Raw genomic sequence first — 58,813 nt, 5'->3', positions numbered from 1 at the left:
GCCAGCTAAAGTTCAGTTACCTTTCACAGCCAGGAAACAGAGACAAAGAAATTCCCAGGCTTAGGTCTTAAGGTGGTGTTCACAGGTTGATCTCACTTTTCAGTGGTTAAAACTGCTGTCAATTCTTAGAAATGGCCAGTTGTTGGCTAGGAGACAAACTCCCATCAGCCTCCAGCAATTTTAACTTCTTTAGTGTTTCTCTTTGTTTTCTTTGCCAATCTATCATAACCTCATACAAAGGAAGACAGAACCTGAATTTCAAGGAATACAAGACTGGAGAAAGCTGCAGAAACTATGCATAGATGATGGCACAATTGTGCCTTCTGACTCTGAAATGCATTATTCCTCCTCCCCATCCTTGAGTTCATTTGTTTATTCTTCATGATGAAAGGAGCACAACTATGGTCAGAAGAACCATAGAGGATAACTGCTGGAGTCTAATGGACGAAATTATATATTCATGAAGCGCAAAATGAGAAATTATTTAGAAAAGAATATTATTTAGAAAAGAATGTGCTTGGCAGCTACATTCCAGAACACAGGCAGGTACAATCAAGAAGAGATGAAAGTCATCTATGACAGCAGATAGGGACATCCTGGGGATGAAGCATATTTCTCTAGGACCTCCTCTGGGCAGCTGGGTTGTTTAGCCTCTCAGAGGAACTTTTTGACCTCTCTAGCAATAATTACAAGCTTTGCTCGAAACTTTGCAGATGAGAACTCTATTTTCTCACTTTTCAGTCAACAAATCCCTCTTTTGCACCATATCTAAACTGTTCAGAAATGACTGAAAAATAAAACATATGTGGAAAGTGATATGGAAATCATCCAAGGAGCAAGGCACAGCCACAAATCAACAGAAATCAGAATCCAGTTAGGCATGTTTGCTGCTTTCTTGCACAAGCAGGACAATCTTCTCACTGCTGCTCTGGCAGAAGGGAACCTTGTAGATTGTCCACCAGCAATCTTACACAGACTTTGCTGTTCAGACAATTCTTTACACTCTAGAAACACACAGAAAGATTGTGGTTGCAATACTCCCTGGATGTCTGTGTTTACTGTGGGGCCTAGAGCTACCACTGTCTCCAGCTGAGTAGCTCTTGCCTGCGGAGCTGAGATTTATGCAGAGCAGGCTCAGCATGGTGAAATTTCAATACTACAGGGCTGTCTGTAGTATTTGCTTTAGGAAAATAGATATTTAGCTTTGAAAGATTACATGACAGGTACAGACAGGTATTACTTGCATGGTCATGAATATTTCCAAGTACTCTTCGGAAAACAAAACCAAACTCTGCAGAACTGATTGCAGAGCCAGCAACTATATTTTAGCATAAAGGCATCATTATAGTGAGGTAGAATGGGACAAGACAGCAGAGCAGAGATGTACAGCAGCTTGCTGGGACATGTCACTTGTAGCCCCAGGAGTTCACAACCACATAACACATCATATAAACCCATCTGCAACTTTTTTCAGTGTCATGGGCTGACTGACACCATGTAGGTAGAGTCCAAGTACCTCTCCAGCAGAGCAGAAATGACTTAAACAAGGTTTACAAGTTCATCTGCATTTACTCATTTTAATTTCTCTTTCTCTTTGAGCAGTAGTTCAAAGCTGAGTAATTCAGCTTTTAAAATAAAAGAATCACATCATAATAGAGAAAAATATGCCATTGTATAATATATTAAGGAAGTTTTTCAGAATTCAATTCTCACCAAAGCTGGCATCAAGCTATTTTCAGCAAGTAGCCAATTTTTAAAGTAAAAAAAAATAAACTCTAAAATAAGACATGGAGCAAAAGAGGGGCGTAATCAAGATAAAAATATATAAAGAAAATAGGCACGACTGCATGCAAAAAAATTGTTTTAAAAGTGATGTTGCAATTTCAAAACTAACAACATGAGAAGGAAAGAGAGTTAAAATATTTCTTAAATCTCAAACACTAAATAATGGTGCAAACAAATGAAACCAGATGTCAGCATTTCCTCAGTCCTGCCTTTTGACATACAGTTTGAAAATCTCACTCTTGCAACTTGTATGAAGAGTAAGACCCCAAATGGCTACAGGATCTTCAGCACTACACATTTGCTGTGTGACACCTTGGTCAAGGATCATGAAGTTGCCAACAGAATTTCTTTTTTTTTTTTTTTTTTTAACCTGAAACTTGTCATTAGGTACTTGATTTCTGAATACAAAAATCAGTGCTATCTCTAAATTGGGCAATGTAAATGTGTGTAAAGAGGTGCTTACACAACTTTGAAGCAACCTCGAGATGAAAGTGGGGGACACCCTCAGTTTATATTCTACCCTTTCCTATCTGATTCCTGCCTTGTGGCACTAAAACATCCCATGGAAATCATTAATGGGTTTGTACAAACTCTTTTCTTCCCTTAGCCCTCAGACAATATTGCTTCCAAGCACACTGTTAGATACAGAAAAATCACATCTAGGGATGACTTAGATTTTTCAAAATAAATTTTTAAATCAAGGCAAATAATTGCCAAACAATGGTTTTCCACACTCAATCAGATCAAGAGCTCAGTCTGTCACCTTTCACGGCATCATAGAATAGTTTCAGTTGGAAAATACCTTCAAGATCTTTGAGTCCAGCTGTTCCCAAGGTAACTGCCACTATGTGATATTCAGACACCAAAAGCAGAAAAAAAAAATTCTAGTCATGCCCCATGTCTCCATGTCCTTCAGCACAGGCCAAGTCACAACACCTGGTCAAAATCACAGAACAGGAAACAACAGATCCAGCTTTCAAGTATAAATAGACCCTTAAAAATCTAGGGCATCTCAACATGCAGAAGTACATATCCCAAAGCTATCTATGAAGTTGGTTTGACTTTCCTATTACTTTACTTTGAAACAGCTGGGTTTCAGTTTTACTATTTCTTCCTGTCTTGACAATGCCACGTTACCCTGTGTGTTGGTTTTCCATGGCTGTTTTCTTGGTAGTGTGAGGGCCACAGAAGTTAATAGAAGCTTCCACCATGTCTGGTAGAGCCAATCTCTGGCAGCTCCAAACGTGGACATGCCTCTGGCCAAGACTGGGCCAATTAGAGATGGTAGCAATGCCTCTGTGATAACAGATTTAAGAAGAAAGAAAAACTAAGTTTGTGGATCATTTGTAATTTTCCAGTCAGAGTGCAGTGAGAGTATGTGAGAGGAGAACAACATGGAGACACCAAGGTCAGTGGAGAGGGAGGGGGAGGAGGCAACTTAGGAACCGGAGCCAAGATTCCTCTGAAGGCCATGGTGAAGACCATGGTGAAGCAGCTGTGCCCCTGCAACCCAGGCAGATCCACAGGGAATGCAGAGATCCATCCATAGCCCGTGAAGGAGGTGCCCATGGTGGAGCAGGAGGATGCCTGAGGGGAGACTGTGATCCAGTGGGAGACTCATGAAGAGAGGGCCCCTGCTCCCATGTTGGAGCAGCCTGTCCTTGGAGGACTGCACCCTGTGGAAGAGTGACCCACACCACAGCAATTTTGGGAGGGTTGTTACCCAGGGGAGAGACTCAAGTCTCAGCAAGTCAAAGGGAACTGTTGCACATGAGATGGAGCCACATCAGAGTAGTCCAGAGGCAACTGTCTCTCATGGGAAGGACCTCACAGTGCAGCAAGGGGAACAACTCCCATCCCTGAGCAATGGGAAAAGCTGTGGGTGATGGACTGACCATAACCCCCATTCCCTGCCTCTTCCTACTGCTGGGTTAGGAGGTACAGCTGGAAAAGAAAGAGGGATGGGGGAAGGTGGTTTTAGGGGATTGTTTTGCTTCTCATTACCCTTCTCTGATTTTGTTAGCAATCAATTTACTTTATATCTCTAAATTGAGATTTTTTTTGCCCTTGATGGTATTTAGTGAACAATCACTCCCAGTCCTTATCTCAACTCATGAACCCTTAGTTTTATTTTCTCCTCTCTGTCCAGCTGCAGAGGGGGGTGAGCAAGTGGCTTTTGTGGGTGCCTGACATCCAGCCAGAGTCAAACCACAACACCCTGTTAGCTCAATAATGACAAGGCTGATGCTAGAGGCATACAGGAGGCCCGAGGGACATGGCACACACCTTGGCTCAAGGAATTCAGCATTTAGCTGGCTGGGAGCCATCACTGTTTCCTCAAAAATGAACTACCAACACAGACTCCTCTGCCAAGTCAAACAACACGTTGTCTGGGGCACCACAGCATCAGCTGGCCTCTGTGTGTGTGGCACTGCCCAGAGGCTGCAGGACCCAGGGGCACATGTGAGGTGGGGGGCTCCTGTCCACAGCTCCCTGTCAGGATGGAGATGTCAGAATCACCTACCAGGGGTACCGAGCAGTTGGGAGCAGTAATTATGAAGTTGTCTTTAAGTGGGTCATACTGCAAATTTGTTCTCATGCCTCATGTGGGAGGCAGTCATCAGAGGAAATGTATTTCTGTAAAAGATGTGACATTTGAAAAAAATCAAATTCTACCCAAAATAAAGCAGCAAGGCAAAATGCTACCAGAGGAAGCTACTACACAGGAATGCTCTCAGAAAATAGCAGCCTGGGAAGCTTTACAAGCTAAATATCAGTACTGTGGTACAGAGTTAAAGAACTAATGGGCTGTGTATCTCATTCACAGAAAAAATATTTTCATTAAAGATGCATGTATACATCTGCCATAAATGTTTAACTCCCTAGCAGTTTGAATTAAACAGGCTGAATAGAGCAATCATTTTGAATCAGCCTGTTTCCAGACGCAGGTAACACTACCCTCTGCTGTCGGAAACCACAAAGTGCCACTGCAGCTAGCACAGCCAGCACAGCGCAGCTACAGGGAAGCCTCTGTCCATCCCACGCCCAGCTGCAAGTCACTGCTTTCCCTGGAGAGCCACCCTTAGCCAATCCCTTCTGCTGTCCTGAGGGTGCTGCGAGGGCAGCAGGGAGTTGCAGAGTCCCCATGGTTCCAGCACCTCAATGCAAAGTGCACTAACTTGCATTGCTTAAAGTGTGTCTGTACTAAATTACATTCAGGCCTTTGCTCTTGTTTCTATGAACTTGTAATTTATGCTAGGTACGAATGTCTTTTATTACCTTTTCCTCATGCCTCATTCTGTTCCCTGTTCAGGTTGTAAAGTGATCTGAACCAAATATTTACTCCCTAGAATGCTGAATAAGAAATATAGTTGCTCTGTTGCAATCAACAGCCTGAAATCCAAGTCTAAGCTCAGCCTGTGCCCTACAGAGCAAAAGCCAGAGCTGCAGAAGCATAGCCTCTTCCAGGGTACCTCAGTTTGTGCTGAAGGGTCTGTCTTAACCCCTCAGGCAGCCTCTTCCTTCCACCAGGATGGATTGCAGGATGCAGACAGCAGGCAGCACTGTCTTCTGCCTTCTGAACATCTAGGAATTCCCAACTCTCAGGCTTAGGACATGCAAGAGGAACTACCTGCAGCAGTGTATTTATGTGCTCATGGGGTAAGCAAGGAGAAATTAAAATGAAAAGGGCAGTCATATTCCCAGTACCTGGAGTTTCTCTGCTAGGAAATACGTTATCTAACAGTCTGTTTCTCTGGCACCTCTTGCACTTGAAGGCATGTGAAACCACACACATTTACACGGGTCACAGCAAAAGGACATGGCACCAAATCTTTCTGAGAGTGAAGGAGATAGAGGAAACACATCCAGCCTACCAGTCCTTTCACAAAAATCACACTTGCTCATCTACTGATCCTCTGAAACCCTCTCAAAACAGAAGTATCCATCACTGCTCTTCTTTCAAACTGCTACAAAAGCCTGCAACAACTGTTTTACATACAGATCAGTCCAACTACCATCCAAGAGTGGCATGTCCCTTTCCCCAGATTCTAACTATGCTGAAAATGTGTTATTCAGGTTTGCTGCTACTGTTGATACAGCTCAGCATGTAACAGTGAGATAGCACAAGTCACAGTAGCAGACAAAAGGAGTAAGGTGGAAGAGGACATGGTCTTGGAGCAATGCCTCCCTTGTGCTTCTGACTATAAACTGAGCAGAGTACAGGGCAGAAATTCTCTACAGCCAGTCGACTGATCACCTCTCCCTTGCTAGGCAAAGGCACTTACCTCCTTGTGCCTGTCTAATAAAGCAAGGATAAACAACAATATTGTGTAATACTTCTAAATCCACAGTTCTAAGTCTACTTTGTGTTGTTTGTTTGGTTTTATAGGTTTTGTGGATTGGAGGTTTTTGTGGTGATGGTTAGATTTTTTCTTTTTAACATTGAGGCCTTCTCTACCTGGAATAACATTATTAAGAACTGATTACACACCAGATCCAGACTGAGAAAGCACATATGCACTTACTCTCTGACTGAAAAACATGCTCCTTTTCTCTGAACGCTGTGTACCCACAGACAGCTGGATGCAGAAAACAGCTAAGAATCCTCTCTAGCTTCAGTTTCAAGACACAGTAGTTAGAGAATTCTCAGTAACTTTGAAGAGGAATAACAGCAATTATGCTTTACTGCAGGTATGACATATCTAGGGGAGGCTCATCACAGAACAGCTCTCTTCCACTCAGGGAGTCATCAGAACTTCACAGCCACCACGCTGTGAAGTTGGAAGCTAAACAAACCATTCAAAATTAATGGTAAAGTATCTGTGTAAAAATGTTTTGAGGACACTCTCAACTCTCATGAAATTGGTGAGTTAACAGCAAATTCAGCAAACAGTTTGTTAATGTAGCTACTTTAAAGGAAGCAGCCAGTCTTATAGTTTGCCTGTGCTTGATGTAGGCATGCCAATATTTAGCACCTTGTGCTCCTGACTCACATAATTTTCAATATGTGACTGTTCCTTTCACAGTATTGTCACAGTACAGCTGGCCTGGACGAAGTAAATCTGACCATAACACAAATTCAATTCAGCTAGCCTGGTTCATGTCTGAACACCAGTGGGTTTGAAGCAGTTCACAGTGGGACTAAAGGTGCTTGTCTTTCTGGGCTGGTGGTAAGGTGAAGAAGACCTTGGTTCCCTCTGTGGAGATCCTGTGCCTCCCTCTGCTGCGTAGCTGCTTGTGGCTGTGAATCCCTTGGTTGTAGCTGTGGTGAAGCTGGGGTCCAGCGGCAGGATGCTGCTCTCTCCTTCCAGCATACCTCCATGAATGGATCCGGCACTCCACATGGGTCCTACTGAAGGAGATTCATCAATTATCTTTTAACAGCATGAACATTCTGAGCTTGTCAACTTGAAATCGTTTACCAGAAGAAAGTTTAGAAGAACAGCTGAAACTGAAAAAGCTAATTATGAGACACCTAAAGCAGAGAGGGAGGGGCAAATATCCTACCCTTCTTTACAATTTTTTCCTAATGATTCTACTGGATTAACTCGTCTAAGTTCCTTTAGACTCCCAATAATAAAGTTTCACTCTCTCAAAGAAAAACCAAAAACAAAAACAAAAAAACAAACCCTGTTCTCTGAAGCTCTGTGGTAGGAGTTACCCAGGAATAGGCTTGGCTTTTTGGCTAGAGGAACATACTAGACACTAATGTACCTGTGGCATGCTGGATGTTCTTATCTATAAGGCTCTGAATGTACAGTCAGAATTTTAGCACCTGTTGCATCCAAATTCCCTGAAAAGAGTGGCAATAAAGCATTCCCACACAGCTGGTAATGGCTCAGGTTATTAGGAATCAATACCACAGGTCATCAATACAGTTCAATTCCTTAAATCTTACCCAAAAGATCTGTCAGATTTCTAAACTAGAAGAGTTGTACAAAGGGAGTAGGCCCATGGTTTAAGTAATCCACCAGAATGTGTCATAAAGGGGCCCTAGAGTATAAGAAAGCTCAGTCCTAGTATTGTGGCTTCCTGGTTTCCAGCAATTAATTTTCAAAAGGACAGTGCTCTTTCATACCTTACCATTTATGGTTACAAAAGACTTTGTAACAGGGGAGCTAAGTTAGGAGTTCAGCCACAGCAAAGCAAATCCAGAGAAGTACAGGAAAGAAAGAAAAAAAAAATCACTTTCAGCTCTGGGCTCCACTACTATTCTAAGTCTGTCATGTAACAGATTTTTTTCATTAGAGAAAGCAGCTTTTCATCAAAAACTGTGAGTATATTTCTAAACAACTGTTTTTCCTTGAGAACATGTGATAGCTTTGTGGTTTTCAAAGTACAGTGTTTTGGGAAGCAAAAGGCTTTCTATATCTGCAGCACTATGAAGGACAGTACAGATAACTTTTCTGCATGCAGACTGAGTTCTCTCTTTTGTAACTGGGTGCAATCTGATCATTCTTCACAACTGTAAGCAAAGGTAGCAATAATATTTTCAGAAATTAAGAGCCTGTAGCTCATACAAGACCATAGTTCTTATTCATTTTAATGGTAAATGCATCTTTAGTCTTAGAATTTTCATGGCTTTGGGTGTTCAGCATTACTCAAGAGGTTGTACTTACCTATCCCTAAGTTAGAGAGGAACCCGGAACATGAACTCTTGAAGGCTTCCCAAAAATCTGCTTTTGAACTGTTTCCTTCTGTGCAGCTGTCTACAGCAGAGAATCAAAGGAAAAAGTACTCCAGAAAGATTCCAGAACAGCTGAACTAAGCAAGTAACTTGTCTTTTTTTCCCCCCATTTTTAGTTTTTTAAAGAACCATCATGTTTAAAAGCTAACAGAATTAGTCTTGAACAACTGCATATTTTTTAGACAATTAAAAAAGCTAACTAATTCACTCTAGTGGCACATCCGGTAAACAGTTCAGTAATAAAGCAAAATGATACAGCATATTTCATAAAATAAACAGTTGTATCATGTCACACAGTCAAAATATTGCTGGTTCGGGTTTCCAAGACAACCACATAAGAAATTTTTCTGTGCACTTTTCCATCTAGGCTCTGCATCACCTCAGTCTGTAACATACAGTATTTGTGGTCCCAGACACACAGAAAGCTTATTAAGTAATGAAAAAAATGTGTTCCCTGGCTACAGCACACCCCCAGTACCAGCCAGAAAAGCCTGTAATGGCTAGAGGATGAAACAGAGGGTGGGGAAAGGGAAAGAAAGTGCTAACACAAATGCAATTTTGACTACAGCCTGTTGCAAGTTGTGGGGTAGCAGGTGAGAAGATTATGAGCATAGGATTGAAACAGAAAGGAAGAATCTAAGCAGTGTTGAAGTGCCCACAGAAACACAAATAAGTAGGTGTGAATGATCCAACTAACTCTACCTGGAGACAGTCCTAAGTATGTAAATATGAGCTCTGTTCCAGTAACGTAAGTAGTACAGAGCTCATATTTATAAAGCTAAAACTTTTACCTACTGGTTCTCACAAAAAGCATTTGGCCAACAGACTGTCATTTATTTATAATTTATAATTTATGTTTATAATTTATGTCAATTATTGTGCTCCTCTCACAAATCTCGCAAAACTGGCAATTTTTATTTTGTCTATATAAGGTGTTTTGAGAATAAAACAAGGTGGCTTAAGTTGGCATTTGACAGGAGAAAACAAATGGCTTTTTTGCATGTACAAAGCAGTAGAGGCCAAAGGGTACAGGCCTGTTTAAAAAGTCCTCAGCACTTCAGAGATGTGGATTACTTGTATCACTCTTCTTGGTATGATGCTGTATTAGAATATAATGTTCATCTGAAAGCAATACGTAAGTTTTCACTGGAGATTCATCCTATAGTGTGGGATCAATCAGCTGAAAGAAAAACCAAACCAAAAAAACACAAGACTACGTCACTGTTAATATTTATTCCCAACTTAAATATAAGAGACAGATTTAGCAGCCCTTCTTCTGCAAGCAAGATAAATTCATCAGTGCTATTCATACCATACCCAAATTAAGAGCAATCTGGAATAGCTTGAGAGAGAGGTCCCATCCAAACTCACAAAAGTCACACCAGTGGAAACTCCTCAAAAGATAGGAGAGAAGGAGGAGGTAGAGACTTCCCAGCAAGCATCAAATATCTCTCTATAATTAAAACAGGGGACTATTCCAAACCTGAGTGGATGGCATCCCTAAGATTATCACTAGCAGCTATGAATGCAATCATTATACATTGAAATTGCACAGCTAATGTACTGTATAGTTTAACTGGATTGAAGAAATTAGGCAGAGAGAACATTATCAAAACATTTGCAGTTTATACATTCCTAGTAAATATGGAACCATGGCATAAAATTTTCAGCACAAAAATACATTTACATTTTCTCTTGAAGGCTGGACTAAGCCTTGCTTTATACACTTCAACATCTTCCAATTCAATTTTACTCAGACTTCCTGGGCCAATCAAATCCTCTGCAGTGCTTAATTTTAAAAGATTTAACAGTTTGTCAGATGAAACACTAAATCAGCTATTTCTACACTCCTTCTAATGTACATAGAGTAAGGAGACAGAAGATTCTTTTAATGTGAAAAAAATAAATTTTAAAACAATGATGAAATTCCAGGTAAATATGGTTTTATATATTTATGCAACTTTGCTTTGTATTGAGAGCCAGAAAATTAAGGATTTTCAGCAGCAGTAGTACATAGGAATGTTTATGTAAGAAAGAAAAAAATAAAAGCACATAGGTTTCCTTTGCAGTCTTGTGTTTCCTCTTAAATTCTTCTGCACATTCATGAATTAGTGTTACAGATTTGTCTTCTACATTTGAAAGAGAAAAAAATGCACCAGAAAATATGTATTTCAGTTTTAGGGACCACATTTACGGTTACTTTGCTACAGCAATGCACAATGATATAAGCACCCCTGTTTTGCATTGCCTGAAGACCTAGCTGATTATTTTTTATGTCTATAGAAGCACTTAGGGTGGTATTTTTAGATTAACTCTTCTTGTTAACATTCTCTGCATAATTTACATGTACTTATTCTCTTTGGGGTAGAGCAGTTATCTGAACTGGGCGAGCAAAGGCAAACAGCATCATTTAGCAGCTCTTGCAGAGAGCCAGGGTCACACAGTCTTTTTGGTGTCTGGATGGGGAAGAACACTGAACTTAACCTCTGAGCCACTGGTCAAGAGTTTCCAGTTTACACATACAATTTCCTTTTGTGTCTTAAAGTGATGGTCTGCTGGTTTTAGATTATTTGGAAGATGAGTTTAGTGGTACATCCACTACATGTGTGGCTGGCATTCAAGCAGACATTTGGGGCAATTAGATTTCTTAGTAATTCTTCGATTAACAGTCCCACAGTTCTTGTTTTCCATGTAACAAGTGGGTTGATTAACCCACTCTTTCTCAATACAAGTGGGACAGCTCTGTAAATGTTATGGTTCATCAAAATTCAATATGTTAACAGCTCTAGGACACTTGAAGTTTTCCACAAGTCACAGTTGGCAGTACCAGTCTTTCATTTTTTCAATTTCTCACAGAAAAGTAAAGATTAATCATTGTTACTATATGTAAGAATTTCTTGTTAATAATACAGGTTTTCATTCATCTATCATTATCTAACCATCATATAAGGACCTGCTGCTCCAGTACCATTTGGTCTCAGGGCCTGTGCTCCAGGGCTGATAATGTTCCTTTATTCCACTTTCCCCTCTGACCAAGCTGCACAATAAGTAAAGGAGAGCCAGCTTAATAATAATTGGTACTAAGGAACTGTGTTGCACCGTGTTCCAATATTCTAAGTAGTTTGGAATTCTTTAGGGTTTTTTAAGTGTTATTTCCCATTTTCCAAACAAAAAGAAATGATGGAAGGTTCCAGGGCACAGTCACTGATACTGTGCAAATTTCCTTGGTGCACACACCTCTTCACGTAGTTAGGTGTGAGTATGCAGGCACAGCATGAGTATGCTGGGAGCATTTGATACTGCATTTTCTACCTATAGCCCCACTGACTAAGCAAAACATAGTACAGCCTCACTTAAGGGCATTAGCTCACATTCTGTATTAAACTCAAATGGCAGTAAACAGGGAAAGTTCATCTATGGCAATTTTCAAATTGAGATGCTTCTTATAATATCAGTGAATTCTACGTGATCATTAGAAAAACAATTCCACTCAAAATGCTATATACAAAATTCACAGTGGATGTATATGTTTTATTCAAAGTAAACATATATGGAAGTGGACAAAATACAGTATTTTAAAAGTAACCTGTTTAGTTTCTAGGGACACATAAAAACAGCCTTCCACTTTGAAGGCTTCAAAATATATACTTAAAATCTGCAACTAACCAGAAGTTCTGCTAAATGACCAAAGCTGTTTTACTGTCCACAGACATCTGTATTTTTACTGCTAATAGAACTAACATTCAGGTGTGATAGTAGTCTAAAAACAGCAGGATGTTAATTTTCAAATACCTTTTCCCTTTGGTCATTAAACAGTTAAAGTGAAGCACTTTTACCAGTGAAAACCATAAGTAGCAGAAAAGTAAAGAACATTCAGAATATATTTCCACTCATTCCTTTAAGAGCTGATGATCTTTGAGGGCTATCTCATCCTTCACCAAATTCAGTATGGTACCCTACTTGCAGTCACATCAGAGCTCTGCCAGCCTGTTGCAGCTGGAGACCATCTGCTCACAGATAACCTGAAGAGCCTATTTGCCAGCTTTGGCTTGCACTTGTCTTACACTGTATATAAATTTAAGTCTGAGCACAGATTTAGATAGGAACCATGCCATTCTGAAGGCCAGCCAGTAAGGATAAACACTAAAAAGTTGCACACACCTGAAACTAAAATCCTGAAAATGCACTGCGTAAAGCTGTGCATCACTGCCTTGTGCAGAACAGAAAGAAAAACTGATTTGGCATGAGGGTAATATTTTCTTTTTCTTCTTCTGCTTTGTTCTCCTCTCTTATCCCCAAAAAGCCCACACAAATCTTGACAGTCTTGTCATTTCCATTAAGACAGGAGAAAATTTTGCCAAATTTTCATGAAAACACAAAAACCCACAAATCTGCAATCACACCTGTCAGATACTGCAGTATCTGCAGCAGATACTGGTGATGGGTTGAATTTGCAGTGAAAGTTCTGGACTATTTCTATAGAAGCCTATACGTCACTCATAATGACTTAATGGCATATGGACTCATGGCAAAAATTTTCAGATTCTCTTCAACAAAACATTATGGATCATTTAAGGTGGATAATTTAAAATGCTGCTTGTCAAGGGTGGAGGGGCTAATGCCAGTCAGTTCTGAGCTCAGGTTCAGATAGCTCTGCCCAAGAGTTAGTTCCCCAGAGCTACACCAATACATCTCAGACAGCAGGTTTGGAGCACCTTTCAATGGACAAGGCCAAGCAAACATGCAGAAGTCAGAAATCTGAAATGCTAAATTTTTATCTATTTCAATTCTTCTGAAATAAGACAACCCCATCTCAAACTGCTCCAGAATAAAAGGCATAATGTATAAAGGTTTCTACTCTGGGAAGGTTTTCCCTTCACGCAGTCTTTACCAATATGCAGCAAAACAACTCTAACATTGCTAAAGAGAAGCAGCAACATAAAAAAGACTGAATTAAGGCTGAGGACAATTGGACTGTTAACAGAGTTCTCCCCCAGAAGTTATAAGGTTTTCCTACTTAACCTCCTGGCTTACTCAAACACATGTGCACTTCTTAAGGTACTACACAATAAATTTAAAAAGTAAAAGAGTCTAACAATAACAAAAAGCACAGCAAATTTGGTTTGGTTTTTTTCAGTTCTAGTTTTGGCAAAAAACAGGGCTGTTCCTCCATCAATTACATTATATTTCAGAAACTAGTTACAGAACTACAATAACTGTCATGTTTTCCTTTTCTTTTCTGTATTTTATTTTATGCCAAAAAGAGGTTGTTCACGTTTCACAACTCTAAGTCATGCTGGGAAAGAAGTTGGTGACCGCACAAAAGCGAGGGGAGACAAGAGCCCTCTGCCTGGGACTGGGAATGGTTGCATGTTCCATGATGATGTACTTTTTTATTGGAATCACCATTGTGCCATTTTACACTAAGAGGTAATAAGAGACATTTATTTATGAAACAAAGCCATGCTTTTTCCTGTTAGCATCTTATACGATAATTAAAACAGTGATAAAAATATATGTAAGTATATTGTACAATAAACAAAGTGCTCTCAAAAAGCTTGCAAGGATTTAAGACAGAAGAGAAAAATTGTGCCAAGAATTCATCAGGCACAACTGAGCACAAAAAAGAGGAAATTATTTTCTGCAGAGCTAAACAAAATAGTATGAATTGAAATATTTACTGCAGAATCAAAAAGCCAGCCATGCTATCAAAGCTTGATAATGAAAAGCCAAGCTTCCCATAAATAAAAACAGTTCAAAAAAGCTCTTTCATGGGCAGGAGAGTGTCGTGTTTAATAAAAGTTAAGCAACAGAAGTCATGGTAAAATTGTTCACGCAAGAATCTGTATCTTACTGCCAAATTAACCACCATAAGAAATTAGCACCTTGCAACAACCCAGTGTGCCACATCAAATATTACAGGACATAATGAATGCTGAAGGACTTACTAATGCCCACCCTTTTATTTAATTTTGCAAGTTCTGCCTACAGACACAAAACCAATTTGTAAAATACTTAAGTAACAAGTTAATATATTGAGATTATGACAGAGAAAGCAAGGACATCCACGTCATTCTTCTTGCTAGAGCACATTTAATCTCAAAACTATTTCTTTAAAAAGAGAAAACCATTCTCTTTAAAACTGAGTAATTCACATATTTACTTTCCTTCCTCCAGGTTACATTACAAAAGACTCATACATTATCCAGAGTAGTTTCATAAGAACTGGAGTAAGACTGTTTCTTGACTTTCTTTGTCACCAAAGTGTACTACTGTCAGCAAAATTTAATGTGTTATCAATAATCAAAAAGAAGCTCTTGAGAAAAACAGATAAGCAACAGCCAAAATTAACTTTTTCCAGATAAAATCCTGGTACTTATTTATACAAGATGCCCATGCAATAAAGAAAAGGAGAAGTGGCAAAAAACATGGGTACTCATCTGAGTTCTGAGGCTTACTGAATGAAATCAAAGTATTTCTGAGACATGAAGTGTACTGCATTCCAGGTATTTACTACCAAACTTTAAAATCCATAGCAATTTTTCTTTCTTGAATAACATGAAACCAGCTACACATGGGAAGGTCAGAATCTATCTGGAAAACCACAGAATGCATAAAAAACAACAGCATAAAGCAGCAAAAACAACAAACATACTTTCCCAAACTTACTCACTACAGCAGCCCTTCTCCAGATGCAGCCCCAGATTCAGGGTGGGCACAGTTCATCACACCAGGATGAAGAAGCCATGAACTCCAGCCAAGCCACCACACACAGATGTATTTGCACATGCAACTCGCAACAGATGTTTCTGATGAGCTTCAAAGTAATACCTTTTGTTTTGTTTTTGTAGTGTTTGGACAACAGAAACTGTGTGCAAGGTACTCAAAGCCAACATCAAGGACAAAGTTTTCTGCCCAAACAGCGAAGGCTCAGAGGATGAGGAAATCTTTCCTTATCCCTGTCTACAGGTGTGGGTTAATCTGACAGCCTCAGGACAGGAGGTTATGCTCTACCAGACTGAAGATACACTGGAAAGAAATCCTGAGGTACTCACAATACAAACTGCATACTCCCTATCTTTCTAACACCTTTGAGGAGAAGGGCTGATAGTTTTTAAATGGAGCAGCACAGTAACAGCAGGAGTTACTCATCTTTTGTATGTTAACCTCTGGGCTTAGGCAAAGGCAATATCAAAACATTCCAGAAATTATAGAGTTTTGGATTTTATTTTAAGCATTACATTAAATATTAAGTTAATACATTTTAAGGAATTACACCAACACAAATATACAACACTTATGAACATTTTAAAATATGCAAGTTTCCCAGTTGAAGACCCATTGTAACAAATGGTTTATAAGCTGTGGTTTGCTTAGTTCCTTGTTGAATTAGTACAAGAAACATCAAGTTTAAAACCATCCAAAATAAGAGAACAAATCCCAATTTTACTTGTTTTTAGGTGTATATTATGAAGCAGAAAATAAAGAAAGAGAAAATGGCAACATGATGCATATTTTAGACGGAAAGAAGTAACAAATCTGAAAATTCAGATCTTGGATGCCCAAGACTGCAGCACTTTCAGAATCCAGAACAAACATGCTCAGATTACAAGTGCAAAGCATTTATATAGATTAGAGCTTCCCACAGTGCAAACCTAGTAGCATAGATCTCTTCAGCTGAAGAGAATTTTTCTAGCCAATGCCTATCTTTAAAATGTCTCAGGGGAAGCTACACATAATGAAGGAGCAAATAGAAATCACCAACTATAGATTGAAACAAGAGTCTTGTTCACTGAAAGGGGAGGCAACTTCTTGATGTCCTACCTACTTGCATTAATGCAAGTAAAATTTTCAGGTCAGGACCCATCCCCACTTTTGCCCTGGCCAGGTTCCAGTTTAGTACATTCAAGCATTATTATATACACAAAATAATACTGCAGGGAAAAAAAAAGTTTATGAACAACAACAACAAAATTACTGCTTCAAAGTCTATTTCCACTGAAAACTAAATAATTCTGCATTATTACTACAGGTCCAAATAGCTCTGATTTACAAGGACAAGTAGGAAGCCTCCAACAGCCATGCTTGTTGTATTTTTCTACTATTTACAACCAGAAGTGTGCAGCGAAACAACTTCATTCTTGTGCATGCTGACAAGCCAGTGTGAATTTCTGCACAACACTTTCCTGCTGTGGCAGTGCCCAGAAGCTCTGTTAGGAATTGGAGCTTGGCACTGTAATTATGAAGTGACAGTGTCAAAGACAGCAGGGTTTTTTTTGAGCATGTATGTTATTGGTTTCCAGCAACATAACTCCAATCCGTAAATATGTGGATTGGGGGCATAGACATACTGATGGAAAGAGGGAAGCATGGCATAGCAAATGAACATAATGAAACCAAGACAATCTCCAGGGATGCCAAACCACAGAAGATTTTGTCAGCACTAGCATGATTTTTTTCACCCAATCTGACTTAACAAAAAACTTTGTATTAGAGTATTTGTTATAATGAATCACCTTGATCTCTTATTTCAGTGCTCATACGTCCCAGACAAGTTGGAGAACTCTAAAGACGTTAAGGCACGAATAGAAACAATTGCAAGCAATTTCAAAAAATACCAGACTTTCCCATGTTACTATGACCCAGGAGGAGCACAGACCAACGTCATTTTAAGCAGACTTTATCCCTCCAAAGGCCTTCTCTTTGCTTTCCTCTGGCCTACGCTCATGTTTACTGGCGGATGTCTGATTATTGTTCTGGTAAAAATTAGTCAGTATGTTTCTGTTCTTTCTGCTTGGCAGTAAAAAATACATACCTAGTAAAGATTGTTGCAATTGTAGGAAGATACTAACGTGCATTTGTTCTGCCTTACTGGCATTTTGTGACTCTTAATATACCAGGTGTCGATTCAAGGGCAGGCATTCCAAAAAATTGAATAGCAACCACCACAGATGGCAACCCATTATGCAAGGACAAAATATAAAACTGATTCCCAGGAATACCTGAAAATACATCATAAACACACAGACTTAGTTATTCTATTGTTTCCTTGAGCTTTAGGAGGTGCGGCTGCTTTACAAAGCTACTATTCGTGTTTACTACTAAACTCTTTCACATTTTAGATGGAGTGCTAGTTTTCTGTCTGGTTGAGATCAGTTAGTGCCACATCCATATACATCGTCACTGGCAGACACACCCTTTATACCCTTATACACTAATAGAGTATGTACTCATGGCATACTTGTCTGTTGAAAAGCAGCTTTGTTATGGTGCAAAAAAGGTATATTTTTTATCATGGATCTTGGGAAAGGGAAGAGAGAAAGCCCCTCAAAACAAAAATACACATACAGACTTTACAAAACTTGCACTTGAATCATCTGACGCCAATTGTATATAAAGCAATATATGCATAAAATACAAGGTATGGTATAGAAGCCTATACTAAAAGTACGTTTTTCTATTGAACTCAAATCTTAGCCTTGCCTTATTTGAGACAAGTGTGACACTCAAGGAAGGTTACCTGGCTGCCACTTGTATAGATTATAAAACTGATACAAAAAAAGAAGTTATAAGGAATGTAGTGTCCTGGTTCTGGCCAAGACAGTGTTAATTCTGCAGTAGCCCAGAGGGCCTGCATGACCAGGACCCAGAGGTTATTCTGTAGCACCTCACCTCCTTTTCTGGGAAAGGGCTGCCTGCCAGCTGGGGTAGCAAAGCAGAGGGAATGGTCAGTTATTGTCAGGAGTGAGAACTCAGGTAGTAATCGTTTCCTGTACACTCTTTTACTAGTATTGTTGCTGTTACTGTTCATTGTCTTTTCATTGATGTTTCCAGTAAATTGTTCTTATCGCAACCCATGATGTTTGCATTTTGTGCCTCCAGTACTCCTCTCCAGATCATCTAAGTGGGGAAGAGGAGAGGGGAAGAGCAAGCAGCTCGTGGTTTGGCATGTTTCTGTAGGAACACTTAATTGAGGAATACCATTCTTAAACCACAAGTGAAATACATCTCTGATGTCTTAATAAATTAGCACCAAGATATTTCACAAAAGAGATATGTTTGTTTCCAGAGCCAAGACAACTAGGAATGTTCTGGTGAATGTAGAGAGACTTTCTCTGTTCTCTAAAAATAACTGTTTCTCTCAGCCAAATTTCAAATTGTCATTGGACACAGGTGAACATGAGATACTTCCTGCATACAATATTTGACTGTCATCTGGGGCAAAACTGGTACAAGCTTTCTCACCACACACGTGATAGGAAAAGACTTAAGGAAATAGCAGTCAACAAATCTGACTGGAAAAAAATATTAGCCAGTTCAAACTAAACTTAGAAAAGTCCTAATGCATTGAATTAATGGAAGAAAGAATAGCTTTCATTTTTATAACTTTCAACCACATCTTAGTACTTTAACAAGACCTATCTCACTTCAATTCACTTTTGGATATAGCACTAGCAAGTCACCAGTGAAACCCTCCACTAAAAGCCTACTTTTAGGAAGGGGACTTGGCCATGTACATCAGAAACATGCCATGCAGTCTCCTGCCACATGACTAGCATTATTTCACCTTGGAACTTTCAGCCCTTCCTTTGCTCTCCTTCAAAAGAGCAAAACAGCAACTACAGTACCTGTTCCATGTATGATGAGGCTGATCAACCAATAAAAATGCACTTTTCACTGAAGCAAAGCTTGATGACTGTCATTAATCATAATTTCTATTTCCACATTATATTACTATGTTCTACTTCCGTTTATAATGGGTTTTTTTGCATTACTACAGTGTCATTTGTAACAAGATATTTCTGCATTTCTATTTTAGTGTAATACATCCTCTTATAGGCATTTATAGAAAAAAAATATTGAAACAAAGAAAATACTATGCAATACCATAAAGTAATGGCAAAGAGCCAATATGCAACATAAAAAACCCTACACTCCAACTTTACTTTTCTAAGCAAACACTTGATACAAATTATGTCTGGGAAGAAAAGTTACAATAAACCTCATCATCCAACATACAAGCCACAATTTTCTATTTTTATGTCCTGTAAAACTCTCAAATATACTGCATCCTACAGTCCTCTGTTTGAGAAAGCAGAACTACTCTGAACAAGCTACTACATTAACATTCTGTAACTTGTATTTCTTAAACTCTGTCAGGCAACTATTGCACTATCATACAGTGCTCTTGAGAATCAAAAGATCCTGGCCTCAGAGGCAGCTACCAAATCCTGAGAGAGCAGTCAATAAGGACTTGACTCTTTCAGAGCTATACCATTGCAAATAATTAAGTTTCTAATAAATTTCTAGCAGCAACATGCAGTTATATGCTTGCACAGATATTAGTTTAGAGGCAGAGGTTTATAATTTTAAAAGGGAGACTAGAGCATTATCACTTACTCTCAGTTTTTAAAATTCATCTTGCTCTTGATGACAGAAGTGCAGTGCATGTACATATATTCAGATTCCTTTAGTACAGCCTTCGCAGAAGAGATAGTTTTATTTGCAGTTCATTTTTCATCGGCATGCAAACATGTAATACGCCAAACAGAGGTGTACTTTGCTTAGTGGCTCAAAGCCTGATCATTATGAAGAACATGTAATTAAATAAGCTGGCTTTTTTAACGAGCAAAACAAAAATCACAGTCACAGCACGCAAAAGTCCCTATCATGCAATGAAACTGAAGAGTTCCACTGGGTAAAGTTAGGATCAGGTACTGAATGGTGAAGCTTCTGTAGTTCCAGGATCTTCTCTAAGTCAAAAGCTATTCTGCCCCTCAGACCAACAGCCCCCTACTAACAGCATTGTATGTACAGAAACTATCACCTTTCAGTGCCATTTGGTAAACACTTCCAAGCTCTAACTCCACTCTATAAAAGTGGAGTTATTACCCATTATTATGGGTAACCCTAACCACTTTCCTTATCGAAGAACATTTAAAACACTCAGAAGAGTGTACTAAAGAGAGAACTGGTGCATCAGTCCCTTCTGAATTAGATCTTCCCTCAACTTGAAGGCAGTAGCCCTAATTGAAGGAGTGAAGAGGGGCTATGCTGCCACAGGAGGATCAGAATACTTTTTCATATGTCACACAGGTGCAGGAACCCTGGCATGACCTGAACAATTCTAATGAACCTCCCTGAGTCTTTCAGGCATCTTGCAACATTTACCCTACCATTGCATTTTCACAGGCTAGAGTCACGAGGACAAACTTAACACAGTGCTAGTATGCACCAAAGGCACAAGATTAACTTCTCCTAGAAGAGACAGAGGAGACAGAGCCTGAGTATGACTAAGAGGAACCATGTGCTTTCCTTACTGTCTCACATAACATCTTGGAAGACTATCTGTGTTTTAAATTCACAAAGCATCAAAACAGACCACACAGCTGTAAAACACTCAGAATACTTTCTTTCATGCTGGGAGAGGCTGGGGGGAGAGCAAGATGTTTGAAGACTTTATCACTGCGGTGGAACAGATAATTAAGCGGTTAAAACTATGAAAAGTAGACAAATTACCAGTTCCAGATGAATTGCACTGTGGAACAAAATTGGGAGAAGCAAAAAGTCAGAAATGAGTGCCTTTGGCAAGCATCTTAAGAGCACAACTAAAAGAGTGGAGATTCTAGAACAAAGGTGAAAGGGTAGTTAATTTGCAGAAATTTATCTGGTTTTGCAAAGGAATATTTTAAAGGAGTTGGTTCCTAAAATAATCTTGCTTTTCTTGTGTTAATAATTAGAACACATTAATAGAAATCAAGAGGTCTCATTCCAGCTTCACTTTTGGTAACTCAACAAGGCCCTCCCCTCCTAGGTTTTTAATGGTATTAGCAATATCTTCACACACACAGGCTTCTTGTTTAATCATTCTGGTCAACAGGAAACCCTCTACAAACTCATTCTTGAGTTCCTACTTGCTTCCAGGCCATGGAAGCATGTAGGAGAATGTATCACCATTTCACATGCCAGAGTAATGTGTAAGAACACTATAACTTCCCACAAAATCTTCACAAAGGCAATTTCGATGAAGGTGCTCTGCTCACCCACTGTCCATCACATGTGCTAGCATTGCCAAAAGCCTCTTCTACAACTTCTCTGGAGGTACTGAATACCCATCCCAGACAAGGAGAATAAGGGAGTTATCCTGCTCACACCAGCAGAAACAGGGCATGCTTCTCCAGGCATGCCTTCTTCAACATATACATCTGACTATAAAAGCAACAGCTCTTGGTGGAGGAGGCCTTCTCTTGCACAGACACAAAAACCTCTGCTCTGCTACTAAAACTTTCCAAATAAGAACATACTAAGAAGGAAGCTAGCAAAATTTGCTAGACCAGCTTGCAGAAGTACCAGCTCTTGGCTTACAGTCTCATAGACTTGCTGCAGACATAAATCAGGACATACCAACCAGGCTGCACAGTGGTACAGATGTGCCTCTTCCCTTACTGCCCACTGCAGGGAGAGGCAGCAGTCTCCTCACACCTTGCTGAAAAAGTAAGGATTTCATAGCTGCAATCAATTTCATTTTACTATTGTAAATAACCATTGCTATTATTAAAACCAGCAGAAGCCATAGAGGGCAACTAAGGATTACATGCCAATTGAACTGGAGAGTATCTCCAGCTGCAATAACCCTGCAGAATGGCTTAAGCATAAGAGAGAAACTTGTGTCTAGTAAAGAATTTTTCTTGTTAAAGTAAAATCTCACATTAAACTTTATGAAAGAAATGAGGAAGAAGTAGGATGAAAAACACAGGTGATAATACTTGAATATGAAAAAGCATGTATATGGTGTAAGCTTAAAAAACCAATAATAGTGATATACAACAGTTTCTATTTCTTGGCTTTTCATGCCTAAGTTTTTCTAAAAGAAATACTAAACGATAAGCTCTGGGATGAACATACAAGCAAACATCAACACTTATTTTAAAAAATTCAACAATCCTGAGCAATATTTTTTCTAATCACTTTCTTTCTAGTTATGATTTTCATCACCTACAATATGGTAACATTAATTCTAATTCTAGCAGGTCTTTGATGTCTGTGCAATGAATGTGGTTTATTCCTTCCTGAATCATTTTCTCTCAGTTCAAAACACAAGCTGAATGGGAAAAAAAAGGAAGTTTATCAGAGTTTTAAATTCTTTGAAGCCTTGGAAGACACTCTTATCTCATCCAAACAGCTTGAAGAGAGACACTGGCATGGAAAAGAGATGGGTAAAAGTGTACAACACCATTGCATTGGCTGCAATGACTACGATAATGCAATGCTGGCACATTTCAGAAGGCAACAGGGGAAACAGGTCTTGGACATTTTATACTTTGATTTCTAGCTCTTCTTAGAAATCAAAGTAGTCAGACTCAAATTTTCATCTATCCCATTGCCAAAGCAAAGGAAACTGTGGCAGTCTCATTTTATTATTGTATTTATTATGTCAAGAAACACAAGGGCAGCTTGAAAGCACCTCATTAGATGAACTGCTCTAGATGTACGTGTGGAGAAACATGACCAGAACACACGTTTCCTCTTGCCTTTAATGGAGCTCAAACAGATGGCACAAAACTTACCATCGATCACTTGTGACTATAATAGTATATACCCAGCATACCATTATGAAAAAAAGCACAAATAAGGTACACAAAATTCACCATACTGACATGCCGTAGAAAACAAGATCTTGCAGACATCACCACTACCTTTTCTTCTGAGCATGACAAGTAATTTGTTCTTCTCACTTGTTTTCAATAGTAAAAGAGGCATCTTTGGTTGTAATCATGAATTACAACCAAAATCTGTCAGCTTTTTTGTACAACAAACTTTTACAATTCCTTAATCTTCCCTCTGCTGGTGTTTGGCAGGATATGGAGGACACAGAGGAAAGTGGAAGAAGAATAATTAAGGACATACAGATGTAATTTTAAAACAACCTTGATTTTAAAAGCAACCAACCTGTCCTGTATTCTTAATGTGAAACAGACATTTTTCTGGTGCAGATTTCTTTTGCAAGCCAGTAATGTTAATATGAGAAAGCTGTCAAAGAACTACATTTATTTTCTACAGAGACAGATTGAATAATTTTTCCCACTTTCTGCAAAAGTAAACTGCTCTTAACAGTTCTTGGCACTTTTACATTTGTTTTTTAAAAAGTTACCCAAGCCTGCTTTAGTTTATCCTAAGAAACCACTTTAACATTGTAATTCATACTAGAGCATACACATGCACTCCAGATAGCCAACAGAGCCACACACCTCCAAGAACTCTAAACTTATATGAAAAATAAGTGTTTCTTTTTTTTTGCTCTTTGACTATGACCACATTAAAAAGAGCTTGACTTTGTATTTTAAAAAACTGTGTCATAACAGAGACCCTTCAGCCTTCTGAAGGCTGAAATATCAAATTTCTCTGGAAATAAATTAGTTCACATCCCATTATTAATTCCCAAAACCACCCCTACCTCCAACCAAACACACAAAAATTTGAGAAGTCTGACCTTCACTTAAGAACTGACCAAAACTTTCAAAAGGTAAGCAGCATTTGAGTATAGTATTATTTATAGTTCTCAGGAGTTTCCACGGGGATCACCAATACTCATATATTAGCTGCCAGAGGTGTGCTGAGAAGTGAGAGGAATGGCCAACAAAAATAACATAACTTACCTGAGGGCACCAACAGAGGAACTACTAGACTACAAAGAAGAAGAGAAAGTTTATTTTGTTTGTTGTTTGATTTTAGTAAAGAGGACAGCATAAATAAGTTTGGTACTCTTCCACTTTCAGATGGGAAAGTATGAAGGGTGTAAGTGACAAGCAAAACTTAGATAAGCAAAAGGTATTTCAAATGTGTGCAGTAAGCAATGACCTAGATTTTGAAGCAAGGTACACACATGCTTCAAATTAGCAGAGACAGTAAAGCATAAAACGACACAGAGAAGTATCAGTTACTGGCAGTTAGGAAGTCTTTACGTTCTTTTAGGCTGCACATCAATTGTTTTCACAAATGCATCTCTGAACACATTGAAATAACTCACTACAGTTGCCAGCCAGGGCAGGTTGATAAACCCAGGTTACAAACTACACAAAGTAGAAGCAAATACATAAGGCTTTCCAACACAACTCCCAATCTTCACTGCACACAGCAACTTCTTTCAGAGCCAGTTTCCAGAATTAAACCAGAACACCTCTGAAGTGACAAATAAATCCTATCACAAATCTCCCTCAAGCCTCCAAAACTCACACCACAAACAGAACAGACAAACAGGATGAACTGAAATGTTTCCCTTACCTTTGCTGAGAGTGCCCGTGATGAGTTTAAAAATAGTCTGGGAAAATTTGACAATCCCATGCTTGCATCTCTTTGAACAGCCACTCATGTTTCAGATGGATAGAAAGTATCTTCTCTCTTACAAAGTTCAAGAATAACAATAAAATTAAAAAATGAGTCTTTTACAAAGTTGATATGACTGGTTGTGCAGTGCACAGAACTCTGCTCTCAGGCACCGAGCCCCGTCTCTGCACTGAGGTTTGCTACTCTGAAGCTATCAGGGAGTAGTGCAGCAGAGCAACGCACATTTCTTTTTAGTTAAAGGTACAGCTCTCGCTGTTATCCTCTTGGCCGGGACTGTACACACCTGTGGCGATGACCTGATAGAAGCTGCCAAACACAGCAACACCTCAGCCAGACAGGCGAGGAGGAAGGGTTTGCCTCTTCAGGCTATGTGGGCTGCCACGCTGGGCACAGGGAATGCAGCAAGAAATTACTGGAGTCACTGGCTGCTGCAAATAAAAGAACCTGTTTATCAAAGACCCTTTTCTTGGTGCCCTTTTCTAGCGGATTTCAATAAAATTTTCAATTTTGCTCTCTTTAGGCCAAAAAAAACCCCAGAAAATAACACTTTATTAAAAAATTTTATTTTACCAACACCATAGTCACATGTAGAAAGCTGCATAGCGTTCTTTCACAAAATCTGCTAGAACTAGGAAAACAAAGCTTCACCCGGGGGGGGGAAATTTTTTTTTAAAAAAATCTTTCTTTTAATTCTATTTAGACGCTGCTCTGATAGTGATTTGCCTAACACAGAGGGATGTGCCAGCCGGCCCTCTGGAGTCGGCGGCGCTCGGGGTCACCCCTCTGTGCAACCCCACATTTCACTTTTCGCAAACTGCCTCACGTCGTGCCGGTGCGGTGCTCACTCCCCGTACTGTACTGGGAGTTATCCCCTAGCAACAGCCACAGCTCTGGCTTCTTCTGTTCAGTCCATTACTGCTGCGTGTCTGGAATGCTCTGAATAAGAATACTTGATGTCCAGCAGCATAGCGGAGGCATCTCAAATCCCGTTTGAGTACTGAGCAGAGTCTAGCATTTTAATTCATGCTGGCATCGTTTCAGATGTTTTTAAACAAGCCCCCAAATGCAATATTTGCTTGCCCCGGTCACAAGGCTTACCTCAGGTTTCTGTTCACCCGTTAAATTACTTCATCAGCCTTGTTTCTGACAAAGCAACCTGGAGCCAGCCATCACCTCAGAGCGGCAACAAACGAGCACCACCTTTACTGAGGGATAGGCGCAGCGAGCAGCTTTGCACTTCTAGGAACAGCGATATACTTTTCACTCAGGGAGCAGTAAACCTCTTTAAAGGAAACCTTATATTCCTGAAGCAAAACTCAGGGCTTTGCCAAATAGCTCACCTTGCTATGAGATTCACGACTATCTCTCCCTCCCAACTGGAAGCGCCCTCCTTCTCCTCATCCCTGCCTGACACGCGCATCCCCGCACCGCCTCCCGCCCCTCCCCTTGCTGCCCGCCGCCCTCCTCCTTCTTCTCAGGCAGAGAGCCGCGGAACACTGTCCACGGAGGCTTTCCGGGGCATTATATTACCTCAAATAAAAATGTTCTTTGTCATGGGAAAAGCGACTTGAGGACAAAATTAGCACCCTCGTCAGCTCGTGCTGGGACTATCACCCCCCGCGCTGAGCTGGAAGGCGGCGGACATTTTATTACTGCCCTCTCACTTCCACCTAGTCGCCTCATTCAATTTCAGGTCTTTTCAGATGTAATAGTCAACAGTTTTGGAAAACGTTCACAAAACGTCATGGGAAAGCAGGTGTGAGCTCATGAAGTCGCTCGACCCCGGCCGGCAGGTGCGGGGGGTCCGCCTCACACAAACATCCGCCCGCGGCTAAAGCCTCCATATTGGGGCTGTGCTTCCACAAAACCTTTTGAGTAAATTTTTCTGTAAGTTTCTCAAAAGTCTGACTTTTATTTACTATGGTCCACAGAACAAAAGGAAGCTAGCCGATTATTTAGATACCGTCTTCGAGATGCCAGTGGTGAGCCATGAGGCCACTCCTGATCAGGACACTGCAGGCAGGCAGAGGAGAAAAGGCCCTATTGCCTTCACATCCTCCATAGCTGAATTTTAAATACCCAAACATCTTCTGCTTCCTGCCACCATCACCTCTACACAGCCCAGAGCCTCGCTTATATGTGACCTCACCGTTTCACAGATAATGAAATTTGTGGGAATCCTCAGACCAATGCAGTTAATGGGAAACCAAGGCAGATTAAATACATTGCCGAACATTGTTAGAAACATATGGCTAAATATAAAGTGGTGCACAAACCTCATACATAAATAATATTTCTATCCCCTACACCACAGATCAACAACCAGTAAGATAGAGTGATGTGAGGATGCAGGGTGGGAAAGGGAATGTAGCTATTTTGTGGAAAGCACAGCACTAAATAACTTCTTAATGAAGTCATCTCTAAGGCTGTTCTTTATTCCTAGATATCCAATTCAAAGTTGAAAAAGTTATTCTCCAAAAGGAAAAAAAAAGCTTTAATAAGGCATTAAAATGTCAAAAAGGAAATCAAGGAGTCAGCAGGTTATTAATTAGTTTAACAACAGTTGATCTTGATCTAGAATTGTATTATAGGAATTTATTCTCTCCTCATTTGCCATTCAGGATCACAGTGTGGGTGGATGAGAGGTAAAAATGTTCTCTGAGTATATATTCATATGAGCCAAGGTCAGTCAGGGAGTTCAGCCACTACTGACATCAAAGACAGCTAAACCTACTTGCATCAGGAGAAAGTTTAATCTGGTAACTTGAAACTAAACACCAAATGCTTAAGACTAATAAAAGTTGCAGCACGTTCAGTAGAGTGTTGGAGATTTCTGTCTTGTAACTCATTGAAGGCTAGAGTTAACCAGGCTTTCAGCAGAAGTTTCAGCAGCCAAAGGCCCTTTAAACACTGAAATTCCAATATACTATATAATATATATATATATATATATAAATTGAGAATATATGCAATTATTTTCATATATAAATATATATATGCAGTGTATATGACATTCCAAACAGAATACTTGGGCATAAAGATACTGATGCTGAAGGGCCTGTAACTGCTTACTATCTGTGTGAAAGTACAAAGTCAGTTTATATGGCAGTCAAATGACTTCAGCAAATGACAGAGAAAGCCTGTTGGAAAGAAAGGTGTTATGTCCCCCATCTGGGGTGGGGGGGACATTTATTAATTTTTATAATGAACTTTTTTTATAATGAACTGAGACAGCAAGATAAGTATAGACAGACAGACTGTATTTCTGTATATTAAATTTCTTTATGTTACTGGAAGTCTAAGGAGGTCAGTCAGAAGTGCAAAAACCTGCAAAACTAAGGGAAGATTGTGATCTAGGGGATAATATTTTTTCTCTGAAAGCTTTACTGTAATAAACTTAAGAAGAGTATAGAATATGCTCTCTAATTTTTACATGGGTTTTCAGCATGCTTAATAAGGGGCTAGAATAATTATAACATTTAGAAATGTAATTGGTTCATTCATACTCATGCTTATCTTAATTTTCTGCATATAAAATCTGAGTACACTATATACAAAGTAACTGTTGTTCCAAAAAGCTGGCTGTTCCACCAAGCCCTGCAGGAGCACCAGGACTGACCACCCGAGGGGGTTTGTGAAGCAAAGCCTCTCCTCCATCCTTTCCCATCTCGGCCAAGAAGGCTGTCACAGGGTCCCTGGTTCTGTTTTGTTGTTAATGCTGTAGTTATTTTTGTTTGTTTGCCTCGTTATACATACTAGTAAAGAACTGTTATTCCTATCCCCAGATCTCTGCCTGAGAACCCGATGATTTCAAAATTATGATAATTCGGAGTGAGGGGGTTTGGATTTTTTATTCCACGGGAGGCACCACCCCTTGCTAGCAGACCGCTGTCTTCAAAACCGGGACAACAGAGGTCTCAAGTAGGAAGAAAAAATTAAAAAATGCTAAACCGTGCTTCCCTTCACTTTGGTGGCAGGAACTTGTCAAAGAGGTCTCCAGACTCATAGGCTGTGAGCTTTTTCATTGAACTGATGGCTGCTCTTATGCCTCCTAGAACTGGTGACATGCAATCATTTACATATTCGTTTTTGTAATAGTATGAAAGCATGTATCAACTTGAGCTGTCAAATGAAGGAGGAATGCAATGGCTAATATGTAAGCTATGCTTCAGTGGATTGGTAGGAGATGTCAGAAAAAAAACACTAAATAATGATGAGAACATCAGTTTGAAGAAATCTATGGCACTGAGGATAGCATAGCTCCTTCTAGAGGCACTAAGTCATGAAGTTTCAAAATTGAAACTTCCTCAGCATTTCAGTTTCAGGGAAAACAAGAACTATATTTGTTTCATCCCCTATTGATGTAGAAAACACTCTCTCGCAGTGAGAGACTTCTCAAGGGTCAAGCTGTTCAGGTATAAGCAGTTTATTATACGGGTAAAGAGAGGGAGAGACCCATGTCTGCCACCAGCCTCGGCATCCACGTGGTCGGGACAGGGGAGAGAGTGGGACGGGGAGAGCGGGAGAGAAGAGGTTAAAGAGGGGGAGGGAAGAAACAAGAGCAAGAGAGGGAGAGCAGGGACAACCAGGGAAGCTTAGGAGAGAGGGGGAGGACAAGAGAGGGGTAAAAGGGGGAAAAACCAAGAGGGTAAGTGCAAGAGAATAAGAGAGGGAGAGAGGGAAAAACAAGAGAACGAAGTTCCTGTTACAATACAATATATGTCTTTCTATAGTGAATATTCTAATTCCCAGTAACCAATCACTACAAGATACACCCACTAAAGAATTTACATATACCCTATAAGAATTACTACATTACCATACAGTGTTACATTTCAAGCTCTAAAAGCTTCACAAATTCTTCCCTTGCTTCTTGACCTTTGGATTCTCTATCTGCAGAAGGACATTGTTCCATCATGAGGGATTCTTCTTTAGCTGGCTAGGCTATTGTTCTTTGGTCATATAGTAACTAGTACTCAGCATCGTATGACTCAAAGCAAGCTTTCATTTCTATTTCAATTCTAGGCTTCATATTTTCAGAATCTTCTGCCAAACAATCACATTCATAAGGTTTCCCTGTTTCATCCTCCCCAGCAATCCCCCCAGTTCATCACACACTAGGTTTTCGTTCAACCTTGAGTTGATTCATTGATGCATTCATTGGTCTAGACTTGGTATATACCTTTATGAGAAAAAATATTTTCTTTATGTTGCAGTATTTACCTAAGATTTATTGAAAATACTCTCCATTTTTTCCATCTTGTTATGAAATGGCTCTAATAACATATACCTACCTCATACTTATTCTTGTCATCCCAATAATCTATTTGTCTCAGTATAATATGGTTTAATGATTGGCACCTAACAGTTTTTTGACAACTGTAGTACGAAGTACTGCAGGCAGTACGAAGCAAAACACCTCCAGCCAGTGCTCTTAAGTCAGTAATCCTATACTACTTTTTACACCCTGTCAATTCTTGAAGTGTAAGCAAGTTGATTTATGCAGCAGACATTGAAATTCTCAGAGAGCAGGAGATTATATACTTGCACATCATAATGAGCTATAACAACTTGTTCTAGTTCAGAAACTTAAATTCTGATGACAGCACGAAGACTGCACAAAGACTTATATAAATGAAGTCAAGCAGAATAGGGAAGTACAGGTCATGCTTCCTGACTTAACCCCTTTTACCTTCATCAGTCCTTTTTTTTTTTGTTTTACACACACAATGGTTGCTGAAGATTTTGAACGGTAAAACCCTTTCCCAATTAAATCACAAAGTGATTGAAACTCATCTACAATTTTGAATCAAACATTCTTCAGTTTCATGCAGGAAATATTTTCTTGATTTGAAAATGGCAATGTGTATCAATATCTGTATGATTTTGTGAATAGTTTTATACCAACAATTCCTATTACATTTTTGCCAGATGTAAGTCTGCACACAGACCCAAACATGGCTAATAGACTGATTCTGATAATGACTAAACAGCAAACCTCTTATAGATGAAAAACTATAAAGGGCTATTAGACAAACATTTGAAGAAGTGTGTCATAGTTCCTCTGGGAAGAAGAGACCTGAGACTGTTATGATACAGAGAAACAACATTCAATACAGGCTACAATAATTTGGTTCTATAATTTCTTGTTGGGAAGGATGAAACAAGGAAACCTTATGAATATGATTGTTTGGCAAAAGATTCTGAAAATATGAAGCCTAGAATCAAAGTTGAAATGAGAGCTAGCTTTGAGTCATGGGATACTGAGTGCTAGTTAATAATTATCCAAAGAACAATAGCCTCGCCAGCTAAAGGAGAATCCCTGTTGATGAAACAATGTCCTTCTGCAGATAGAGATCCAAAGGTCAAGCAGCCAGAGAAGAATTTGTAAAGCTTTTAGAGTTTGAAATATAACGCTGTATGGTAACGTAGTAGTTTCTATAGGGTATATGTAAATTCTTTAGTGGATGTGTCTCATAGTGATTGGTTAGTGGGAATTAGAATATTCACTACAGGAAAGGATATATTGTAACAGGAACTTCAGTCTCTTGTGTTCTCCCCTCTCTCTTAATACTCTTATTCTCCCCACTCTCTTAACTCTCTCGTGTTCTCTCTTACTCCTCTCTTGTACTCCCCCTCTCTCTTAAGCCTCTCTGGTTCTCCCTGCTCTCCCTCTTTTACTCTTGTTCTCCCCCCTCTCTTTAAGCTCTCTCCCCTGGCTCTTAAACTATCTTTCTCCCAGCTCCACTCTCTCTCCCTCCCTGACCATGTGTACGCTGAGGCTGGCGGCAGATACGGGTCTCTTCCTCCCTTTACCCATATAATAAATTGCTTATACCTGAACAGCCTGACCCTGGAGAAGTTTCTCACCATGAGCAAGTGTTTGGTACATCAATAATTTCTGAATTTGTAGAATCCTGTGAGAAATTCTTCTAAATTGCTCTTACTCTTGAAAATTCCACTAATATGAATGATGTGTCTGTTATTGTTTAAAATTCATCAATCAGCAAAACAGAGCAGACATAATATCCTGTAGTCACAGATTAATCATATGTGTATGGCTACAGTGTAATCAAAATAGTTTGTAAGCCACCCTCAGGTGAAATCTGTTCATTTGGGAAAATCCACAAATATTTACAAGTGCTTTGTATTTGGAACTTCAGATTAACTAGAAAAATAAGTCAATCAATTAAAAGGGTAGATTAATAGAAAATACGCAAATTGTCTTTCCTCATAGTCCTTTTGAAGTACATGCTCTTCTCAGCTATCGTGCTTTAGGAAAACACATCAAGGGAAGAAGTCCAGGCTCAGCTAATGGTGACAAACTATTGTCTTGAACAAATATAAGTTTTCAGTTCCTCATGTTCAACCTCATATTCAACCAGTAATATAGGGAGTCTACTGTTTTCTACTGAATGCACTTACTTTTTTCTGCACATATGGTACAAAAGGCAGTACTCTAACCAATAAAGCCTTTGTACATAAGCCCCACCAAACAGGTGCCCTTGCTCTTCTGATTTCCATCCATGGTGAAGCCTTGTTACTCTAGTTCTTAATTGTTGAGGGTTTTTTTACTTTGCTTTTTAAAAATTTAATTAATTTTTAATCCTATGACCTCTGATCACTAAGTCTCAGAATACTTTGGAAGCAATAACAAGGGAAGTGCCAAAGAATATATTTTCCCTTGCTGTCAGTTGAAGAGCACTAATGCTAGAAACTTGATGTACTCAGTTTCTTGCTGCAGCAAGTGACAGAAACACTCTACTACTCTATCTACTTGATCTACCGAGAATTTAAGAGAAGGCACCAGTAAATTACAGATGACTGAGAAACAGCATTCTTTTCCAAACAGCCCAGCAATGTGGTATGTTAGCAGGATCACAAACAGAGAATAATATTTCCCTGCTTTTGTACTACTTTATTTTACAAGTGAAATTTCAGGCACTTCAGCACACAGAGGTGCCTGGTGATATTTTGAAAGTAAATGATAGCTTCTTACTTCTGCGAGTTCCTCTGTGATCTACCAAATAGTTCTCCAGCTATTGCAGCTAACACACATTTAGAGGAGGGAGTGAAATGCTTTCTGTAAGGATGCACAGCAACAGTACTCTGAATTATTAAGCACCATACCCATTAACAGTACCACACATATACCTACTTCTGTATAAAAGCAGCCAACACCCCATCACACCAGCACATATTTGAATATGGTTTAAAATAAAGGCTTGCTTGTTTTTTATTTGGGTACCAGCAGAGCTTTTAAATAAAATGTACAATATACAAATATATATTAAATATATAAAGATACAGATATGTATATATATACACACTCAAAGAAATAAATGTGTTATAGATAAAAATAGATTCATATTTAATATATAATATGAATAATACATGTATAGTTGTTAATAGAAACATATTTTAAAATATGATGTGTGTTATACCTAGTTCAATATAGTATATAAATATGAATATGAATTTGACATAAGTAGACATTAAAAAATATCTATTTAACCATTTAAGGTAGAGGGGCTTTTTGTTTGTATTTGGTTAAAGGCAGGGCTTTTAAGCAAATAATATAAAAATAAAATATTAAAATATAAAAATATAAAAATATAAAAATAAAAATGAAAATATAAAAATCTATAATAAAGATATAAATATAGGAAGGTATATATATAGACATAAAAAAGAAATAAATACAAGTAAAATAAATATATACAAGTAGATTAATATTTAATATGAAATATATATATGTAGATGTTAATATAATATATTTGAATCTATATTATGCATTATATATGTGTATAAATATAGAATATAAATATGATCAAAATAGATACTAAAAACATTTAAATAAAGGGGATTTTTGTTTTTTATTTGGTTAGAGGCAGAGCTTGTTAAGTTTTGGTCGGGGGTTTTTTGGGGTGTTCCTTGTAGAGGATTTTTTGGAAAGGGGTTGCACACGTTGTTTTTTGCTTCCCTTCTCTGCCCGTGCCTGAGGTGCACCCCTATCCCCTGGCTGATCTCGGTGGCAGTGCTGCCGCCTTGTGGCCACTGTGTACCGCTGCAGCGGTACTGCAGCTGTGCCCCAGGCCGGGCTGGGGGGAGCTGGGAACCCCCCGCAGGAGCCAGATTGGGTTTATTGCCACACTGAAGATGGCAGCCGGCCGGCAGGACCCCGGCAGAAGTGTTGGCTCCAATGCCTGCCGCCGCAGGTGTGGCCACCGCCAAGCTACAGAGCCGCTGAGCCCCGCCACCCTTGTCCTCGCTCCAGGAAAGGCGGTGGAAAATCGTGCAGAGAGCGCTGAGTCGGTCAGCGTCGTCTGGATTTTCATTCAGGCAACTGACTTAGTCAGACGTACTGGGAGCAGCGGGGGCCTTAAAGGTGCCACAACAAAGATGTCCGCTCGGCCGGAAGTGGCTTCAGCCACAACAAAGATGGTTGCAAGGAAGGGCAGAAGTCACGTGATGCCACACACAAGATTGGCTGCGCGGTTGCAGCTTGCTTGACGTTCCAAAGATGGTGGCCAAAAAATGCAGGAAAATGCAGGGACCCGGGGCGGTGGGTGTCTACTCAACTGCCTGACAAACACCCTGACTCTGACGCCGTTCTGGCGCAATTTTCCATGGCTTTTCCAGCCGTGCGGACAAGGCCTGTGGGTTCAGCAATGCCGGGGCCGGGCATGATCTGGCTGGGCGCTGTCAGGCACTGGTGGTGACACCTCTCTCTGCCAAGGTCCTTGCTGCAGCCGCCAGCTTGGGTGTGGCTCCTGCCCTGTCCAGTCTTGTCCCGTCCCCTGCCACCTCTTCTCTCGCTCTCCCCTCTCCCCTCCAGCCAGGGGAAAGGGAGGAAAACACAATTGCATCGAGCCGGAACAGTCAGTGGAGCTGCTTGACCCTTTCTCCTGCCCGCAGAGGAGAGGCTCCCCAGCGCTGGGACCAAACCAGTCGGAGGAAGCACCTGCTCACTGTGCTGGAACACTGAGAGGTGCGGGCAGGGTCGAGGCTTATCGACCTACTATATAACTGTAAGTATAAAATATATATATAAAATGATAAAAATATATATAAAAAATATTTAAATACTGTTTAAGATGAAGGGGCTGTTTGTTTTTTATTTGGTTAGAGGCAAGGCTTTTAAATAAATAAAACATAAAAATATACAAATATAAATATATTAAGATATAGAGAAAATACACAGAGAGACATAGAAAATAAATATATGCATTAGTAATATATACAAATAGATTTATAATATATAATATTAATAATATGTATATATTTTAATATGTATTTTAATATATGTATCATATATATCAGTATGCTATATAAATATGATAATAAATGGATATTAAAAAATTTAAATACTGTTTAAGATAAAGGTGCTTTTTGGTTTTTATTTGGTTAGAGGCAGGGCTTTTAAATAAGTACTAAAAAATAAAAATGTACAAATATAAATATATAAAGATATAGATATATATATACACAAAGAAAAGTAAATAAATGTAAGTAATGTAAATATATAAAGAAGTTTATATTTAATATACAATAATGTATGTGTACATGTTAATGTGATATATTTTAATACATTATATATTGTGTGTTATATATAAATTAATATAGTATATCAATTTAAACATTAGTGTGGTAAAAATAGATGTTAAGTGTCTTTTTTTAAAAAAATTTCATTTTTTTGGCATTTTTCTTGGAGGCAATACTCCTGTTGCAGCTGCTTACAGCACTGAAAACTTGTGTGCTTCGTGGTGTGTATTACCCAGCTGAGAGTGATTCAGTTGTGTTTGGTGCATTAAATCCCACAGAGATGGGTGGGATAGCAGTTGGCCACATTGCCCGACCCTTTTAGCTTTTCTGGCTCACACAGAACTTCCTTTCCTTTTTTATATGGAAAACAGGGAAGAGAGAGTAGTGTAATATTAGCATTTCTAGCAGATTTTTAACTGCCACTGATGCTCATTTATACCTTTGTGGTGTGGGTTTTCATGCTGACAAATCCTCTGCTTTACCTTCTGCTCAGAGTCAGATGGGGCCTTTATTGAACAGATTTTTATGCTACAAGGCTACAGAGAAGGATGGAAAGAAGGAAAGCAAAAAAAAAAAATAGATGAAAGTCCATGCATTGATCAGCTGATGTACTTCAGAGACAAACATGGCTACTACAGCTAACATGGAGCAGCCCTTCTGGTCTTTTCAGTTGTATTCAGGGAGATATTTGCCTGCTGTGAATATCTGTGTGCTTGGAGTTCACTCTGTTTTTAAAAAGCCCATCAATAATAAAACATTGTCTTGGTATGAGAAGGTCTAAATCTGTGAAGTTGTTGCTCCATAGAAAAGCAGCATAAAGGAGGTGGCTGGTTTATTTGTATATGTAGTTTTTTAGTTTTAAAGTTTTGTTCTTTATATGGCATTAATTTCAAATACAAGCCTGTGAACTTTGTGTTCCCCTTTAGGGGCTGGTTCTGGGGTAACGAGGAAACATGAGGCCTAAACACCTCTTGCTTGTCTGTCTAAGGATCTGCCTCTATTGTGGCTCCCATTCTTCTGAAGAACACCAGCAGGTATAACTATTTATTGTTGTATTATTGTTGTCAAACTCCATTGCTGGGTGGGAAGAGCAGGGGGAATTTAAAGGCTGTATCCCACTGTTGAGTTACTTCACTGAATTCTTGTACTCTGTTAAAATCATTACAAAAGGGATTTACACTGTAAGAAACACTTAACTGTAAATTAAGGTGAAGATCACAGTGCTAAAACCTAAGAGCAAATAGCCTTGAGCTCCTTTATATTCCCTCTCAAGCAGCTTTTGTGACTTCTGCCTCCAAGGTATCATCAAATGTCCCCTAGATCATGCAGTGGAAGAGATGCTGAACCATCAGCTGTTCCATATTATACTCCACGCCATGTGTGATTTTACGTCTCTGGCGTATTCCCCCTCAGCAGTCTCCTCTGCAGTGGGAAGAGTCCTGGCTCCATTGGCTGTTCTCCATGCAAAAGCTATACCATACCTTTGGCTGTCACCACTGCCAATCTCTGAACCTTTGTAGTTCAGCAGGATCCTGCAGGCTAAGTGTGGGTAAACCTGTTACATTGCAGTACAAATGACATGTTCTGAAAGAAGACACGTGCTGTCTTCTTTCTCTGCTAATTCTTGAGACACAGGTTCCTTATTTGACCTCTGAGTGTTGTCTTGATGTTTGCATCAAACTGTCCTCATTCCTGACCATCAAGACCTTTAGTTACTAGATGAGGACATGTTTTGGTTTTTGTTATTTTTTTACTACACTATGTTAGATTTCATCTCCCACTTCATTGGCCAGTGAGCAGACTTCCCTAATTCTTCATATTTGGCTGCTCTGAGGAATTTAAAATAATTATTAAGCTGTGTCACCTGATAACATGCCCTTCTGTAGGTTGTTTAGGAATATGGTGAAGAGACCTTTTACTTGTGACCTCCCTCTGCAATGAGAACCAAACATTTATCCCTGTTTCTAAACTTTTTTTTATCCATGCAAGAATCTTTCTGTGCCGAGTTTTCTTAAAAGCCTTTAATGAAGGCTGTCAGGAAATGTTGTTAGGCAATGCCAGTGATCTGTCTCTTCCTTCATGTATGCCAGTGTCTTCAAACTACTCTGATTGGACTGAGCTCTGATATCCCATATCGCCCTTCTGGCTGGACAACCCGTTGTGTGGTCCTAGCACTGGGTTTTTACCCTTCAAGTGTGGTCCTGTAGTGGTTTAGATTTGCTAATTTCATTTTCCCGGCCAACACATCAAAAAAAATGTTGTGGTTTTAAAGCAGTAACTAAAAAAATTACTAGAAAACTTACTTATTTCTTGCTGTGAGATATGGATTAGAACAAGAGCAGAACAGGCTTAAAACTTAAAAGGAATAAAAAAAGTTTATTAACAGAACTACAAGAATAAGAAAACCAGAATAACTTCCAGAAAACCTCTTTCTCCCCCTCTACTCAACCATTTCTTTGTTCACATGACAACATAGAGACAAAAAACTTGGATCTTTGGTGTTTAAATCAGTCCCAATGCCTATTAGAGTCTTTTCATCAGTCTTTGTAGAGAAACAGAAGTTGTCTTCTGCTAATCTACGGAGTTTTTCACAAGAAAACTATTTCTGTTATAGTTTCTTATTTCTCTGATGCCAGCTGTCTGGAAATCCGTCATCAGATTTTCTCCTCCCATTTCACATCACGCTGAGGTGTGTATGGGCCATGAGTCTAGGGATGTCATTTTTAAGGATGAGTTATTCAAAGGCAAAAGTTCTCTTCATCTGTCTCTGTGAGCCTCCCTGGAAAACAGAAGTTTTCTCTTTGCCTCAAGTAGCCCCAAATCTTCAACTATTACTTCTCTCTTTCTGTTCCAGCACCTCACTGTATCACAACTACTCCACTGTTTGCTCAAAATCCACACTTTGAACACTCCATTCCTCCCAATATACTCTGAGGAGTTTTTTTAAAAAAAAGGAGTTTTTTCAGAACACTATTGTCCATCTCCATAGCTTTAACAGAAAAATATTTCAGCTTATAAAGCATCTCCTTATTCTCTCTTCCCCATCTAAAACTTAACTCTTTTCTTCACTGTCTTTGATGGTTTTATGATGTTTTCTTCATGTTGATTCTCTCTCTCTCTCTCTCTCTCTCTCTCTCTCTCTCTATCTCTCTCTCTCGGAAAAAGGAGTAATCTGTAAGTCTCATCTAGGTAGTAAAAGAGTCTTGGAAAAGCTGCAGATGTTGATGGTGTCAGGTTTCAGTCCAGCAGCAGAAACTGCAAACCAAGTCAGGCTGGCAGGCTCTGTTTCCCCCCCCCCCCCCGCCCTCTGCGGCCTTGTCCAGCCTGGAGGGGGATGGGGAGGCCAAGGCAGAGCCTTGTTACCTCTTCAGAAGCCGGAAACCAAAGAGAACAAGAGAACCCTGGGTTTACATCTTAAGGTGGTGTTCACAAGTTGATCTCACTTCTGAATGGTTAAAACCACTGCCAGTTCTCAGAAATTACCGATAATTGGTCAGGAGAAAAGACTCCCATCAGCCCCCAGAAGCTTCAACTTCCTTAGCTCCCAAAGATATCTTAAAGGTAAAGTCACCGTACGACAGGTCCCTTCAAGGAAACTTGTCAATGCATTTGGATTAGTAACCTCATTTCCCTTCAATCTTCCTGTTAGATGCAGTGCTGCTTCTTCACCAACAGAGTCTAGTCTGTTTTCCAGGTGATTTAGAGCCTTCCATGTAGGTGTCCAGCTGATTATCAGCAGTGATAATCCAAAGTTGATTGGCTATTTACTTCCTCTTGTTATAAGTGCATATTATATCATCGACTTTTCGCAAATATTAAAATGAATGTTATATGTATAATGTTAGAAAACTTTGCTGTATTAATATAGGTTTTTCTATTTCTGTTTTTAATAAATCTTAGAAATAGTGGTATGTTTCTTTATGGACTTTTTGATTTGGGTTCTTTTTCCCTTTGAACTGAAGATTGATGAGACAGGAGGTTAGCTTTTTCTCTCGTTCGGACTCAGTTGTTTATTTTTTCTTATCAGCATTACAAGGTACAAGGAGCTATGTGCACTATGATAGTAAAGGGGTAAAATGGCTAACAAAGATCTTCTTCAAGGTTTTTTATATGTCTATTTACTCAATTAACAGATGCTAACTAAGTTATTTTTCTTAGTGACTCAATGACTCAACACCTGTGTGCTGCACTGCGGCATTTTCTACCTAATCACTTACTACTACTCAAAAACCCCTAGGAAAGAACATGAAGAAGAAAGAAGAAGGACAGGAGACAACACTCTAAATCTCCTATCTTGTCTCTTGCTCTCTAAACTACTTTAAATTCTAAACCTCAATCCATTCACTCAATGATTCAAGAAACTTTCTAATCTACACATTTACACTTTTCTTATTTAACTTTAGCATTTGTTCTCATGTATCACGGTGAAAACATGCCCATGAATTTCATATTATATGAAATTCAGTGTTTCTTTGAATTCTAGAACTAAATATTAAAAACAAGGGCATACACACTGTATCTCAGACTCTAACATCGGTATAAAATATATTGGGCTGTAGAATGTTATTAAAACAAAAACTACTTTTGTTTATATAACCCAGAGACTGAAAAAGATAGTCAGAAAACGCCGCCTGCATTCTTAGATTATCTTATCCAGATGAAGACAGCAGTTCTCCAAGTCCTCCAAGGGAGTAATTTATTGCACTTCTATTTTCAGGGAGTGTGAAACCAGTGGCACAAGAAGATTGATCTATTGGGAAGGGGGCGAGTTAAAAACTAAGCAAAGAAACATCTAAAACTTAAGAGAAATGTTTGAATCATGTCATGCATGAGAATTTATAAATATGTAGTAGGATTCTGTTTTTAAGGGACAATCCTTTGTTAGTAAGGTGTGCCCTTGGCTGAATGCTGAGGCACTCGGCCGTATTTTGTACATTTTACTTTATTTCTATCTCCTAATTGTCTTTCCATTAAACTTCTTAAATTCTATATAAAATAATGTGTGAACCTCGTTTTTCACACTGTCTCCTTAATCCCTTTGAGCAGAAGCATTTCTCTGTGTGTTGCCTTATCATCAGTATGCTCACAAACTAAATCTCCATCTCTTATGCTCTGGAAACTCTGAAAATCTCTTCTGCTTGTTGGAACTTGGATAGTGCAGTTACATTTCCAGTACACAATCCTGAATTGTGCTTATTTTTAAGAAGCACCAGCTGCTATCTACTACCATGCTTTTTGGTAGCGTCTCTGTGTTCTTCGATCTGCTGTTTGACTGTAGAACATTTTATTGTACATGTGAAAAACACTTTCTCTGGGTTTGTTTCCACGATCTGCTGCTTCTTCCCAGAGGCTGTCGTGTGCTCTGAGGCTGAGCGTTACCACACAGGTCACTGCTCCCCTTTGGATCTCTCTCCCTGTTGGAAATCTTATTTCTCTTGTAGCAACTCTTGCAAGGACTGTGAGGAGTGGTTAGCACTTGTTCGTGTTTATCTTTCAGAGTCAGGGTACCCTTTATTAAGGAAGAGAGCAGGCATAGGGAGTGTCATGGTTCCCTTCTCTCCCCAGAAAACTGTGGGTCACAATTTGCCTTGTAAAAAACTAGAATGTGCCTCACAGGAGCCTGCCCCTCATTCCCCACATTCTTTCTTGCAAATAGATCATGGTCTGTGCTTTATCCTGACAAAGGTGCAAAGAAACATCATAATATAAATTCAATTCCTAAGGGAACTGCACTCAGTTTTACAATTTTCAATAGGTCAGTGACATTAGGCAGAGCTGAAAACCTTCTTCATGGAAGAAGGAAATGGAGGGAAAGATTATTGGAGTGTAAGTATTTTACAGACAGCTTCTCAAGACTTTTTACTTGGCTCTGCTGAAAAAAATCAGTAACCAATGTGTGCTTTAGTCTTGCCTTGGTTTTCTAGTAATTTGTGTGTTCTGTTTCAGCAATGTGTGCTAACATGGTTTTCAGGCTTCTGTGAATTAATGTGAGACAGGAATTTGTCCTGCTGTCTCATGCCTAAAGGCCCAGTGCTGCAGGGTACGGTGATTAGGACCTCCCCCATGTAACACATGTACAATCAGAAGGCAGCAGATTCTTACCTAGTCGACCTCAAAGATTAGTCTTTTCAAAAGAATGCTGTAAATTGCTCGTTATTGTCCCAAATCCCTCCCCATTGGTTTCAAAGGTGAAATTCCCATGGGTTTCAAGGCAAAGGACTATGGTAAAATAATTCCTGTCATAGAAGCTTTAAGAAAATTATAAGGTTCAGAAACAGGAAAATAGAACGTAATGAGGAGTGCTTGATATAGTTAAAATTCCTAAGAGAAGCTGATGACTCTCATGATACTACAAAACTACACAGACATCAGTCTTGTAAGCCTCTGGCTCTTCACTTGGGGTATGGCAAGTTTTCAGAAGTGGACCAAACATTAGTTTCCTAGGCAGGAGTTCTGCATTAAGAGTGACCTCAAAGAAAGAAATGCAGCCTGGGTACCATATTTGAGTATGATTTGTCCTGTAAAAGCAGACATGAAGTCCACATGGCTCCATAAAACACATTTCTTAGCAGTGGCACTTGAAACATTGGCCCACTGGTTTTGCCTGATGTCCAAACAGAAATTTCCTCACTGCAGCTTGGACCCAGGGCATCTTCTCTTTTTACCATGCTCCTCTGAGAAGCATCTCTCCCTTCTCTGTTTCTTTGCAGACAAGAAGGGAGAAATTGGGATTTCCTTTGTGTCTCGGTTCCAGAAGACAGGTGTCTGCTAGGGAGGGCAGGAGCCTCCCTTGGGATGAAAGAATGTAGACCCCCTCCCTCCGAATTATTATAATTTTGAAATCAAGGGCTTTCAGGCAGAGATCTGGGCATAGGAATAACAGTTCTTTACTAGTATAGCCAGGCAAACAAACAACAATAACTACAGCAATAACAAGAACACAGAACCAGGGACCACATGACAGCTTTCTCGGCTGAGACGGGATGGAGGAGAGGCTTTGTTTTCACAAAGCCCTCGGGCAGTCCCGGTGCTCCTGCAGGGCTCTGAGGAACAGTCAGCTGGAACAGCAGGGATGAGCTGAGATCCTGGGCCGGTGGCTGAGGTGGATCAGCAGGGATGAGCTGAGATCCTGGGCCGGTGGATGAGGTGGATCAGCAGGGATGAGCTGAGATCCTGGGCCGGTGGATGAGGTGGATCAGCAGGGATGAGCTGAGATCCTGGGCCGGTGGATGAGGTGGATCAGCAGGGATGAGCTGGTGGCTGGCACTGCCACACGTCCTGGCAGGGCAGGGGATGCGAGGCCACCAACAAAGAGGGAAGAAGGAGAAGAAGCAGCCGCTCCGTCTGGGAGATGGCGAAATTCCCTTCTCTCTACCGCAGCAGCTTCGCACCCAAAAAAAAAAAAAGAATGTCTCTCCCCGAAGCCGAAGAAAACCAGCCAAAAACTGTCCTCACCCTCCTTTCCTGCCCCCTGCCCCCCCTGGGCCCGGCCACTCTTTATCCTTTGTTGAGCACCCACTAAGTACCCACAGTTAGGTAGTCCCTGCAACTAATGGGTAAAAATTCCACGGGCAAGCCAGAACAAAAAAAGGACACCTAACCCCCAACATTATCCACCCCGAATTTGTTCTTTTGCCTGTTAATAAAAAGGCTGCTTGTGGCTGTGAGCAGTGGCAACTGAATCACAGTATCTTAAGTATCTTAGAGGTGTTTATTTGCAGGTTAAGGCAATAATTCCTTTCTCATCACTTCTTGTAGTGGTTTAGATTTGCTATTTTCGTTTCCCAGCCAACACACCAAATAAATGTCGTGGTTTTAAAGCAGACAATAAAAAAACACTAGAAAATTTACTCATTTTTTGCTGTGAGATATGGATTAGAAGAAGAGAAAAACAGGCTTAAAACATAAAAGGAATAAAGAAAGTTTATTAGCAAAACTACAAGAATAAGAAACCTGAATAAAACTTCTAGAACAACTCTTTTTTCTTTCACTACCTAACCATTTTCTTGTTCATATAACAACATAGAGACAAAAAACTTTGGTGGTTAAAACAGTCTCAATTCTTGCTGTAGTCTTTTCATCAGCCTTTGTAGAAAAAAAGAAGTATTCTGTTTATCTATGGAGTTTTCCACAAGAAAACTATTTCTGTTATAGCTTTCTATTTTTCTGATGCCAGTTGCTCAGAAATTTTTTCATCAGTTCACTCCTCCCATTTCACATCACTCTGAGGTGTGTTATGGGTCAATTGAGTCTAGGGATGTCATTTTTAAGGATGAGTTATTTAAAGGCAAAAGTTCTCTTAATCTGTTTTTGTGAGCCTGTCTGGAAACACAAGTTTTCTATTTGCCTCTTTAAAGCCACAAATCTTCAACTATTACTTCTCCCCCCCCCCCGCCCCCCACCCCCCCGTTCCAGCATTTTACCCACTTCACCATTTGTTCAAAATCCACACTTTGAAACACTCCATTCTTCCTAATATACTCTGTCATGAATTAAAGGAGCTTTTTTCAGACTGCTATTGTCCATCTCTACAGCTTTAACAGAAAAATTTTCAGCTTATTAAACTGTCTATTTTCTCTTCCCCATTTAAAACTTAATTTCTTTCTTCACTGTTTTTGATAGTTTCTAGTGTCTCCTTATATGTTGATTTCTCACTCTCTCTTTTTCTCTCTCTGGGAAAAAAAGGATTAATCTGTAAGTCTCATCTGGGTAGTGAAAGAGTTAAAATCTTGCCCAGGCTTTGTAGATGGTTCTGTGATCTCTGCCGGAGCAGCAGCTGGAGTTGTCTCTGATGGAAGATTCTTCATGGCTGCTTTGGAGGGTGTGGTCACTGTTTCAGCCCACCGCAGGTCCAGAGCTTTTTTTCTTTCCTTCTTCAGCAGTTTCTGGTGAATTCAGTCGCAGCAGAAACTGCAGCCGAGCCAGGGACTGGCCTGGCCTGGTTGGAGCTCGAGAAAAATCCAGCAGGTTCTATTTCCCGGCTGGGAGCCGTGGCAGGCCCAGCCCAGCCCCTGCCCGGGCTGCATGGCCTGGGCAGGGGACGGGAGGCCAGCCGGAGCTCTGTTACCTTTCACAGCCAGAGACAACGAGACAAAGAAATTCCCAGGCTTAGGTCTTAAGGTGGTGTTCACAGGTTGATCTCACTTTTCAATGGTCAAAACTGCTGTCAATTCTTAGAAATGGCCAGTTGTTGGCCAGGAGAAAAACTTCCATCAGCCTCCTGCAATTTTAACTTCTTTAGGTGTTTCTCTTTGTTTCCTAAATGCTAATCTGTCACACTGCTGCACTGAATTTCATAGGCATGTGTGTGACTAGATGCCTAATATATTTAAAGCAGGTTTTATTCTTACAGGTGTTTTGCACACTAACTTTCTTGTCCAGCTTTTGTTTCCAAAAGTGAGGTATAGTGCTAAGGTGTTTAATTTGGTATGTTACGTGTTCTGTTGTGTAAGTAACTGCAGCGCCCTCCCTGTGTTTGTGTATTGCAGGGGCAGGTGAGTATACTGGTTATAAAGGTGGTGATAATTAGAAATAAGCTATTAAAGCTTGGATGAAAGGTTAGAAATGATTCCTTAGAGTACTGCATAGATGTACCAGAAGTGACTGCATCCTGGAAGTGTTGTGTGTGTGAAACTCTGCACCTACTCATTTTTAGCTCATTTTTCTGACTCAGACTCTCTGCTCCTATTCCGACAGACCCGTCCGAGTGTGGCGTTCACTAAACGCCTCCGCGTGGTGGGAGACGAGCTCGGGAAGAAATACCTTCAATCCAGCGACAAGGCAGACAGGACTCAATACAAGGAGGACTGGACTCAGATGAAGGTAAAGTCCTTGACAGTCTGTTTATTCCCCATAACAAGTACTTCATTTGTGTATTCCTGGCCGTGTGCTGCAGGGCACATTGGAAGGTACACAAGTGACTCTTCTGCTCATGTTGAAGTGGACATGCGTGTTCCTCATGCACCTGTGTGACACGAGCTAACAGAGTCTGCCGAGGTGTGCCTGACCAGTTGTAAAGGCCAGATCTTTGTTCCCTCCGTTCAGTGAAGGAAACTGGAATTTCTTCTTGTATTCAGCACCACGCGTGGGTGTAAAGTTCAGCTGCCACTTGCCAGTTTTGCCACTTGCCAGAGGATTGCTTTGGTCAAGGAGAGGAATTTTTGCTTAGGAAGATTTGGCACTCCAGTTTCTCTTGCATGGTAGAGGCCACCCAAGATCTAAATGTTGCAATAAGTGTCCCAAGCTACTTCCAGTCCGTACTTAAAAATTGTCTCTGTGACTGGAGTGATTCTGTGCCTTATCCAGTGATGGTGCATTCTGGCTTTTAAGTGTGAACAGTGATGCTCCCAAGTTTTAAAGTTTCAACCTTTCTCTTGTAGGTTAAGATGAGCACAGCTCTAAGTAGCCTATCTTGGGGTTCATCTCAGAAGGAGAGACTTCATTTGGGGTCACAGAGAAGACATGCCTTCCCTGCAAGGAGCAGTAAAGAAAATCCAGAGCCTCTTGGAGAGGCTTAAACTTGAAAAAGTTTTTGTAGTCACTGATGGTGTTGAGGAAGGTAGGCAGATGGCAGTCAACTTGAGGATTGGTAACTGTTGACAATGAGCGCAGCAATTGCCACTCTCCCCTCTCTGGCTGCAATGCTGTGGGTTTTGGCAGCTGCATTGTAAAATTTGCTGGTAGATTTTGGTGTCTCTTGCTCTGTAACTGCTCACTCAGGGTTCCCTTAAACAACCACATTGTGTTTACAGCGTGTTGCTCTTCATAATGTGGAGATAAATTTGTATGCTTCCTTTTTTAAAAGATAGGATTTTTTGGAAGGGTTTTGCACACACTGTGTTTGTTGCAGCTGTTACAGACCAACAGTACAAGTGAGGCAAACTTCTGTGGAGATAGTACTAATACCGTCTGTCAGACCGGTGCAGCTTGAGGGAGGAGGAAAGTGTCATGGGGTGGCTTTAACTTTAAGATAGCTTTGGGAGTTAAAGAAGTTGAAACTGCTGGTGGCTGATGGGAGTCTTTCCTCCTGACCAATTATCAGTTATTTCTAAGAATTGACAGCAGTTTTGACCATTGAAAAGTGAGATCAATTTGTGAACCCTACCTTAAGATGTAAAGCCAGAGCTCTCTTGTTCTCTGTTTTCTGGCTGTGAAAGGTAACAGAGCTCCAGCTGGCCTCCCGTTCCCTGCCCAGCCCATGCGGCCCGGCCAGGTGCTGGGCTGGGCCTGCCGCGGCTCCCAGCTGGGAGATGGGGCCTGCGGGGCTTGCCCCGGGCTCTGGCCGGGCCAGGCCGGTCCCTGGCTCGGCTGCAGTTTTTACTGTGACTGAATTCACCAGAAACTGCTGAAGAAGGAAAGAAAAAAAGCTCTGGACCTGCGGCAGGCTGAGACAGCGACCACACTCTCCAGAGCAGCCATGAAAAACCTTCCATCGCAGACAACTCCAGCTGCTGCTCCGGCAGAGATCACAGAACCATCTACAAAGCCTGGGCAAGATTTTAACCTTTTCATTACTTAGATGAGACTTGCAGATTAATCCTTTTATCCAGAGAGAGAAAAAGAGAGTGATCAACATGTAAAGAGACTTTATAAACTATCAGAGACAGTAATGAAAAGAATTAAGCTTCAAAAAAGGTAGAGAATAAGGAAATGCTTTATAAGCTGAAAATTTTTCTGTTAAAGCTATAGAGATGGACAATAAGGTCTTGAAAAAACTCCTTTAATTCATGACAGAGTATATAAGAAGGAATAGAGTGTTCAAAGTGTAAATTTTGAGTAAAAAGTAGAGTAATTGTGATACAGTGCTGGAACAGAGTGAAGCGAAAATTTGAAGCCTTGGGGGGCAATGAGAAAACTGTTTTCCAGTGGAGCTCACAGAGACAGATGAAGAAGACTTTTGCCTTTGAATAACTCATCCTTAAAATGACATCCCTAGACTCATGGCCCATACACACCTCAGCATGATGTGAAATGGGAGGAGTAAACTCTGATGACAGATTTTAGGGCATCTGGCATCAGGAAAATAGAAAGCTATAGCAAGAAATAGCTTTCTTGTGGAAAACTCCATAGATTAGTGGAAGAAAACTTCTGTTTCTCTACAAAGACTGATGAAAAGACTCTAGCAGGAATTGAGACTGTTTTAAACACCAAAGTTCCAAAGTTTTTGTCTCTATGTTATCATGTGAACAAAAGAATGGTAGGTAGTGGGGGATAAAAAGGGTTTTCTGGAAGTTTATTCTGGTGTTCTTATTCTTGTAGTTTGTTAATAAACTGTCTTTATTCCTTTTTAAGTTTTAAGCCTGGTTTGCTCTTGCTCTAATCCATACCTCACAGCAAGAAATAAGTAATTTTTTTAATTACTGGTTTAAAACCACGACAGAAAGGAAATGGAAAGGCATTTTTCAGATCTTCCTTTCCTAATCCTAAAGTGATTTCTAACCTTTCTAAACTTAACACAATTTGGAAACTTTGGAGAAACACAGTTTAAAAACGGAAAGAGCTTTAAAATGAAACTTACTTGCAAAGCTCATATCAGACTTTGAAAAATGGTATTCTTCAATGGAATCTTAAAAGAAAAGTGCCTGGAGCCTTTGTGCTCAAAGGTTTGAATCATTCTGAGTGTGGATGGGTGTCTGAAAACGATGTGTAAGTAAAGTAATGTGTAAGCAATTTGTAAGTAAAAACAAGAAATAGATAAAGCAAGTGAAAATTAAATAGTTGACTTTTCTTGTCATCAGTTTTGAAGAAAGTAAAAACAGATCAGGACTTGTGTAACTTTGCTTGTTCTCTCTGTGAACAAAAAGTGCAAGGAACTTGGGCATGGGAGATCTTAAAACTTTACTACTGGTTTGCAGCAGCAACAGTTTTTCTTGGTGCTCATTCTTTGTAGGTTTGTTTAAGTGTTCTGTATCAGTTAAGAAAGTATCATGTATTTAAGGGATACTGTAAAAGCTTTAGCTTTTCTAAAGTTTTTCTCACCCTTTAAAACTCCTCAGAAAGACATGAAGAGAGTTTTTGGAACTTACTGTGTTGTGTGGGTTGTGTACTCCAGGCTTCATTTCCTCTCATCTCCAGGCTGGGTGATCCAGTTTGGAATAGGGCTCCAGCCTGGAGCGCCTGGGAGCTCCTGGAGCCCCTTTGAACAGCTCAGGCTCTGTGAGGCTGCTAAAGGAGGCTGGTGCTTGCAACTGTAACAGCTGAATAGAGGCAGGAGAGAACCTTACTTGCACAGTTTTGTAACAGGAAAATCCTCTGGAGTATCTGACCTTTATTTTGGTGGTGGTTTCTCTTCTTACAGAAAATACTAGAGACAAGAACAAACCTCAAGCCTCATCTCATGTGTATCGTCACACTTGTAAAAAGAACGAGGTGGATGATGACACTGCTGCAGACGTGGAAGTATCTAAGCTGAAGAAATGTGGAGCACATCTGAATTCCATACTTGCCCATTGGGACCCAGTTTTCCTGGCACTGCCCTCCATACAAGGAGGGGAGACCCTCAGACCTGGCTGAGACAGACAGACCCCAGCTTAGACCCTGGGACCGAGGCAGTGGCTGTCACCCATGTGTCCACTCGATTGGCGATTACTGGCTGTTCAGCTAAGAGCGGCTATTAGTGGCAGATGTCGCCGCTTCATAAATGACATAGTCATGAAGTGGCTGCTGAGGCCCCTGGCTGGGCAGAACTTCCTCAGGGAGCAGGATGTGTCTCCAGTGCTGAGGTGGCTGGGGAATCGTGTCCTACCGCACCTGGCAGCCACGCAGGAAGTGCTCAGAGATGAGACAGCAAGGAACAACCCCTTCAAACTTTACACCCAGCTCTGCCAGGCCAGCAGCACCTCAGCTGGGCTCTCTGGGGAGCTCGGTGTGCTCAGTCCCATCACACTTCAGCTCATGGAGGAACAGGGACTGTCCAGCACCTTCCACGAGCTTGTGAAATCCCTGTGCCTGTCAGCAACAATGGAAGAGGATGCGGACAAGACAGGTGACTTGTCTTGTTCTTGTCACTTGTGTTATGAGAGAGTGGAGAGAGGAACTAGGAAATTCCAGGGCTTTTTTTAATCCATTGAACTAGTTTTCCCATATCCACGCAGGCTCATGGCTTCCCAAAGCAGAAGCTGGGATGGGGGCAGGGGTGGGCAGCACAGAGCACGGTCATACTGTGAGGTTTTCTGGCACTATGACATTCACACTCCCTCTAAGAAACTTCCCTTTCAAGGGCTAAAATGGAACAAAAAATATAAAAAAAATATAATTCCAAGAGGGAGAGTAGTCTGCAAAAAAAAAGTCCACGTGGGCCTGGCTACTGATCCCTATTGCTGGTCAAGGATAGGATCTGGCAGATCGGATTTCCAACTGTTTTATTTAACAGGAAACTGGTTTGTTCCTTCTTGTGAGTAGGATCATTGGCTTTGAATGGGCAAAGACACTCCAGACTCTCCATCTAGGAAAAGAATTAGGGAACTATTTTAAAATAACATGGTCCTAGAGGTAAACAGCTTGGCTTGGTAATGCTGTGTGGAAATAGAAGAATATCTGTTCTGATTTTTCTCTCATCTTTCTTCCACAGCTGTTTCTATATTCCTGACTTCTGTTTACATCAGGGACATGTGGCTTGGAGCACAGGAGCCAGATATGTTACTTACCCCTGTCAGATTGGTCTGCATTAGTGCAGGTTATGAATTACAGGATGACTTGGGAACTCGGAAACAAGGAGAGGAAACTATTATGTCTCTTTGCAAAAAAAATTGTCTGCATCAGGGGATGTACATTTGGGGAACTAACACTTCAACATTTTGCGCTCTGCCATCATCACTGTGAGCCATGAAAGCCTCCTGAGCTGTTCTCATACAGACCTAACTTGTTTGGTCAAAAATCATAATATTTTATTACTGTGTGCAAACTCGGGGGAAGATTTTATTCAGATATCTCAGTGAGACATTAAAGCTCCAATTTCTTTTTCTTGAACAGTCTGAAACACAGTATTACTTCTATAATTTTTATTACAGGCATTTTTAACTTTTTGAAGAACCAGAAAGTCTGTTTGTGCACATGTGTGTCGTTAATATCCATCCTCACACCAAAACAAGATGGGAACAAAAGGATGCAGAGCTTCCTCCGGTGGGGTGTAAGTGCAAATAACGAGGACCCAGAGGTTTGATCATGATAATTTACTATTTGTTGAAGAGCCTGGTTGCTTTCATCATACCAAAACCAGTATGAATAGAAGCCTGAAATTGGGAATCATGATGGTCTTCTTGGGTTTAAAAAGTTTTAGTGGCTTTTAAAAGCGCTTATATCAGATCTTGGTTTATTTTTATTACCCTTTTATTTAATTAAAAAAAAAATAAATCCATGATCCATCAGTACTGCCACACTGTGTGACAAAAGCCCATCTTCCCTCCACTTGGAAAAGGTGAGAGATGGAAATAAACTCCAGAAGATTTTCTGCTCATTGATTATGCTTGAGTTTTATTGGGAATTCCCTGTGGAATCTGTTACATTGTTCTCAAAAGTGGCCAAGAGAGTAGGTGAACATGCCAGCACAGACCTGCAAACATGCAGTGCCAGAAGGAGAGCCTTTGAAATGTAAATCAGGATTTATTCAATGGACTCACAACAGCATGCTGTCCCAGGTCCTTTGTCCAAATATTGTACAGGGAAAAACGAGAACTGCACATTCCTTGTGATATGTATTGAATTTTGGGGAGGTTAAATAAAAATGAGATGAAAATGAGGGAATTGCTATTACATGTAAATATTCTTGTCCTGAAGGAGCCATTGGCTCTGTACCAAGACTGGAGTTAAAAATTGTATTTGTTTAAAAACCTGCAAAGCCTTTAGTGGCTTAATTTTCTGTCATGTAGAATTCCTAGGGACTGACATCAGGGAATCTGTAAGCCAAATCTGGCTCAGCTGCATGTAGCCTAGCTGAGCTCAGTGCAGCTGAGTGCAGCCGAAACGAGCCGAGCTGTCCCAAAGAGTGGAATCTAGACGAGTGTAGCCAAAAAGCGGTGACATCTGCCACCTAATAGCCGCTCTTAGCTGAACAGCCAGTAATCGCCAAGTGGATCTGGTAATTTTCGAGTTCAGCCAAAGAGCCAAACCTGGCTGAGATTTACCTGACCAAGATGAGATTAGCCGCTTTTAGTTGAGTTTATTTGAACAGATCTGAACGTAGCCTCGTATAGACAAACCAGGCTGTGTTCAGCCGAGCCAGCAGAGCTCAGCCAAACCATGGCCAATCTTACAAGATCGGCGAAACCAAAGCAAGATCAACCGAATCTTACCAGTTTGGCTGAACTGTCGCAAGTGCAGTTGAACCGAGGAAAACCTTATGAGCTCAGCCAAACCCGAACCAAGCTCTGCTGAACCCAGACTCCGGCTATCGTGCCCTTTAATTAGAGTGAGTGCTGTCACTGCCTTGTCAGCTCCTGCCCACCCCCCGTTCCCGTTCATGTCCATTTGGTGGCCAGGCCACCCACAGGATGCGACAGCAGGAAAACACCAAGCTGTGCAGCTTTAATGTGAGGCGGCCGCGTTTTCCCACGCGGCACCCTGGCCTGGGCCACGCCACCCTCAGGGAGCTGAGGAAGGCGGCTGTCTCTATTGGATGCTCATGGTTATGTTTTTTTCTCCCCTTGAACTGAAATTGATGAGAAGGAGGCAGTTTTTTCTCTTGTTCAGACTTGGTTGTTTATTCTTCTCTTATCTGCATTACATGTATACAAGTATATACATGTATACATGTATGCAAGGTACAAGGAGTTATATACACTAAGATAGAAAGGCGCAAAATGGCTAACAAAGATCTTCTTCAAGGTCTTTTATGTGTCTATTTACCCAATTAACAGATGCCAAGTAAATTATTTTTCTTAGTGACCCTATGACCCAACACCTGTGTGCTGCACTGCGGCATCTTCTATCCAGTCACCTACTACTACCTAAAAACCTCTAGAAGAAGATGAAGATAAAGAAGAAAGAAGAAGGACAAGAGACAATGCCCTAAATCCTCCGTCTCGTCTTCTGTTCTCTAAACAAAACTCCAAACTTTCTCACCCAGTCACTTAAGAAAACTTTCTTATTTACACATTTACACTCCTAGCTTTTCTATTTAACCCTAACAATTGTTTTTAAGATAGAGCGGAATCTAGACGAGTGTAGCCTAAAAGCGGCAATGTCTGCCATTAATAGCCAAACAGCCGATAATGGTCAAGGTGTACTGATAATAGCTGAGGTTACCCGAATGCCTGATTAATAGCCGAGTGTAACCGATAATTGACAAGTTCAGCTGAAGAGCTGAACCTGGCCGAGATTTGTCCAACCGAGACGAGTTTGATAGAAAAGAACAACTGAAACGACTAGCCGAGTTTATTTGAACAGATCTGAATGTAGCCACGTTCAGCCATACCAAGCCGAGCTTGGCCGAACTGAAAAACTTATTTTGAATGTGTAAAGTGACAATGAATCTGCTGTATTTCAGCACATGAGCAAGAACAGCAGCAAAAGCTCCACGTGAAGTTAATTTACCCCCTTGGAATGGGCCAGCATCACAAAAGGCAGAGACAGGCACTGCACTATCCCTCCTTCCCTCCTTCCCTCCCTCCCACTGCAGCTGCAGCCAGCAGCGTCACTGTGGACCCAGAGTGAAAGGAAGGTCTCCAAGCTCCCCCGGCCAGTGCGGATGGTGAGCGCTGGTGCTGGCTGGGCACAGTCCCGGGGGAGTTGGGGGTTCATGGGAAATGCACTGAGGACAAGGCTGGTGAAGGGCCTGGAGCGCTCATGTGCCCCCAAGAACCCTTGGAACACTTCTTTGGGGCGGTCTGTGTGAAATAAATTGGTCAGGACACAGACTCCTGTTTTATGCCTTTATTAGGACTCAGCCTTGGGGTGTGGCCCAAGGATTCGTTTGCTCCCACACTGGCATCTCCAAGGATGAGGCACAATTCAGCTTTGCAGCACACACTGCAGAGCTGGGACTTCATCCTCATAGGGAGTAGCCAGGAGGCATGTTGTTCTGGCTCATTGTCCAGGGTGTTCACTCCTTTCTAGTACTCTTAGGCCATGGTGATGCAAGAAGATGTTTTGGTTTTTTTTAAGCAGGCTTAGGTCATGCAGAAAGACAGTCTTTCATCATAGCTTGCTAAAATATATTTCTTTGTCCTTTTATTCCTTTGTTAGCTCATTGTTTTTGTGTCCAGCGTGCCTTAGTTTGCATAGGACTCAGGCACACAGCCCCCTGGGAGAAGCATTGTTACATAGTAACAGGGAAGTAAGGGAAAGGGGTAGAGGTACATCTTATAAGAGAACTCTTAAAACACTTCAACAACCGGTAAGTAATTAACATTACTCACAACTATCGGGTTAAACAAGGGGTACAGCAAACAAGGTTTACAAATAGGACAAGAACATTAACTGGACACTGAAACAGAGAAATTAAGAATTAGGAATCATTTATAAAATTTCCTTGCGTAAAAGAAGGGGCTACAAAACCTGTGTGAAATGCTGACTGCTCCCTTAAGAGCAGGAAGAGAATAAAGACTGCAGGATGAGGTAAGGAGCTAGAATACGTAAACAGGATGCAAGCATAAATGCGCCATAGGATGAGGGGGTTCCTTGGATTCTTTTTGACCCCTAAGCCAGAGGAAATGGGAAGATGGGGGGGGTCAAAAGAACTGAAGGGAGCATGTGCAAGAAGACAAGGTGAAAAGTTCAGCTGAAGGAAGATTGCTGACTTCAGCCCCAAAGACCCCAGAAGACCACCAGAGTGACCAACAAGGAGCAGTGCGCAGCTGCAAATGGGCATGGAACTAATTTTAATACGAAGCGGGGACAGGCGGGGTTAGCAAATGAATATGTATTTGGTGTACTGTGTAACCCTAGTTTGTAGAGAATAAAAGGGGAGAAACAAGTCTCTGAGGTGTGCATGCCTTTGGAGGTGATATCCCCCATGCACCTCAGCACTGAATAAATTCATAACTATTCTTATAACTACTCTGGGAGTTACAGAGTTTTTCTATCCACATATTGTCACGATCTGCAAGGTGGGATTCATGATGTGGTTCTTTTAGTCGGTCTTAGAGTACAAAAGATTATCAGCAAACCAAGGACTCAAACAGAAAAACACACTTTATTGAGTGCTCATCAGCACTAGTATGCGATAGAGAGAAAAGAGGAGAAAGCAAAGCATAAGGAAAAGAGAGTAAGGGGATTATAGCTACCAGCGTCGAAGTCCACTTAGCTGTCCAACGATGCAGAGTCTTCTCTCTGTTGGGGAGATCTCAAGGAAGGTAAGTTTGGGGTATTGCCAGTTTTCAAGCAAGGCAGATACCCTGGCCAGAGCCAGCACGGTGGCTCTCCTCAGCCACACGGACCATTCACCCACAAGACATCAATGTGATGGATGGCAAAAATGGCGTTTATTGCTGGAGAATTTGACATTTTATAACCTAGGGTCACTGTGTTACTCCCATCTCCTTTCATCACAGCTAGGTGCTATTGGCTAATTGCAGAAGGCATTACCATACTAACAGAGAGGGGGGGTTACTATCATTCCGTTACACCCCGATATCTTCCGAGACGCCAGACCTTACTCCAACAGGGTATAATTTTATAGTCTTTTGCAAAGCAAGGGGCACAGGGCCAAAACCAGAGGAGACTGATGATCATTGTGATGAATTCCATTGCATGGGGAGCAGGTGTAGGGTACAGAGCAAACCACATCTTGCAAGTCTTTGCTCACCAGCAGGAGCAAGGGCAATGTGTCATGGAAAACCCATTGCACAGGGTACCACACACAAGCCTCTGCTCACCAGCAGGAATGAGAGCAGTGTACCGTGCTACCACCTGCAAACAATCACTTGGCAAAGATCCATCTCAGCTAGGCCCAAATCCCCAAACCAAGTCCCTTGTGATATTCAGGGTCTCAGTCTCGGTCATTGAGACTGTTGTGAGACAGATGAGGGAATCTTTGGACCGTCTCTTACACATATCAACACAACCAAACACAGTATTTTAACTGGGGTGGATTTCTTGAGAGATTTTATTCATGACAGAGAAGACTGATAGGAGGAAAACCTGCCTTTTCCAGGGTGTTAGGTATATCAGTTGACAGGGAATCCCTGTGATCTATTTTAACTGGAAGTGGAAAAATATTGTTGCTGTATTGTGGGTTTGATTTGAGGGTACCTCCCCCATTTGCATCATCCTGAGGTTCAAACTGAGGGGGAAGCCCTGTTGTCTGTGCTTTGTGAGGGTTTGCATTGAGGTAAAAATCCCCTTTTCCCCATCATTTGAGAGATTTAATTTGAGGAAAATCCCTCCTTTTCTGCTGTTGTAGGGGATTAAATTGTAGGGTGGAGCACATTTATTTGCCATTTTATTGGTTTAAGGTGGCGTGAACACCCCCTGTTGCCTCTGTTTCCAGGGTTCAATTTAGAAAAACAGCGGCGTTCCCAGCATTTGGCGGCTTCACATGGGGCGGTGCCGCTGTATTTGAGGGCACTTCTGCCTCTTGGCACCAAATGTCTTGCAGGGGAGCGCTCCTGGCATTCCCTGGGGAATTGCTGAGTTGCAATGGGAATTTGGCAGCTGGGCAGTCGCCAGGGGGGGACAGAGCCGTGCCGGTGCGAGCCGTGCGAGGCGAAGTGAGCTCTGCTGGGCCGGCAGGTGGGAGCCGCGGCGCGGAGCTGTGTCCGTCCCCACCGCTCTGTCCGTGCGGGGCTCGGGTGCTAGTGCGGCCCCTTTGGCCCGGTGCCGCTGGGCGGGCCGGGCTCTCCCAGGGCCAGATCTGCCCCCGCCGGCCGGAGGAGCCGCTTTCCTGCCGGGAGACGAGCTCCGTCCGGGGCCGGGAGCGCGGGGCCGCCCCCGGGTGCCGCCACTGCCGGGGCTCGCGTGGCTCCCCCGATCCCTCCGCACCTGGAGCAGCGCCAGCCCGGGAGCGAGTCCCGGCAAGGGCCGCTGGGGGACGCTTGTGGCTCGTCAGCTTCAGAGTGCACCGGCAAAAGCCGCTGTGAGGAGGGGAGGGGGAGAAACCCGACCTTGCGGCCTTTTTGTCTGTGGGCCTTGTTGGTATTGCTCTTTAACCGAGCCGCGCCTTTAAATAATGATATGGCGCCTTCTAGAAACTGTGTCTAATACATTTTAAACTTTCTCATGAGAGAGTTTTTCCATTGCTGAGTTAATTGCAGGTCCAAGCTGACAGCGTCCCGTGCACCTGGTGTTCATTAATCTGTTTGTGATGTTCATTTCCTCTGGATGCTGAGTTGAGCTCCTTGGGCAGACTGCACTCCTCAAACCTGGAGGCTTGTTTAAACCTTGTACACGATTTTCTGGAGACATGGGCTGGGAGAGGACTTTGTCCTGCTGCTGTACTAGGGAGGGGAATGCAGGGGGTCCCCGCAATATCCCCGTGGAAACTGGAATGTCCGAGGGAATGGATGTGACAATTCTCGGGGCTGAACCTGGCTCCCAGCGCTCGATGCGAGAGGACGGGGCCGAGGGACAGCGGGGTAGGAAGGGCGAGGTGCTTCGTGCTCTGGGTTTGGTGTTGCTGATGTTTCCAGAGCCAGAGCAGGTTGATTTGGTTCTGGTGCACTGGAACGGGATCCAAAATTTAGAAAGGTTTGAGACAAAGTGGGAGAAAATGTTTTAAAATGAATGTGTTCTTAATATGAGGTAGGTTTCAGTCAGTTTTTTAACTGATTTTAAAGAAAATTTTTTTGAGGAAAAGTGAAAAAAAAATATTTAATAAGTAGGGCATAGGAAGGTAAAAGGAACAAAAAAGGATGAATAACGTTAGATAATGTTTTTCTTGTGGAGAAAGGATCAGTCGATTTAGAGGGGTTACTTTTTGCAGGTGTGGTTTGGATGTTTTTGGAGTTGGGATGTGGCATAGGTGTTCTTGGGCCATGGCATGGGGTATTTTGGTGGTAGCTTGGGTTTTTAGACTGGAGTAAAGTTTAATAGTTTTAGAAGAAGTTGTTACAGTTTTGGCAATTATTTTGTATTCTCTAATAAATGAGAAGTTAGTTTAAAAAAGTAAAAAATGGATTTTTTATTGTCTGTGTTAGACAATAGAGTTGAGAGGGAATTTACGGAGGCTGTGAGTATTAATATTGTATATAAATTGTATGTTGAAAGATTTTTTTTCTTTTTAATTTTGAAGTTATAGAATTTATGTTTGGGCATAAAACAGATGATAAGGGATATAATATAATGTAACTTTAGGACACTATTTTTTATTGTATAAACTTTGGCTTTATGCTCAAATTAATGTATTTTAATTTTAGATATACTTTTATATAGCTACAGTTAAATATAAATAGTGGTAGTAATATTTAGTAAGTAGAGGTATTTATATGTGGGTTTTATTCAATATTAGATTTTTTTGGTGGTATGGAGTGTGGTTTTTTTTGTGTTGAATACTATATGAAATTTGGTTTTTGAATAAAGATAATTTTATGAATGGATTTGTTTGTATTTCAGGTAGAATCAATTAAAATAGATTTTTGTATGTATCATTGAGGTTTTAGTTTTATTTATTGCATGTAGGGGTTTGGATTGGGTAGGGTTTGTTTGGTTAGTGGTGTTAATTAGGTGGCTTTTGTTAGATGCAGTTTTTAATTTTTGAATGTTTTTAATTGAGTGGTTTTAAACTGATTTTTAGTAATTGATTATTTTACTTTGTTTGTAGTTGGTGTAAAATAATGGATATGTTCTACTTATTTAATGTTGTGGTTTTTAGTTTAGGTGTTGATGGCAAGTTTGGATTTCTTTCTGTTTTGGTGTTTTTAGTTAGTTTTATTTTTGGGGACATGGGCATTCATATGGTGGATTTTTATAGGTATTGTTTCAGGGGTGGTGATATTTTTTAATTTTTTAGTAGTTTAGATCGGTTTTTATGTTTTTAATTAGCTTTTAATTTTTTTATCAAGTGTTAGTAATTATTTCTGTATTAGGATGAAAGTAGAGCTTTGGGGGTTTTTTACTAATGTTTAGGGTTAGTTGAATGGTTTTGAGTTTAGTGAGTTGGTCTGATTTTTTTTTAATAGTTTGTGTGATTTGTTGTGTGGAGTTCTTTTTATTTATGTTTTATTTTTATGGTGTGACAAGAACTGTTAGTGAAAGAGCATAGCATCTTTTTTTGCTGGTACTTGGTTGTAGGATGGAGTTTTAGTTTGTGTTACTTGTTTTAGGTTTCTTTTTCTTAGTGAGATGAAAGTTTTTATTTTGGGATTAATTTGTGATTAATTTAAAGATTTTAGGGTGATTTAGATTTTTGATATGAGTGCACTGTGATGAGAGTACTTTATTTGTTTTATGTGGTATTGGTGGTGTGGATAGAGGGAATATTTGTTTTGAAAATTTATTTTAGAATTGATAGTTTGGGTGTTAGGATGTGTTTTAGTGTTGAATCTTTTTGAGGTGGTTTGGTTTATTTCATAGGTTAAG

The 58,813-nt window shown here is 40.6% G+C and overlaps 2 protein-coding genes across 4 annotated transcripts; both read left to right on the top strand.

Moving 5' to 3' along the window:
- Positions 1–7,902: 7,902 nt before the first annotated feature.
- On the top strand, positions 7,903–19,160 carry KCNMB1 (potassium calcium-activated channel subfamily M regulatory beta subunit 1). The gene is made up of 4 exons (XM_015615618.2): positions 7,903–8,059; positions 13,738–13,903; positions 15,325–15,520; positions 17,008–19,160. Exons 2-4 carry the CDS (start codon positions 13,767–13,769, stop codon positions 17,275–17,277), a joined length of 603 nt encoding a protein of 200 aa, XP_015471104.1. The 5' UTR covers positions 7,903–8,059; positions 13,738–13,766; the 3' UTR covers positions 17,278–19,160.
- Positions 19,161–33,714: 14,554 nt separating this feature from the next.
- On the top strand, positions 33,715–54,304 carry LOC107198541 (GDP-fucose protein O-fucosyltransferase 2-like). Of its 3 annotated transcripts, none has more exons than XM_033511429.1 (4): positions 33,715–34,848; positions 36,289–36,396; positions 45,059–45,184; positions 45,742–46,387. In XM_033511429.1, the coding sequence occupies exons 2-4, from the start codon at positions 36,316–36,318 to the stop codon at positions 45,877–45,879; spliced, it is 345 nt and encodes a 114-aa protein (XP_033367320.1). In that variant the 5' UTR covers positions 33,715–34,848; positions 36,289–36,315; the 3' UTR covers positions 45,880–46,387. The 3 variants fall into 3 exon arrangements, 2 of the variants coding, with proteins under 2 accessions (XP_033367320.1, XP_018860923.1); XR_002001262.2 differs by lacking the exons at positions 33,715–34,848; positions 45,742–46,387 and adding exons at positions 48,660–49,346; positions 49,932–54,304 and having other exon boundaries at positions 36,207–36,396; XM_019005378.2 differs by lacking the exon at positions 33,715–34,848 and having other exon boundaries at positions 36,189–36,396.
- Positions 54,305–58,813: the final 4,509 nt, after the last annotated feature.

This window comes from Parus major, unplaced genomic scaffold, assembly GCF_001522545.3.
Source record: "Parus major isolate Abel unplaced genomic scaffold, Parus_major1.1 Scaffold189, whole genome shotgun sequence".
NCBI classification, from domain to species: Eukaryota; Metazoa; Chordata; class Aves; order Passeriformes; family Paridae; genus Parus; species Parus major.
This window is presented reverse-complemented; position numbering and strand designations above follow the sequence as displayed.

Bases quoted from the DNA above. Each gene is read 5' to 3' on its own strand.
- LOC107198541 (XM_033511429.1), top strand. From the start codon at position 36,316: ATGAGGCCTAAACACCTCTTGCTTGTCTGTCTAAGGATCTGCCTCTAT. The intron at 36,397-45,058 runs GTATAACTATTT...CTATTCCGACAG, and splicing joins CTTCTGAAGAACACCAGCAG to ACCCGTCCGAGTGTGGCGTT. The intron at 45,185-45,741 runs GTAAAGTCCTTG...TTTCTCTTGTAG, and splicing joins AGGACTGGACTCAGATGAAG to GTTAAGATGAGCACAGCTCT.
- KCNMB1 (XM_015615618.2), top strand. From the start codon at position 13,767: ATGCTGGGAAAGAAGTTGGTGACCGCACAAAAGCGAGGGGAGACAAGA. The intron at 13,904-15,324 runs GTAATAAGAGAC...TTGTTTTTGTAG, and splicing joins GTGCCATTTTACACTAAGAG to TGTTTGGACAACAGAAACTG. The intron at 15,521-17,007 runs GTACTCACAATA...CTCTTATTTCAG, and splicing joins CACTGGAAAGAAATCCTGAG to TGCTCATACGTCCCAGACAA.